General features: G+C 35.9%; 3 protein-coding genes and 2 long non-coding RNA genes across 5 annotated transcripts; 2 read left to right on the top strand and 3 right to left on the bottom strand.

Annotated features, from left to right (window-relative positions):
• Positions 1 to 22,366: 22,366 nt before the first annotated feature.
• LOC138122432 (uncharacterized) lies at positions 22,367 to 22,857 on the bottom strand. The gene is made up of 2 exons (XR_011156499.1): positions 22,605 to 22,857; positions 22,367 to 22,546 (listed from the first exon to the last, which is right to left on the bottom strand). It is a non-coding gene; the product is annotated as an uncharacterized lncRNA (long non-coding RNA).
• A 15,815-nt stretch (positions 22,858 to 38,672) lies between these two features.
• LOC138141261 (venom allergen 5-like) lies at positions 38,673 to 39,802 on the bottom strand. Its single transcript, XM_069061959.1, has 2 exons — positions 39,220 to 39,802; positions 38,673 to 39,161 (listed from the first exon to the last, which is right to left on the bottom strand). Exons 1-2 carry the CDS (start codon positions 39,717 to 39,719, stop codon positions 38,732 to 38,734), a joined length of 930 nt encoding a protein of 309 aa, XP_068918060.1. The 5' UTR covers positions 39,720 to 39,802; the 3' UTR covers positions 38,673 to 38,731.
• Positions 39,803 to 41,652: 1,850 nt separating this feature from the next.
• Positions 41,653 to 42,940, top strand: LOC138141576 (venom allergen 3-like). The gene is made up of 2 exons (XM_069062315.1): positions 41,653 to 42,377; positions 42,462 to 42,940. The coding sequence occupies exons 1-2, from the start codon at positions 41,863 to 41,865 to the stop codon at positions 42,898 to 42,900; spliced, it is 954 nt and encodes a 317-aa protein (XP_068918416.1). The 5' UTR covers positions 41,653 to 41,862; the 3' UTR covers positions 42,901 to 42,940.
• A 593-nt stretch (positions 42,941 to 43,533) lies between these two features.
• Positions 43,534 to 46,761, top strand: LOC138139652 (uncharacterized). The gene is made up of 4 exons (XR_011162347.1): positions 43,534 to 44,955; positions 45,026 to 45,310; positions 45,363 to 45,983; positions 46,044 to 46,761. It is a non-coding gene; the product is annotated as an uncharacterized lncRNA (long non-coding RNA).
• Positions 46,762 to 46,926: 165 nt separating this feature from the next.
• Positions 46,927 to 48,004, bottom strand: LOC138141254 (venom allergen 3-like). Its single transcript, XM_069061956.1, has 2 exons — positions 47,451 to 48,004; positions 46,927 to 47,389 (listed from the first exon to the last, which is right to left on the bottom strand). The coding sequence occupies exons 1-2, from the start codon at positions 47,921 to 47,923 to the stop codon at positions 46,960 to 46,962; spliced, it is 903 nt and encodes a 300-aa protein (XP_068918057.1). The 5' UTR covers positions 47,924 to 48,004; the 3' UTR covers positions 46,927 to 46,959.
• Between the last annotated feature and the right edge of the window lie 24,085 nt (positions 48,005 to 72,089).

Raw genomic sequence — 72,089 nt, 5'->3', positions numbered from 1 at the left:
ACTTCACTATTTTTTTTTTAAATTTAAGTGATCAATATTTTATCGTCCTCGAAAGAATTTTTTTTAAATTTAAGTGATTATCTCCCACGGTCTCTGAGATTATAATTAAAAAATGTCTGCCCCGTATTGATGGATTGTGAATAATTCATTGTTATGCTTTATTCACAGGAATTTAACCAAATTTTACGGTTTTTAAAACAGACAAGTGTGAAACTATATTTTAATAGTGGTCAAGATTAAAAAACGCTCTTTTTTACTAATCTGAGTGATATCTCTAATCGAGATGACACACTCTTGACAGTTGCATATCGGCAGCTTAATGGGAACTTGGATCAGGAAAAAGCATAACGTTTGTCTGATCTGATTACCATCTTTGAGAAATCTTAAGAATAATGTAAATTATTATTAACACTAACATCAAATCAGATCGAGATTTTATTAAGCGAAGAGAAGAGTAACTCTTCATTTGTTTCTGTGAAACTTAATTATATCAATACCATAATTGATTAACATAACTCATACAAGGTGATCACAAAGAAAACAAAGTAACAATACCACCTCATTTTTTGTTTTATCGAAAAGTTTGTCTTACTTTGACTCGTACGCAGAATTGTACTTGCTATGCACAGTCGTTTTATTGGTTGCCTATTCACCCCGTTTCGAAACTAACATTCTGATAAAAATGCTTTCTCTTCAATGGTATTCATTTTACCACTTATTCTGGGATAATTGTCGCTTACAATAATTACAGTAAACGTCTGTAAACTTTGCCACAGCACATCGTTGCTTTAAAAAAAATTGACGTTTCTTTAACATTTCACCGAAAAATCTGCTTACCAGTGGCGTCGCTAATAAAGCTGGTAAATTACCCATTCTTTCGAATGCAAAATATTGCTCTTGTTTATTTTATACATTTTCTCCATTATCTCATTATATGAGGTACAATTTATTATAAAGTGGCGTTTGAGACCCCAAATTGTCTACGCCCATGCATTGAACGCTTATTTGCATAGAATCCGCTGCGACATGACCGATAATTTGCAACGCCTGCTCTGATTTGCTTTCTTTTTGATCGCTTTGTAGCAATAATGAATTAATAACAGTTTATTTTATTATTTAATAAAAATTTGATTTTTTGGAAGTTATTCGGTTTTAGTTTATAACAAGCTCTGCGGACATTTTAATTAATATTTTACGGGAGCGGGAAAAGGAGACATTTTTCACCTGACCTACAACTTCTTCGCTACTTAATCATTTTCTTCATACAACTCTGCGATGGGTAATGGGTTCTTGTTCTTGCAAATTGTTGTAGCTGATCCTTCAGATCGCTCTTAAGATATAATCCTGTGCGCAGATTATGGACAGAGTCTCCGTCAGAACTTCACTATTATCGTTTCTGTTATCGGTCAGGTAAACAAACGGTCCTAATTGGGTGTGGGCCGTGCGGTACAAGCCAACTCCAGTCGGGGGCGGTCCGGTGGCCCCATTTATGTACATGCAGTATCCCATCAGTTGGCACTCGTGTTTATCTTGAGTGATTTTTATCATCCGCGTTCAATCAAACTTGCGATGGACTTGTTAATACAGCGACCGGACCGACTTGATTAAATAATGATTACCCCCGGAGTCACTCCCTCGATGACGGAGTGCTCCGGCGAACGCCCCCAAAAAATGTACGGGAATTCCTGACGGCGATTAAATCCCAATTTTGTCGTCTTTATTTAGCATAAACACCGAGCAGTTAGGGTAATTTTAAATAATGGGTTGTTGTTGCAGGAGCGCGCTTCCCGGAGCGAATCCATCAACATCTTTTAACGGTGAGTAGCTGTTCCTTATTAGCAGTTATGTATGATAGTGCTTACGTTTGCTCACAGCTATTAATCAATCTGAGATTTACCCATCTATCTAAACATCAAACCCAGACTTGTTCACTCCGGGCTGAGCCCTACTTACCGACGTTCTTTGCTTTGATACGTTTGCTTTGATGTTTTAAACATTATTTTTGAAAAATAATTGACGACGAGGTATTCCAGGCGATCGAAGTAAAGCCGGCTATTAGGGGCACGTGAAATGCCGGAATTATTAACAAGGGGGGAACGATAGGGCCGCAAAACAATGGAGGACTAGTCCTTGATACTATGTCTTAGCAAACTATGTTTACTCAGGCCTGCTGGCTTAGCATATGCTCCGGTTTAATGAGCCCTTACCATTGTCATGTTAACTAGCAGACAGTGGAAGCTCCTTGCCAGTCCTACTTGTGATTGATTGTTTGCAGTATCGATTACAGAATTATCCCTTCGAGCATCGGAATTAGACGTTAAGTTAGTTAGGAGAGACAGACATCATTTGGAAAGTCTCCTTTTGCACAACTTTTCTAAGCCCAATTATATGTATTTCTTTTCGTTTTCGAAACGGTACGCCAATCGAAATGTCGCAATGCATCTTATTCACGTAACGATCTGTAAGTAGCTTTGCAAACATAATTCCGAAACTGAATCATTTCCTACTTTGTCCTTTTGCCATGCACACTTCAATCTTCCCACATGCATTTTGCATCACGGTCCGCGAACCAAACACGTAATTTTACTTTTGATCATAAAAGTTTCATGAGCTCGTACGCAACACAAAAATATATAAGTATTCAAATTTTTAACAAAGTGAGTGTGTGCTGTTCATTTTTAGTGTACACTGAGATACAAAATGCGACACGAGCTTCATATGCATATAAAACGTTACGGTTATGGCTTTATCATTATTTTTCAGCGACGTTCCATAAGCACCCCCGTTTAATTGTTTACATAATACGTTACAAAAACTCTTTTTTATGTATTCACTCAAGGCAACGATGTTTAATCTTTGAACCTCCTATGGAAAGCAAACAGTTTATGACACACATTTTAAATCTCTCAGGCAAATTGTGCTTTTGACGTCAGTTCCCAGAATAAAAAGCTGCAAAATCTGTTTCATTTTTCAGGCAATGATTTCCGAATCGGCCACAATGTGTATTTGTTTTGCGTTCTGTTTACACTAACCGAGGTCCTTCAATATTAAAACTCTTTGTTGTTGCGAGTTTGTTATCAATTCACAATTCTTAATTGTTTTCTCTCTTTCTTATTTTCCACTTTCACGATCATGGTCATTATTCAATTGTGGTTTACTCTATGCTCTACATTAATCTATCCACCACGTCCTTTCCTCCTCAACTATGCCAAAATTTTTAATTTAAAACTTTTTAAGGTGTCTTTCGTTGTTGCTTAAGATGCTTTCCGATTTTCCGTTTTTAGAGTTTGGAGAAACAAATAGAGTTAGTTAGAGAGTCCGATGTACAGATGACTTTATAGCCTTTCCACTTTCACTATCAGGTACCTTGCGGTCGGCTTGTTTTTTCTTCTCTTTTTTTCCTTATGTGCGGCGGCGCTCCGGGGTACTTTCCGCGGCCACCCACGCCCACCGTCTCTTCTTCTTTTTCCTTTCTGGACAACAAGGCACGAATACAACACACAACATCCATGGGAGGCCCATCCGGCCTGGGATTTGAACCCTGCTGACCTCGCTCTTCCTTCCACCACCCTACCGTCAGCCCCGAGGAGACATACACACACATCCATGGCCCGGCGGAGGTTCCTTCCTTGGAAAAAAATCCTCCCCCTTCGGTGAGATTTGAACCCACTAGCGCCGGGACCGCGACCTCGGAGCACTGTCTCCGACAGCCATGCGGCCACCGAGCTACCTTATATTTTCCTTATTTGAAAGTGAATGTTAAGAAGACGGAGATGATGGTGTTCAATACGAGACAGAGAAAGAGTGAAGAGAATGAAAGTTCAAATACTTGGGTTACACATTAAATAAAAGAGCCATCAGAGAGATAGTGAGGAAAATAAATGAGGTAGTGGGAATAGGAGAGAGAAAGTGGGGAGATGATTTTAGGAGGAGAATGATGATGTTTGAAACCATGGTAGAGAGTAAGTATATTGATGTATGAGGCAGAGATCTGGGGATAGAAGGAACGAGAAGAGGTAGAGAAAGTGCAAGAAAAAAATTTGAGAAGGGTTTTAGGAGTAGACAGAGAAACGCCCGTTACATAAGGTACGTAAGGGAAGAGTGCAAGAGGAATAGGCTGAGAATGAATGCGAAAAAGAGAGCGGCAAAGTTTGAAGATAAAATGGATGAAAGGGAAGATTGCAGGATACTAACGGAATGCTGGAGAGAAAAGAAAAAAAAACACGGAGAAGAAGGAGAGAGAGAAATCCTTTCAGAGAAACGGGTATGCCAGTGGAAAGATTAAGAGCAAAAGGAAGATTGATGAATATAGAGCTGAGTGAAAGGGATAAGACACAGCCAAGCAAGAAAGAAGGGAAAGAATTAAAGAATCCAGATACAACAGGAATTATGAAAGGTGTATGACAGAGAAAATTCCGGAGTACCTGGGGAGAGAGAGTGCAAGAGAAAGAAAAATGATGGTAAGATTTAGATGTGGGAACGAGAAGAGAGAAAACAGGTATTGGATGGATAGATAGAGGAAAGAAGGTGCAGAAGATGCTATGAGGACACAGAGAGAATTGAGTCGATGTAGAATGGATGTAGCGAAAGGAGAGAGAGTGAGAGAAAGGAAAGGGGAGAAATAATGCATGAAGACGGAAGAGTGATAAGAGATATGGAATAGGAGGGAAAGAATGGAAAAAGAGCGGAGGGGGATAGGAAAAATGTTAATTTTTGGAATTGTTATTTTGATTTTTGTAATCAGGAATCCGAAAGCCCGGAGAGCAAATAAAGCTTTTATAAAAAATATTTTCCTTATTTTCTGCTTGACTAAAACGTAACATATCAAATTGGACAATTTTGATGACAAATATGGTAGATTTTGGGTTGGTGGAATTGCACTAAATATGACAAGGAAGCTGAAGAGATGAGAATAGGCCAAGTTAAAGTAGGAATGGCGAGTTGAGACCGAAAAGTTTGATTGCTCCATAAAACCGTTTAAAACCATTATAAGGGGCAGTTAAATAAAACGAGATATTATTCAAACGTTATTTGTTCGTCTGCTGTTAACAACTCCGCATTAAAAATTTATTATCAAATTTGGATTGTGCCCAGATTAAACACCGAAGTAAACAGTTCGAGGATCGTTTCGTTTCTCAATTATTGACTTTTTATTATTCGAGCCGCGGAGTTTGCGAAATGTTTAAAAATTATGTCTCCGCCAAGATATCATCGAAAGTGTATCGGAGAAGTTCCGTCGGTGGGGAAAATTTGCCTTTAACAATTGGATTTTCTCGAAGAAAATGCGCTCACGTTATCAAGTCTAGATCTAATTAGGGAGTATTTGATGAAACGTCTTAACCAGGCTCCCACTGATGTGGTAAAAGAGCATGTTATGCATGTTATTCTTGTAAGTTACTTTAACGATGGCGCCGCGTCTTTATCTCGTCAGGAAAATACCTTGAGCCATTCCCGAACTGGAGATCCCATTTCACATTGATTAAAACATAAAGCCTTGTTGAAAATTAAATTACACGAAGTAACGAGATGTTCTTAGAAGCCCTGCGCTGCACGCAGGCAGCGCCTTATACTTCAACAAACTCATATATTGCATGGCTAAAAGGGTATCTACACCAAATCGCTCCGGAGGATCAACGTGGCTTATATTATTACGGAATATTTAATTTTCCGTTTCGAGATTAATGCAGTCCAGACTTCTTCCTCAAATAATAATTAATATTTTAATCGCAAAGCGTTGTTGGGGAAATTATAGAATTTATTCGAGTCGAGAATAGACCGATGAGCACTGAATAATAGTAGGTATTAAATTTAATTTCCGGCGTTTTCAAACTAACTTGCCAATAGAGGACAGGATTCGCTTATCCGCCTCAATATATCTCCCCTCTTTTAATACAACAACCACCGTTTGTTAAAGACTGCGAAATAAATCAACGTACTCAGAACACGGCAAAAACTTTCCAGTTAAGTTCGGCTGAAATTCCGGAATTATATCACTGACTGTGTCACTTATTCAATTTCAGCATTTCATATTTCGAATATCAAACATTCCCGTCTCACGCTGTTTATCCTCTCGACAGACAAGAGAACTACTTTTGCAAACCTGACACTGAAACAATCAACACAAGCTGACCCCGTTGTGTAGGTAAATGGAATGTCCGTAAGTTTTCCCCGACTGAATTATTAAATCAGAGCAAAGTTCAAATTATATACGACAAATTGGTCGAATTTTGACCACTGTTTAGTAAAAGCACTTAGGAGGAAGTAAGACAAAGTTTCTAAAGCACTCCATTTGGAAGTTCTCTACTCAAATAGCATACATGCTAAAAGATAATTATTATTGCCACACAAAGACCCACAAGAGTCCTCCGATTTCATTCAATTTGTTCAAGTTTCACGTTTAAACAAACTAAGTTGAACTGACGAAGCGGGCAAACGAAATTTTTAACAAGCCACAAATTTTATTGAACGTTTTAGATGGTAGGTTAGTGCACAGGTAACGAGTAACTATAATAGCGCAACTACAGTAAAATGAAGGGTGCAGTTTAGTTATTACTGAAATTATTACAAGATTGACTACTTACATTATTAGACGCTGTTCCAGATTATTATCCTTTCTAGTAATTCACCGGCTAACTCTAACGTTTTCGATGTATACTTACAGTATTGCCATAACTATTACTTGGTATTATATAAGCGTCTTAAAAGCTCTCATAAAAGCACTCCCTAGAAAGAGATCATTTTAATCTTTTGCTGTAGGAACTATGACGGTAATAACTATGTTTGATGGTTAATACTAGTTATATAATAATGCTTTATTTGCCCTACGGCCTTTTGGATTCCTGATTACAGTTATCTAAAATAAAAATTACAGTTCAAAAAAAAAATTCTATCCCCACCTCTTTCTTTTACCATTCTGTCCCTCCTGTTCCATAATTCTTGCATCCATTCTATCTCCCTTCTGTATTAAGTATTTCTCCCTGTCCTTTCTCTCTCTCATTTGGCTTCATCCATTCCTTCCACATGTGCTCAATTGTCTCTCTCGCCTCGTAGTACATTCTGCACCTTCTTTCCTCTCTTTCCATCCAATAACTGTTTTCTCTCTCCTCGTTCCCACATCGAAATCTCGCCATCATTTTTCTTTCTCTTGTATTCTCTCTCCCCAGGTACTCCGGAATTTCCTCTGTCATACACCTCTCATACTTCCTGTTGTAGCTGGATTCTTAGGATTCTTTCCCTTCTTTCTTGCTTGTTTGTGTTTTTATCCCTTTGACTCAGCTCTACATTTATCCATCTTGCTTTTCCTCTTAATCTCTCCACTTCTTCACTGGCATACCCGTTTCTCTGAGTGTTTTTTTCTTTTCTCTCCAGCATTTGGTTAGTATCCTGCACTCTTCCCTTCCATCCATTTTGTCTTCAAACTTAGCCGTTCTCTTTCCCGCTTTCACTCTCAGCCTATTCCTCGTACACTCTTCCGTCACTATGTAATCTGGCGTTTTTCGGTCCATTCCTAGCACCCCTCTGAAATATTTTTCTTGCACTTTCTCCACCTCTTCTTGTTCCTTCCATGCCCAGATCTTTGCCCCCTACATCAATATACTCTCTATCATGCTCCCAAACATCATCATTCTCCTTCTGAAATGATCTCTCCACTTTCTGTCTCCTATTCCCTAAACACATCCCACTCCCTAAATTGCTTTCCTCACTATCTCTCTGATATGTGCCTTATTCCTGGCCCTTTCATTGAATGTGTAACCCAAGTATTTGAACTACCTCTTCCTCACACTGCTTAAAAAACTTCTGTGCTATGTTAGAATAATAAGCTTTCTAACCTCCTTTTTTTTGTATCTTAATTAGTGCAAAAGATGTTTCAGTTATTTGTTAACTCAAATTATTCTTTTTTAATTAATAAACTCTCGTTCACTTTATGCAAAACTAATGATAATTTAAATAATAAATACAATGCTTTGGTTTCAGCCGATAAAGGCTACACACCTTTAAATTTAAGTGATAATATAATTTCAGACATTGTTAAGCCAAATATACCTGACACAATAGCAAATATAAAACAGAAGTCTTTACATGGGAGATACTTTAAAGAACTGGAACAACCAGAAGTTAATATTCAGGCCTCTCATGCATGGCTTAAGAAATCAAATATTCACCCTGAGACGGAGGGTTTTATATTTGCAATACAAGATCGTGTTATAAATACAAGAAATTATAAAAAACACATATGCGGTTTACAATCGATAATTGATAAATGTAGGATTTGCGGAACTGAAGGGGAAACAATTGAACACATTATTTCTTCTTGCACCGTTTTGGCTCAAAGCGAATATAAAAAACGACACGATATATTCGCTAAAATTATACACATGAATTTAGCTGTTAAATTCAATTTATTAAAGAATACACAACCACATTATAGTTATACACCAGAAAGTTGTTTGGAAAATGACAGTTACAAGTTATATTTTGATAGAACAATTTTAACTGACATTCATATTAAGCATAACAGACCAGACATTATAATTTTGAATAAGCAACAAAAGCAAGCATATCTTTTAGATATAGCTGTTCCAAATTCACATAATATAACACAGACATATAACACAAAAATTAATAAATATTTAGAGCTGTCCGTTGCTATGAGAAATCTTTGGTGTTTAGAAAAAATTTCGATTTTACCACTTGTAATTTCAGCAACGGGAATAGTACCGCAATCTCTTTTTAAAAATTTAAAAATTCTGGATTTAGATAACACATTGGTAGTTGAAATTCAAAAAGGTATATTATTATACTCATGTCACATCGTGAGGAAGTTCCTTAACATTGACACAGAACATAATACACAACAAAGTCATAATGCGGAGGCGAGACGCCGGTAATTATGTTGATAAGCACTGCACTATTACTTGATAGTAATATCCGTAATAGTGTATGTACTCCGGCAAAATTGCCGTGCCGCCGGGTGGAGGTGGGATAGTTTAATACATAAATATGAAAACTAAATAAATAGAAAAAGGAAACGAAATTGTATTATTATATTGTTTAGTAATTTGATCCTCCTAAATGCAAAACTTGTGCGAAGAGAAGGATGAAAAACTCTGATGTACTAATTCAGAGACTAACTTTGGACTTTACGCTACCGTTTTTTTTTAATCAGTATCAATCGGACGGTTTTTTTTGTTACTTCCTAGCAAGTAATAGTATTGTAAAACAAATGCGGAAAGGAATTCATTGCAATACGAGTATGAAACGAGTATTCTCAGTAGTGAGAAAAATGGTTTGCTTTCATCACTTGTGTTGGAAACCCCTGTTGTCTGTTTTAAATTCAGTTTTTTTTTTTGTACTATACTTTCGACCCAAAACTAGGGAGGTTTCTGTTGAGGTAGGCCAAAAAATTATTTTATCGATTAAGCAACGAATATCAGAAAAAATCAATCATAAAAGTTTCCATTTCATCCAATTCCATCAATATTTTCATTTACCATACCAGCAATGTGTCTTTCTTTTTGAACTGAAAAATAATACTTAATAATAGTTATCACGAAGAATTCTCATGAAATTAAACAGCAGATGAGACTCATAAGAATAATAACCACTCTGAAAGAATTTGTTTGCATATTGATGGCATAATCTGACAACATCTAAATCTTGTTGTAACTCTTCTCCATGATCCCTCTATTTTTATGTTAATCAGAGTGTAGGCTTAATTTTGCAAGTTGTATCCATCATTACTTCGTTTGGACAAGCTACTGAAATTGTGACTGACACCTCATTTTAGATCTTGATAAAAGCTCATCGGATCTGTAGCACTTTGTGTCGATATACCTACAGTTAGAAACCTGTTCTACTCACTTGAAAGGACGCTTATAACTTGCAAAACATTGCATAATAAGTAGATGGGTACACAATATAAGTACGGATTTTCATAGTTAGATGCACGCGGATTTATGTAAGTACTCCCATAATTCCGTAACTACCGGCATCTCTCGCGGCTTTACGGTCGTCGGAAAAGGAAAGCATTGCGTTTTGCTATTGCTAGACAACATTAGCTACACTGTACTTTTACAACCTATGGTTATCAATAATTTGCTATGATTTATTTGCACTGATTCAAAAGAGCTATTAAACAGAACATTTCAGAAGGGCAGAGCACTTGCATCTGATATGTGCAATTAAAATTGTCTTGGGGGCTGACTCGTTTGTGCACATTAGCCGAAGATTTCTTACGAGAATTTTAAGAATTCCGCTGAAGCGCCACTGAAAGTTGTGCAACCTGTAGATTTAGATGTATGTCTGGATGATTGAATATAAATATTCCTGAGACAGTAATTGTGTTTTATGTAGTTCAAATGTGATAAACACAAGTCCAGTGGAGTGAGTTCGACAATACCTTTCAAAATAATCCGAATTTATTGTCTTGCTGCAGAGTCTAGACGAATACATTTGTTATCCTGGACGCGGTTGCATTTACACTGTGCATTCTTATACGCACGCTGAAGAATAAAACATGATGTTTACTCTGCAAACTCGTTTCACCCAAGCAAATAAATGAAAAATATTCATTAAATTATAATTTCAAGTTGAACCTGAACATAACAGTGTACCATGTTAATCGTTTTGTTATTCCCTCCGCGCATACGCTTCCACAACAATAATTATTGCGCTAGGAAATGAGAATATTAACTGTGCACTCTAGAAAAAGCGTTAGCTACACCAGTCCGGTCTATTTACAAGTTTGAAAAATTCTATGAATGCAAAGGTTGTCTAAAATTATAGCAGTCTCGCCGCAAGTATGCAAATGTCAGATCCACGCTCAATTAGAGTATCGATGTGGCTTCTGCTGGTAATAATAGCCGGTTTAAAAGAAAACTTAGATACTTCCGAAGGCTCGATTTAGCTTCGTGGGGATCACACCGAAACAAAAAAGGATAACAAATCGGCTGTGCATGGGATTAAAAAAAGATCGTAAAGCACCGTTTCCGTCCTGAAGAAAAACTTGATGGATCCTCTACAAACCAGATGCATTATGTATGGCGCTGCAAATGTCGGAAATTGCCATTGTTAATGTTTAATGCGAAAGCCCACAATTTGCTTAGTTGGGAGCGAGATTGGAAGCTTTTTAAATCTATGACCTGCCGAGTAGTTTTTGCTGTTTGTGTTTCTTTTCCAGCTTAATAATAGTAATCATCAAGCATTTTTTCATTGCTGCGGGTAAATAGTAAAAGAACGGAGAAGTGCATGAAATCTCATACCATGTCAAAACTTATGAAAATACCGGTCCCTGCACGGTGTTTCCACTTAATAAGCACTGAAAAATATGTATATATCATTAAGAGTAGAAGTGAGTCTTTTTGTGCTAAGCCCAGAGATTGAAGACCGAGGCGAAGTTGAGGTCAGCAACTGGGCCAAGCACAAAAAGACCTTCTATTATGAATGATATTATATACTATTTTACAGTGTTTTTCTTTTGCTTTTCTTCTTTTGTCAGTTGTCTTTCACGATTTGTCAAATGACTTTCCAATTTTTTAAATGTCAAAATGATATGTCAAATAAAATTCCCCTTTTCTCAAATCACTTTCACTTTTTACAAAATGCTTTTCTTATTAATTTAATTGATTTTCATTGTCACAATGGGAAAGTCAATTGACAAATAATAAATTACATTTGACAAAAAAGGAATTTGTTCTACAAATCATCCCTTACTAGCAAAATAAATGGGAAAATCAATAGAGAAATTGTGAAACACAATTGACAAAAGGAGAAAAGCAAAAGAAAAACACTGTATCTTCAAGCGGATCACAAAAAAATCGGACAGCTGCAGCTACAGTAAAATGACAATTTTCAAATTTTAAGGCATCAATAATAAGTAGTTCTCTTATAATAAGGTAAATGTAAAATGTCAAAACGTACAGCCAGCATTTTGGTTATTTTACGATGTTTGGTGATCAATATATGTACTAGATAGATGGACATCTGAAAGACTAGCACTACGCAGCATGACAGGAAGTCCATTTGTGAAAAGTGGGACGTTTGCATAAAATATGACAAAAGGCAAGTTAATAATAGATATAAGTGCGGTTCTGCAAATAACGACTACCGATAAATTGTAGCAATTGGGAGAAATAGATCCGTGAACAAGACCCGACCAATTTGTATGTTTTATGCATTTCGATTGATTGAAAATAACACAATCATCAGAAAAATATTCCCTTTGTGGCAATCTGGTTGTCAGAATAACACGGATCAAACAATTCGGTGGGTGCTTCCAAAACTCGTTGATACGGCAGTGATTTTCAAACAAACGAAACGTTTCATTATTTGTCAAACACGTAAAACGAGACATGTAGTAGCAGTTTTAAAAGCAATTTTGAATGATATATGTCTGGCATCCCAACCCGTGGCTGCATGTAGGATGTGATGAGCTAAACAGATTACACTAAATTAAGGGTTATTATTGAATCAGTTGAATTAAATAATAAGTCCAACAGTGACCGCACGTGCCTCGCATTACAAATCTCATATTTCTCTGTCCACCTCAATTGAAATTAACATGTAGGAATAACGGATTTTGCCACACATTCCCTATTAATTAATTGCCGACATTTGTTTTGTCCGAAATTGCGTACTTGTAATTCGATCCGAAATAATCCATTAGTGTCTTTAATTCCATTAAGGCTGTCGGGCAATTGCTCCACGGCCAATTCCTCCTAATCACCTTTACGATCTTCGCAAGATAAGTGTCTTAACCGCAACACCTAAAACTTCCTACCTTACACCGACCCAGATGAAAAGCAAGCGCCTGGCGACAGATGCAAGAAAACTGTATTTTTAACACGGCGAACTTGTTTGTCGCGCCAGGCTTTCAAGGAAAATCTGGCTCTGCTAAATTCGAGAGGTGGTAATTAAAATTTCCAAGAATCAGTTCTTTTCCTTTTTGGCTCATCTGTAAGCGTGAGCAGCCCCCGCCGCATCGATCCATCTTGGATTTAATATCGAGGGGCGACTATAAATGTATAGAATTCTTCCGGAGCTGACATCAATCAACGGCCAATAAATTCGTGGGTTGTTAAATGCGCAAAGAAGTACAAATGGCGGCAATTATATGGGGATGTTGGGGTATAATTGTGTAAAAAATCACGTGCGTGGTTTAGTGGTGGTCGGCGATGTTTTATATTGCCTATATTTTATCTTCCTTCATCACAAACAACTGGAGGATCCCTTGCGACCAATAACTCGTCCATTATTGGTCTGCTTCTGTCGACTTTTCTTCCAACATCGAGGTACCAGAAAAATATGTCCGATTGTATGCTTCATTGGAAACAGGATAAGAGCGAATTCTGTCGTTTATAGTGTTGTCGACACAATAATTGGATTATGGCCGTATTCTGTTCCGATTTAAATAAACTCTTGCAGAATCACTTCTCTCGACGATGTCTATTTTTTTAGGCATCACGAAGGCAACTCGATGGTTTGTTAACCGTTCAAATCAATTTCGACTTGTTTTTTGTTATTGGAATGGAAGTTTTCTTTAATAAAGTATTGCGGTTTTGCCTCTTTCGTGTATCTGATCACAGCAGTCATAAATATGAGACATGCTGCAACGGTACCGTAAACTCTACGTTCTGTAACAATATTCTTGTCAGATGCAATTAAAAAGTTCTTCAAAGGAAAACGTTTTTCTTCGATTGATTAAATGTACGTAGTAGTCATAAAAAAATTTAGACTGTCAAAATTTTATGCTACTTCGTAATTCAACCAACTTGAGCTTTTAATACAAATATTTCCTATACAATCAAATTAGTCTAAAAAAGGGATAATACATGCGGACTATATCTCACATGAGTTACTTCACAATATGCTTATCGACAATATTATGATACTGTCTGGTAATATTGAACATTATTTTCTGCATGGAAATATAGATAGCTTCACGTATAAAAAGAGGTGAAAAAGAAAAATACTTAAATGTCCATTACAGATTTATTAGAAAAACATCGTAAATTTTGTTCGTTCGTTTTATAATAATTACAAATTTTCGGTTGTACAAAAAATGTTGTGCACACCTTAGCCACGAAATCTTTAACTTCCTCGAAATTGTACCGCCTCGGCCACAAGCGGCCTCGGCGACAATTTTTCTCTCGGTTAAAGAATGATTTCGCGGCCTTGATATACCTACAAATAACAATTAATAAGTCTTTTTTGAGCTTCCTTATTTTGAGTTTTATTTTACTTTTCATCCTAAAAATGAAATAGATTCTCTCTGTAGGAATGCAGATATTCTCTTACTTTTTTCAAACACCATCCATTTTTTTCTGGTAACCCAGCAGCGTTTTTGGGGCGGTCCTCGTGAATGTTTAAAAGAAATAATTGAATGTTTTATTTATATTTTAAGTAGCCGTAGCGACCTGCGCCCGGTAGTAGAATCAAAAAGCGCGTGACTTGCATATAAATAGGTAATTTTGTTTTTCACTTACATAATACATTGCATAAAAATCTATGTCCTCCTCGGAGTCCTTCCGGTCCCTCCATAATTTATATTTGCGAAGAAGTCTAAAAGAAAACACATTGCACGGCCTAGCGCACATGCCTATCGTCTTTACTGTTTCCATTTTCATGCTTTGTTTGCTATGAATCGATTCCCAACATCAAGGGCCTCCAGCTTGTGGCAAAATCTTGCCGCCACCTCTTCCACATTATAAATTTATTCGGCAAGACGTCGGACCAACAAAGGGTTATTAATAGAAGGAGACCGCAGCAACGAAAGCCATTAGAATATATGGTAATGGGGGTGGCCGAATGGCCAATAATTAGTTCCAAAGAGTTGTTATTTTCCCTTCGTCACTGCATAAAGTTACCGATCTTAATTTATGCAAGTCGCCATGCATTTTCATCAACGGTTTAGCAATTTCAGGAAATGTCGAGAGTTCCAAGTGCTTTCCTGTTCCTGGCCTGTGACATGCAATTCGTTCATAAATAGTCTGCTAATACAATAAAAACAGGAACCAGCGGGAAAGCTTCACCCCGAATCAGGATCATTTTTATAATTTCGAATGCGGCGCGGATTTAATATTTTATGGAATTCGGATCCACTCTGTCGTGTCGGAAATTTTAGATAAACAGCTCTTGTTTTTTTATTAAAATTTTGCTCCTCCACCGCCGGTCAGGCGGAAGAAGATTTCTCTGTCAAAACTCGAAAATCTGAAACGAGCCGCTCTACCAGTTTTTAACAGTTTCGCGATTTACCTGTCAACTGGTCAGTGCATAACGTTGTGAATTTGCAATCGCAAACATAAATTTGTAAACCGTGGGGAGCGGAATTAGTTTTGTTCCATCCGCCGAAAAGCAGCATCTGGTCTTCTCCTGAACAGGGCAAAGGAGGCACTCCCGAAAAAACCAACTGAGTTATTGGCAAAATGAACGCTGAAAGGTAAAACTGTCTGGGGCAGGATGCGTCTTTGTGTTGCTCGCTGCTCCTGCTTCGAGGAAATCAGCCAGCTTTCTCTCTGCTGGCTGGGATAAGCCTATGCGGACACAGCATCCAATTTGGAACTTATTTCCCTTACGTGAATTTCATATTGACCCGGCCTTTGTCTTGAATAAAATTATGCGACTTGAACAAGTTTATTTCTACGAAGATGCCGAATCCCCATATAACTATACAAACTTATTTCATAAAATATAAATGTATTCCAATATCATTGCTGCCTTACTTCGCTTTTCGTCTCCGGAAAAGGCGAAAGCGAATTGTTGAAAAGAACGGCACAAGAAGTCACTGTTTTACGAGTCCATCGACGAAGACCTATCAATTTCTTTGCTTATTTGGAAATATTACGGCCACGGTTTTGTGGATTGCCGCATCGGGTGCGGCGTCCTCCGTACACGAATTTATTATTTAAGGTCAGGTCGAAGGGGTAGACTGATCAAGTACAAATATCGATCTGACAGATGAAATTTATAATTTGTTAATTAAACTTATCTCCGCATCAAGAATTCAAGAGGTTTCCGGTCAAAGTCATCAGCTTGGGTACAGCGTCTTCGATATGTTGAAGGACTGAAACTGAACTAGCAAAAGCAACTCTTTGAATTTTTTTTTACACTTTAACCGATTTTGCACAAAAAGCATCCTATGATACGTATTTTAACACAGGAGCAAACGTTTACTTTTGAAATGAAAATCCAGATTTTCCATATTTTGTCTATAAGCTCTCCGGAGAGCAGCGAGATAGTCTTCGGCTACAAAGCCCAGTTTATAATTTAACTATGCATGGAGCTTGCCCGCATTACCAAGTTCGCCGTTCATGTCTACCAACGGACAATAAAAAGAATCCGTCTATTCTATTAACTGTCTATAAAGTGAAAGTGGGCAGTCAAAATTGCATTAACAAATTGCTTTTGTAATTCGCTTAAGTTATTCATCATCCTGCTCGAGCCGAATTTGAACGTCTACCTTGATACAACCACTTAGAAGTTATACTTTTAACAAACCGCATCAGGTGTTCAAAATCATGATTAACAGTAAAGCTACCTGCTAGCGGATTGAAAATCAGCACTTCACTATAAATCTTGGGAAGTACCTGGAGTACTTTATAAATCATGACATCCAAAATATGTTGTCAACCCATTTAATTATGCAAGTGACAGGGGACTTTGCAAACGGCTTCTGGAGCTGTGCGTAATTGTTATATGTATGAGAAAATGTCAAGTTGGACCTTTGTAGACCACAACTAATGATTGTTGCTCATTACTATTCATAATTTAATCGGGAAATGTGTTACAAATTGGGACTTGTCCACATGTCTTGACTGTAACATCGACTCAAATCATAACACATCAGTTTATAAATATACAGGGTGTTAGTAAATGGTTGGGAATAAATTTCAGGATGAACTCCTTACGAAAAATGTGGCTTAAAACCTAAATAAAGTTTTTCGTTAAAATGAGTAGTTTTCTCAAAAAATAAAATGTAGTCCAGTGTTGGAGAATTTCTCTAATTAGTTCATTTGTCTGCCTAAAATCGCATTAGTTTTGAATTTTGAAAAATTCAACTTTCCACGTTTAAATTTTTTCTTTAAACCATTATTAAAAAAAATTAATAATACGTTTATTTTTGTTTTTTTCATTTTAACGAAAAACTTTATTTAGGTTTTAAGCCACATTTTTCGTAAGGAGTTCACCCTGAAATTTACTCCCAACCATTTACTAACACCCTGTATAGTGCAATTTTTTAATACAACATGTGTACAAGTAGGTAGTTTACACGCACGAGCATGTACAGTTAATTTCAAAATTATAGAGTACACCTAATTTTCTACAGTGTGAATTGCACTTACATTTTTTGTCAATGATCAATGTCAATTTTGACAAACAAAATGCCTAATCAAACCGAAAAAGCGAAAATGCTCATTCTTTCCAAATTAGAAGGATGGTCGATCCAGAGGTAGCTCAGTATTATAACTAGAGCGCGGATTTTTAAGCACAAAAAATGTCAAAAATAGCGCTTAAAAATGCTTAAAATACAGGAAAATAAGCGTAAGAAAAGCACTAAAACCACAAAATAAGCTTTAAAAAAGCATTAAAACTTTTTTAATAAGAATAAAACTCTGACAAATAAAAAAAATGTTTAATACTTGTATATCTAATTGTAAGTATGTATAAACAAAGAAATTTTAACTTTATAATATAACAAAAAATATAAGTAAAGTTTAAAATAAGCTACAAATTAGTATATTAAATATTATTAAACTTCGCTCTTATTTTTATAGCATGCAATGATCAAATGTTTTTCGATGTTTTGAACTGAAAAACTTCGTCTTCGGTCACTTAAAAGATTTTTGAAGTGCGAAAAACTTCTTTCTACATCCACACTTGTAAGCGGAGCATACTTAAATTTTCCAACCAATGAGACTTCTATTTCGAAATTTTCCACAATATCTCCTTTGAAAATATTTGAAATGTTTTCTAAAACTTTATATCCTGTGTTTTTTGACAAAACTTCGTTCAACTTAGTCGTTACAATTTTTCCAACACGCCCTGGTACTCTTGATACAGCTATTTGGAAATTGTTTATTATTTCTACAGCCTCTACCAACGTAAGTCCAGTACTTTCAAGTTTTTTTATTGTAGTGCTTACGAATTTATAATTTGCTTTAAGAAAAGCTAAATTTTGTTTAATCTCCTGGTTTTTGAGAACAGTCTGACAATCTTTAATAGACTGCGATGTGGACTCAGAAAAATCTAGAACAACTTCCTTAAAACCTTCAAAATTGTCAGCGTAATACATTGCCGCGTCTAGCCATGTTCCCCATCTTGTTAAAACTGGTTGAGGGGGCAGAGGGATGCCAGGCATTTTTTCCTTAAATATCTGAACTCTTAGTGGTGCTTTTAGAAATATCTTCTTACCTTGTGAAATTAAAGTGTTCACTAAAGGAAACTGCAATCGAATAGTTTCCGCAACCCGATTTAAACCATGAGCTAGGCATGTACAATGAATTAAATTTGTGTAGAAAATTTTTAAATTTGATGCTGCTTTGATCATGTAAGCTGCCGCATCCGAAACCATTAACAATATTTTTTCAGAAGGAACTGGGTTTGGTAGAAAAAATTTTGTGAGTTCGTCATGAACGAATTTTGTAACTGTGTTGCTGTTTGTTTTTTCTAACTCTTTAGATGCAATTAAAAATGCTTTAGTTGGTGACTCTTCATGCAATATTCCTATTATCAAATTAGCAATATACCGCCCACAAACGTCTGTTGTTTCATCCACACTAAACCATATGAAATTATTTGAAATGGTACTTTTTAGTTCGTCCATGACTTCTTCATGTAACGAATGAACATAATTCTTGCGAATTGTAGATTCTGAAGGGATATGCCTGCTGCAGTATTTTTCTAAAAAACATTTGAATTCACCGTTATCTAATTTTTTTAGAGGTATATTGGAAGAAATCATTGCGTTGCATAAATCTGAATAGAATGTTTTCTGTTCATCACTTGAAGAGGTGGCTATTGATTCTTTTATAGTTTGTTGCCTAATATTTTGCGAAGATAGCTTTTTAAGGCGTTCATGATGACCAGCGGTTTTAGTGTGCTGAATGATGTTGTGCTTTTTTTCGCAGTTAATCTGCAATAAGAGAGGCCATGTGACAATTTCCTATTGAAATAAATTTTTATAAGGAAGACTTACCGTTTTAATACAGGCTCTACAAAATATTTTATTATTTTCAAACTTGAGTTCCGGAAAGTTTTTTATATATTCTTCTATTGGTGGCTTAATTTTAGGCATTGCTATAGTAGATAGATATACAAAGTTAAACCAAAACACAGACACACAATTTAAAGTAACTAAACAACACCGTACTTTATCTGTCGATTTTGTGAGACAGAATGGTCTCACTTTTACGTCTTTACCGCGTCTTGGATCAAAGATAGGTTGTTGTTTTTGTGCCTTATATGACAATTCGCCAAATCGCCATTCGGGCGTAGGCCGTGGAAGTCTCGGGTCGCCGTTTCCAGGAATACACGGCCTAGATTTTTAAGTATTACGTTGTAAAACACCGACAAAAAAAGGACCTTTTAAGTATTCTTATTTCTTGTGATTCATATCATATAAAAAGCGTAAAAGCAAAATAAATTATAAAACGAACAAAAATGCCAGAAATTGGCATAAAAGCTACAAAAAAGCAAAAAAAAAGCATAAAACATAAAATAAGCATGAAAACTCAAAAAAAGCAAAATAAGCATAAAAAACTTTATATTAAATGGCTGTTTTTGTCACGATTCATGTTTATTTCTAATTACTTTCTTCTTGCTATTAATTATTATGTAAAGCGTAATAGCTAGAAATCCGCGCTCTAATTATAACATCGCGAAGAGCATCGTGCAGAGGATAAAACAGACACTATTATGGTGTTCTAAAATATCAGCGACATTTTATGTTGTCAAATTCACCTAACCTATATAAAAAATATGGCGCTCAAATTTCAAAAAGGCATGTTTACATGTGGAAAAACTGTAATAAATCGACTTCTTGATTTTTGAGGTGTACTCGATAATTTTGAAATTAACTGTACTTTATATACAATGCAATTTTTTTGTTTGGTCATCCAAACAAATTTTAGAGATTCGAAGGAAACAGTTGTCTCGATATCTCATAGAACAAAATTTTTCATGATCTATAGTTGGCGCGGCGAACCAATGGAGTAGTCACGAGGTGTTCACCTGTTCGTAGCGACGTCATGAAAAGCCAGATTGGGTTTTGTGCGGTAAATTTAAATCTTACTAGTGTAAGAATGGATGGAAATTTCGGCTGCGTGCATTGAGCTACACCATACCTCTTAACGCGCGCTTTAACCAATAGGAAACCATCCCCCGAAAATCACGTGAAGATCGCGCCAGTTTATTACTCTATTGAGGCGCCGCACCAACTATAGTTACACTTGTGGTCTGCGCATTTCCTCAGAACTTCCTATTTCTTGCCTTGTCCAAATTATTGCAGAGGATAAATTGTCCTTTTTCAGTTGAAAACGAATCGTCTTTCTAATTTTCCACAGCAATTTTTTTTTGCTTAAATTCAAAATTCGTGAATTTTTGTTGTTTCACTTAATTCTTAAATTTTCGTTTTGTTTCAGTCTAGTTTGCAATTGGTCTTAATTATAATTCCAGATCTCTTAACTTAAAATGTAAATACTATTTAGTTATTAAACAAGATATGGCTTTTAACATCGTTGGCAAAAGAGCACTTGTTAATCCAGAGTTATGCTTTTATCAAATATAACCCTCTAGAACCCTGTAACCAGAAAGAACAAGAGAAAATGAAAATAAAAGTCTCACGAAACCAACAAACCAGTACAAATCGCTATTTTGCAAATAAGGAAAAGAACGTTAGGTGTACGTACCAACCTCCCTACGTATTTGTCATGCACTCCGATAAATCTGCAATTTGTAATCCTGCAACGCTCGCACTGTTTAGTAAATTTAGATCCAATCTGGTAAACTTACTCGTCATTGGATTGTTATCGAACCGACAAAGATGTCTGTATTGCACAATATTGCCTAATACCAAAATCGACTAAGTTTAGAAGTTGACGATCTATTCTTATCGTCCACCTACTTCACATCTCTTGTGGAAGTTTTTTCTTGGAAACAAGCTGAAAACAGAGAAGTAAATAATAATTGTGTTGAGATTAAACATATTCTTACAACAAAACATTTCAAGTTTTCTTTTTAAATTTTCCGACCACTTTCAAAGTTAATTAAAAAGGTTGCACTCTTGGTGGTTTACTTTTACTCTGTCTCCGTGTTGTCCTTTCAGTTTGGTCTTTTAATTTGACGGAGTATTGTTAAAAAGATTATTTTAATTTATTTCTTCACGTAATACACCTAAAAAAATAAAAACGTGTATTCCACAGCAGGAAGTAAGAATGTTGATGATTCCAATACTTTTTGCTTTATAAGATTGGCAGCTTTTGTGTGTTTGAAAGCTATTGCAATTAAATTTATACATTATTTATTTTTTCTAACACTAATATCTTATACTGTTTCCATGGTGCATTTGAGCTCACACCTTATGTTTCCCATAAAATACGCTTTTCTCTATAAGACACGTCGTCAATAGCAACGTATCTTATAGAGTCATAAAATACGCTCACACATATTATTCAAGTAACATTTTATTCATCATTTTTACAGTAATTATCACAAAAGTGAAAAGTACAATTATTGAATTGGAACTGCCACATTAGATTCGTGCTCTTGTTCCTAACATCTTCTTCTTTAACTTCTGCTGTTTCATCCAATGCAAGTGCCCGGCCATCGAAAACTGGCAATCTTTACATTTTCTTCAAATGATTCTTGCCGTAGTGTGAATTAACTTTTAATGAAGTTCTACACACTTACCCCATATCAAGAAAAGCCAAAATGACATTTTCCGTTACCTCCGTGATGCTTTTTTTTATTGTTCCGGCCTTGAAACGAAACATACACCTTTTCGTATGCACTTTTAGACTTCTTTTGTAACAAATTGCCCCTTTTTTCTTATTTCTTCTGGAACGTTTTGGCACATTTCAACGATGAAAATTGTTTTTTTCCAAATTTGTTGATATTATTACCATAGCACCCACGGCAACCTCCGCATTTTGTGTATTGTAACGCACCTCGAATAATTTCTGAATTTATTAAAATTTCTGATAAGATGTTAGTGTTAGAAAAAATCTTTTTTCTAACACTAATATCTTATACTGTTTCCATCGTGCATTTGAGCTCACACCTTATGTTTCCCATAAAATACGCTTGTCTCTATAAGACACGTCGTCAATAGCAACGTATCTTATAGAGTCATAAAATACGCTCACACACATCATTCAAGTAACATTTTATTCATCATTTTTACAGTAATTCTCACAAAAGTGAAAAGTACAATTATTGAATTGGAATTGCCATATTAGCTTCGTGCTCTTGTTCCTAACATCTTCTTCTTTAACTTCTGCTGTTTCATCCAATGCAAGTGCCCGGCCATCGAAAATGGCAATCTTTACATTTTCTTCAAATGATTCTTGCCGTAGTGTGAATTAACTTTTAATGAAGTTCTACACGCTTACCCCATATCAAGAAAAGCCAAAATGACATCTTCCGTTACCTCCCTGATGCTTTTTTTTTATTGTTCCGGCCTTGAGACGAAACATACACCTTTTCGTATGCACTTGTAGACTTCATTGGTAACAAATTGCCCCTTTTTTCTTATTTCTTCTGGAACGTTTTGGCACATTTCAACGATGAAAATTGTTTTTTTCCAAATTTGTTGATATTATTACCATAGTACCCACGGCAACCTCCGCATTTTGTGTATTATGACGCGCCTCGAATAATTTCTGAATTTATTAAAATTTCTGATAAGATGTTAGTGTTAGAAAAAATCTTGAAGTGTTTTATAGTTTAAAAATCTCGATCTATTAAATCCTCGCTCCCTGCGGTCGCTCTGATTTAAACTACGATCTCGATTTTTAAATCGTCTATAAAACCCTTGTTGTCTTAATAGCTATAGGGTATAAGTGCGTTTCATATATAAAAAAAGAGTGTGTGCTTAAGACCGCACGACAGAAGTGACGTTCGTAATTGATTTTAAGTATGTAATATACAGGATGTTTTTTAAATCTAGGGGTAGGGGTAAACTAACCCTGTCCATGCACATTCTACACCATAGACACGACAATAGTAAACAATAAGTAAAAAAATTATTATTGTTGCTTGACAACCCCAATTACATTTTTGATTACCTTTAATTCAGCAGCGTACTGGCAATTTTAACCAAAATTTTATTTATTTTTATCTCGAAAACGATTTTTATTAGACAAATTCCCTCATGTTATGAAAACAGTTGATATTGACCAATAGTGTGCCGAATATCGCGAAAAAATCTAGTCATGGTCAGAAAATGCGTCTTCCGCCGACAAAAATCTCCCTTCCGGTGAAAAACAACCTTGACAAGGCTTTTGTTTTTGTTGGTAACACAAATTAATGAACAAAATGTCAGAAAATTATTTTGACGTTTTCCGAAATGGATTTAAAAAATCGTTTTAGAAACGACTCCAGCAGTGATATTGACTACAGTGTGAAAACAATTTGGAATACAACAGGTAAATTGTTGCAGGAAAAGTGCCACGATGAATATAAACTAACCTTTAATCCGTTTTGTGATGTTGTTCCGAATGTTTGTTTGAATTGTTCATTCAGGAATTTGTCTAGACAAATATAACTCGACTTCCCATTTTTTTCGGAAAATTTTGATTTTATTAGAGTCAAAGTTTGTTGCTTTAGGCAAAACCACTCGTGGTTATTGCCAAGCAACAAACTTTTCGTCATAAAATCAAACTTTTCCGAAAAAATAGGAAGTCTTGTGATATTGTTTCTGATAATTTTTTTGTGTATGAGTACTCATCCTCACCTATAACCAGTATTTTTTTGTTCATCCTCACCTACAACCAGTCTTTTTTTGTACTAGCATTTAAAAGACACACTGTATATTATTACTAAATACTCTCTCTCGCTCGCTCGGCTAAACTCGGCTCCCCAGAACTTACTAGAATGAGCCTTTCACCTCGAAGCGTGTGACATGACGCGTGAGGCGTGATGGTGTGACGATGAAACTAATTCACCGCCCGGGAATAATGTCGCGGTATGCCTAAAGAAGATGTCACTTAAAAAAATACTTCAAATTTCCTGTTTACAGTTTATCTCATTTTGATGCGTTCGATATTCGACGCGCTTTGAAAGCGTTTAATAAGCTCGATTAGATTTTGCCCCAACACAACTTACAGTATACGATTTTAGAAAATTTTAACTATGGACTAGGGCACTAGACGAACAGTAATGAACCAGGCATATCAAAATCTTATAATAAGAATAATTTTCGAAAACTTGTTCTTTTGAAATGATATTGCAGAGTGTGTTGGCTTGATGAAACTAAACTTTGTATTTGGGTCAGCTCTAGAAGCTTCTGGTGGGTAAGAACACGAATATAATTCTGCTTACTGGATGCTGTGTGTAGTGAAGATCGAGTTAAAAACATTGGACCGCGGTATATTGCTGCGAAACTGAAAGTCTTTATGTAAAATTTTTTGTACGGTCATTTTAATAAGTTGACGGGAGTAGAAATATATTTGCTGATTCACCTCTCACATAAGGAGCGTCATATTGCCATAATGGGCTCCCGTCCAAAATAAAAATCCCCTAAATCGGAGTTGATTAGTTGCTCCGCTTCGGCGGTCTAGTGATTAATAAAAATTAAATATTGACAGGCTTGATATTTTCATAATCTCCACGTTGTGAAAAAATATTTCTTAGGAAGGGCGGCAAAAAGCGTTGTTTGAGGAATCGATATTAACCCCGAAACCATAAAATCTCTCATCGACAGTATGAAAGTTGTTTGACGGCGTGTATCTTGCTCGTGGCGACAGCCGATACAAAAGCCCTTTGGCGAATCTCGTCTCAACGTTAAAGGAATATTCTCACTTTATTCATATTTTATAATTCTGCCGGCCGGTCGTATAAAGTGTCGCAGCTTTCACGCACCCCTCCGATGTCGTTAAGATAAGCTTTAGTGCTTCTTTCTTTTGCCTTTTTGTTAAACTGCTATGTATGCCAGCTTGAATATGTATTGCGGTATTTTATGGAACATCAAAAATATTGTCGCAAAAGCTTAAGTCCGGTTTATTGGACCTGTCAGCGACTTTTTTCCGCATAAATTCACAACGAACGTACTCGACGAGCCGCCCCCAGCGCCGCCGACTTAATCCCACCGAACCGGCGCATTTTACAAGTATTCGTAAATTCTGAAACGTAAGTGTGTGACTAATTACTCTCGGTGTTCCTCGGCAAACTTTCTCCGTTATAAATCTTAAAGCTTTCAAGTGTACACGAGTATTCGATTTCAATGTAATACATTTTAGTTAGCGAGTTGGTGGTGGCCTAAAGTAGATATAAAACCATTCCGTGTATAAGAATTGTTCCTAAAACCCAAGGAAGATATAAAGGGAAAGAGATTTATGTTTGCTTAGCGAAAGGAGCAGCCGAGGTTTCATCCCGAAATCGACAAAAATTAAACGAGCCTGGGCTGCCTAGCTGCAATAGCAAATATATTAAATTTGTGTATGGAACTGTTGTGTTTGTTTCCTGGGGCCATTTATCTTGCCGCTTAACCGCTCCTTGATTACAGTAAAAACTGAGATTGTGCCATCCTACTCGGTTATTTGTTGGCTCGTTTTATTAGATAATGTTTTTACCAGAGGAGGACCTTTTTAAATTATAAAGCAATTATGACAGCCATTTCGTCGCGATTCAGAAAAAGCGTGATTTATAGCATTTCGCCCCATCATTGGCCGCACAATATAAAAAATATTTGCCGGGCGCAAGTACAATGGACTCCTCCAAAACATAATCAAACAGGTATAAGGTTGCAAGGTGTGTGCTGTGTTTTCGGTGGCTCCGTGTTAAACCTAACGTTTGGTGAGTTCTTTCCAATTCATTAAATTTGGAAACGGCACAGATCTGTTTTGTTACGTTATCCTCATATTCTGTGGGACGTAATGAGACGTCTGGTTACTCTATAGCCTACTGGGAATAATTTGATTTATTGGTTGAGTATTTGCTTATCTCGTAGCGAATATTATCACAACTTTTTCAGTTATCATTGACCATTTCTTTATACGGAGGCGAGTGACTGCGGTAGTTCGCGGTACTCGCCTCATTTGGGCGCGTTCCTGAAAGGAGAGGTGTAACAATTTATAGCACCTTTTGTCATCATATATGGCGTCCTCCACTTCAGCTCAATTCCCCACTAAGGAGCAGGCGATAGTTTTTAACGCTATCGAAGGCTTGAAACTTGATGATTATGTTGTAGCTATAGGTAATATAGTGACACCAAAAAATGTATTGTTTGCCTCACGAATCTCTAATAGCCGCGTATGTATGTATTTGAGTAGCAAAGACTTAGTAGAAAAAACGGTATCAGAGCATGGTGTTATTGTAATTAGCGGAAAAGAAATTACTGTCCGACGGTTACTAAACCCGGCTAAGCGAATTATCCTCTCAAATGTCTGTCCGTGTATCCCCCACCCTGTAATTGAGAATTTGGTCAAAACTTTAGGATTTGTTACGGTGACGTCAATGTCATTTTTGAGGGCTGGAATCCATAAGGAAGAATACAACCACGTCCTAAGTTTTAGAAGACAGATATTTGTTCAACCAAACAACTCTATTGACCTTCCTTCATCCATGGTTTTGAAATTTGAGGAAACTAACTATAGAATATATATGAGTTATGACGATGTTTGCTACAAATGTAGACAGGCGGGACATTTTGCTAATGATTGCACTAGTAACGTTTCGCCGACACCAGAAAGCAACAAAGAAACAGTTGGCCCTGGGGAAGGTTCTGGCAAAAGAAAGTCTACTGATGATGACAATGCGCTTCAAACTAATCCTGTAGATATCTCCGCAAATTCAATGGATACAATTTTAGACACAAGGGATCCGGATCTGAAGAGGAAGAAAGCTTCCGACTCAACGGAGAGTTTAACTTCTACGTTCGAATTGTTGTCACCGGCTAAGTCGTTATTCGGCGGCTCCGAGCAACAATACCCCCTTAGTTTTGATCAGTTGGTAGAATTTGCAGATAAGGTTCCCGGGGAAAGTAACATACTCGAGCTCATACATAAATATACCTCTGATATTGAAGGTGTTTCTACAATGTTGTATGAGATATTTCCTAGTTTGGAGCACAAGAGCATAAAAAACAGGTGTAGGAAAATACAAAGAAAGATAAAAAAAGCACAGTCCAACATTCTAGATGATAATTCTCACAATATGGAAGTAGTTGTGACAACCCAGGACACTGAACAATAATTTCTTGATGCATTCAACAAGGACCTTGGTTACGTTATACTCCTATTATTATTATTATTATTTATTTTTTTTATTAAATTCAAAATGGAGCCGTTAAATAGTAATAATTTCTCCAATTTTTTTGTTAGTTCCATACTGTACACTAACATAGCTTCTCTGTTGGCAAAGTATTCGGACCTGGTTGCATATGTTAACGATTTGAAACCGACTTTCCTGTCATTAACTGAAACGTGGCTCTCGGACGTCGTACCGGACTCGCTAGTCTCTTTGGATGGTTATACCATTTACAGGAATGATCGAAATCATAAGAAAGGAGGAGGTGTGTGTATCTACGTTTCCAATGAGTTACTGTCCGATAACGAAGTCATCCCCATAGTTACCAACACACCGGGTATAGAGTCGCTCTTTCTGCAGGTACATAATCAGTCGTGGAATTTTATCCTGGGGTGTGTATACAGACCTCCATCGTCTAACATTAATGATGACTGTACTTTATTGGACGTGTTAGGGGAATTAACGACTAGGCACGACAAGGTGTTCGTATTTGGGGATTTTAATATGCCTGACATTTCTTGGTCCCGGAACTCGGGACACTGTCGAAGCCCGTCCTCTCAACTGATGGTTGATTTTTTAACCAATAACCATATGCGCCAGTTAATAACGCAACCAACTAGATTTAGAGCCAACCAGCAACCGTCAGTTCTTGATCTGATTTTAACAACAGAGGACTCCTCACTAACAAATGTGCAATATCTTGACCCAGTGGGTAAGTCAGACCATGTTTCCCTCAAGGTAGATCTGCAGATCTGTTTTGTGCCTGCTCAACGAACTATAACTTTCAATAAAATAGTTACGAACTATGAGAAGGTATACATACGTCTCGAGAAAATAAATTGGCCAACGACACTTTGCGACGCGAACGTCGAGAACAACTGGAGTACATTAAAAAATCTATTACTCAATACTGTCAACGAGTGTTCGTCCGTTATTAAAGTCAAAAGGTCTTCTTCGAAACCCTGGATAAATGCCAAAATATTGAAAATGGTTAAGCGTAAGCGAGCATTGTGGAAGACTTTTAAAAGAACAGGGGAGCAAATAGACTACGTAGCCCACAGAGCTTTTTCGAACAAGCTGTCTACGATTATTGAGGAGGAGCGGATTAGGTACGAACTGAAGATTGCGAATTCTAACAATCCTAAGAGTTTTTATAAGCACGTTCGCACTGCATTGGGAGGACCGGTCAAGATACCTCAAGTTAGGAATGTAGACGGAAATATCGTAAGGGACCATACTGACTGTGCCAATATTTTTGCTGAGTCTTTCTCCAAGGTTTTTACAAGGGAATCGGTGGCTGGTACGCCGAAACTAGATTTTCCCCGAAATACTGCAGCTTTTACTGACATAGAATTTTCTGAGGAGCTGGTTTTGGAAAAATTACGTGGGTTAGACAAAACAAAGTCTCCCGGCCCCGACAGAATCACAGCCAGTGTATTAAAGACTTGTGCTGATGTTCTGTGCAGACCTCTTAGCATGCTATTTGGGCAATCGTTTGACTCGGGGGTTTTGCCTTCGGATTGGAGGACGGCAATTATCTGTCCCATCTTTAAAAAAGGAGATAAATTTGATCCAGGTAACTATAGGCCTGTAAGTTTGACGTCGTTAGTGGTTAAAATTATGGAGTCGATTATTTATGATACCACCATAAAATTCTTAGTGAAGCATCATGTCATACCTGATAATCAGCATGGTTTTATGCCAGGAAAGTCCATCACCTCCAATCTACTATGTTGTCTTTCTGACTGGACCAAACTGTTAGATTTAGGCAGACCTCTTGATGTTGTATATTTCGATTTTGCCAAGGCTTTCGATCGGGTGCCAAGAAAGCTTCTTTTATTTAAATTGCAACATATCGGTATCCGGGGCAGTCTTTTTTATTGGCTTGACGCCTTTCTTAGTGATCGTACTTTTAAGGTTAAAGTTGGTGGCGTGCTTAGCGCATCGGAAAAGGTAATAAGTGGGGTTCCACAGGGTTCCGTGCTCGGTCCGTTATTGTTTATAGTTTACACGGCCGATGTCAAATACAATGTAAGATCGTCATGGGTCATGTATGCTGATGATATGAAGATATATAATGATAGTTTAAATTACCAAATGCTTTCCAACGACATCTCTAACATCAGTAAATGGGCAAGCGATTGGCAGCTTCCACTTAACATTGGGAAATGCACGGTTCTTCATATCGGCGACAAAAACCCGTGTCATGGGTATTATTTGGGTGGTGTGGAACTGCTTAAGTCGAGTTCATGTTTGGATTTGGGAGTTCTGGTAACATCAAATTTGTCATGGTCGGAACATACCTCATATGTGGTCAAGAGGGCGAATAAAATTGTCTATCTTTTGAGCAAAACGTTTACTAAGACTACCTTGGCTGTAACTGCTAAGCTTATTAAGTCATATGTTAGGCCAGTTCTGGAGTTCGGTCATGGAGTATGGGCTCCTAATTTAAAACGTGACATTGACTTGTTGGAATCTGTGCAACGACGAGCGACTCGTATCCCTTTCGGTAGAAATCGCCCCGAGTACTCTGAAAGAATTTCCATAATGAACCTTCCCCTGCTTTCCGACAGACGTAAAAGAGGAGATGTTATATTGGTACATCAAGCGCTGACTGGTGACAAAAATTCCTCCATTAAGCACCTTTTCCCATTAAACGACGGGGGGAGAACTAGAGGGCATGATTTGAAGCTGGCAAAGGACAATTTTCGCACAAGTGTTAGGCAAAACTTCATCACGAATCGAGTGTTCGATGTGTGGAACTCCCTACCTGTAGAAGTAGTTACCAGCAAAACACCTCTTGGCTTTAAATCTCGCTATGACAGTTATGTGACTTCAGTAACTAAGTAAAACGTATTGTGGTTTACTATTGTTTTGGATGCGCGGGCATAACAGGCTCGGCCTCTGCCCGAACGCTTATTTTAATAATAATAATAATAATAATAATAAACTTGCTGTTGGAGGACCTGGCACAATATGAAACATGGTCTACTTGAGCAAACTCCGGCCTCCCCACGGGAGAGGCGATAACTTGACAGTTGACCGCTGCTTTTCTCTCAACCACCAGGATGACTGTAATAGCCTCTCTTATATTGCATTTGTGTCCGTAATGTTTTTCACTTTGCTGAAAGATACAGCTTTGATAAATGGTCCGTGTGCGAAGCATTGTACAAACGACAATGAACTAACTTTGCATGGAAATTGTTTTTGCTTTATGTGCCATAAAAGCCCGAATCTACTTGTTCCCGTTCCCTTTTCTCGCTTCAACTTGACGAGAAAAAAGAATTCGGGACGCTCCGCTCGCCAAATCGCCGCCTCAGACAAACTCGGGGGTGGTACGCAGACGCCGCTAATTAAGACTAATGCAACAGCCTCTAACATTATACAGCTAGTTTTAGTTGCTGCGAAGGTGGCGCGTTTAATCTTTCGGCGAACTTTAGACGTTAAGCGTTTTTGGAATTATTTACAGGATCTTGGAAGTTGCCCCGCGTACTAGTTGAGGATGTGTTGTTGCAAGCTTCATCAAACTTTCACATGTTGCTATTCAGATGGATTTACTTCAGACCCTGTCAAATTTCGCTCCTTCGTTCTTGCTCAAAATGCCTAACGAGGGACTAGTTCAGACAAAATAAATTAATTGAATACAAAAAAATCACCTCTCTCACCATTCGACAATATTTGACATGTTGCTGGCACAAATGACGATTTGCTTCGTGCTGTGGAATCAATTACTTACTGCTCTAAAATCCCCACGGTACATGTCAAAAATGTAAATATAATATTCATCATTACATTACATAAACATTACGGGTGAGCCGGTCAATATTGATATGATCGGTACATTATAAAATTAAAAAGACATTAAAAATTAACGAAGCCTCTCGGAGATCAATACATAATAATCATTAACAGCGAGTCCCAATATAAACATATTTTTGGAAAACAATAACGGCAGGATTGTCTACATCATAGTAAAATCGTCCGAAAGCTTGCCCCGGTAATGACTTAATGGTGTTACCACCGCTAATAAATTATGAAATATCAAATAATATACGTACGATATAAAAACCAATGATAGGATTACAAGTGAAACATTTTCAGAAGGTAATGCATATTCATACATTGTTCTACACACACCGGGTGCGTCAAGTTTTACCGCCCGCACGATTAACCGTATTAAAAAATTAATAAAAATTACGAAACTTTAGGGTTACATTCCCTTGATATAAGACTTCAAATGCGTATAATCGATTTTCCGTTATCACTTCATTCAGAGCCATAAAATTTTAAAAATCGATTTTGAGTAAAAAAAAATTTTTTTGTACACGCTCATAATTCACAATTAATTCAAAGAACACGTTTATGAAATTCCCACCAAAAGAAAATTATTCGTTTTTGAATTATTCCAATATTAACATTAAGAGCGAAAATGACCAAGATTTACAACTACAGTATCATAAATAAATATGTATCTCATTGTTGGGAAACATCTGTTGACAACTTTTCTAGTAATTCTTAAGCCCCTAAAGTGTACGATAAACAACCTACGTCAACTTCTTTTGTGGAACTGACCGCCCAATTTAATAATAAATCATAGCTAAATTTTGCACTTTAATATCAAATTCCATTTATTTCAAAAACCTGTGATGTTTTCATCGGCGTTGGTCAGTTGGGCCAGGCGTCAGGTAGAGGGATTTATTTATCGTTCAGTTGGGCCGATCATTAGTTAGGGGTAGGATTATAGCGTTATTTGTAATCTTCTCTTCGTATGTTTATGTTCTCGACAGCACCAAACAAAATACTTTATTAGAAGTGTTGCAGTATTGCTATAGGAATAAATATTTAAAATCAAAGATACAACATAAAAAAATGCACGGTGTGGTGCGCTAACTCTCTTTCGCTCTTATCTATCTTTAACAGTTACCCCTATTTGCGACCACTTTTCCATAAGCAACCGTATTCCATCGTGTAGAGAAAAAAAAGAGTGTGTCGTAAAGACGCACGATAGAAGTGAAACTTTTGTATTACAGGAAAATCAGAATATTGTAAATTATCACTGATAGATGTAAGAGGCGGTGGCTGAGCCGAGATGCTAGTTGCTGGTTCATTGTCTTTATTATTTACACCGTTTTCACTTCACTCGTACGTTTTCTCTCACGCCACGCTCTTGTTCTTTCTGCGCCTGACTTAAGCATATTTACAACAAAATTGTATATTTTAACGATAACACTAAACAATATCTATCAAAATGCGTAACTCATTGTTCATTTTTAATTAAAAGAGAGGACATTATCGACAAATGCCGTGAGTGTGACAAAGACAGAAGTATGTATACACAATTTTAAGGGATGTTTGTATCGTCTTAAACAGATTATTATAATTTACATAATTAATTAGACTCCAAATTAAGTGAGATGGAAATATTGGCGCAACCGTTGTGCGAGACAGTGTTTACCCCCACCACTTTTCGTCACACAAAAAGGTTGCCGATCAGAATTTCAAACCCCCCCCATAAAAAGTTTCACTTCAAAAATTATTTTCTCAAAAAGTATACGGGCTACTGACTTAATTCTTTTTTTAAAAACTTTTACAATATCTTAGTTACATTTGACTCGCTGCATGTGTATCGAAATTTTCAACATTTCACATAGGTCCCAGCAGAGTGAAGTTTACGATGCGCATTTTTGATTAATCTAAATTTATTAATTATTTTTTTCAAAACTATCGATATTTGCGAAATTTACGATTCACTATTGGAAGCGCTGTACTTTTTACTACAAATATACAGAAAATCATAATTATAGCTTCAATGATTGAATTAACACAACGTTAAATGTTACGAGAAACGTAGTTTTTCGGACTACACCTCAACTACGTATAAAGGCCGTTTTCAAAGTTCCGTCCTATTAAAAAAATTTGTAGATGGCCATTCCTTATGCCCCAAAATGTCCTCTACAAGATAGTATAGGTCTCATTTAGTTATACCTTGGAATCACCTACCCTCAGAAATAAGCGAGCTAGATATGTGATTTTACTCCACTATTAAGGTGATTTCACTCGTCTAAAAAAGACCAAGTTTTTAATTTTCGCTTGACAACCCTCTGCACCGAACGACCGAGAACGAACAACGTTAGGAAAAAACCACACAAAATAGAGGTTTCCTTGAAAGTTGCCGATAGCCGTTGGGTAGGTGGAACCCTACTGTAAAATAATAAACAACTAGGTACCTGATAATGTATTAGGTTAGAGAAATACGATAGACGTTGAAGAAATTTAGAATATTACAATAATTATAAATACAAATAATAAGAATAATAGTATCAATCACAATTTATATTTATATAATTATATAATCAATTACAAATTATATTTTGATGGAACAGTTTTAACTGGCATTCATAACAGACCAGACATTATTATTTTAAATAAACAACAAAAGCAAGGATATCTTTTAGATATTATAACTGTTCCAAATTCACATAATATAACACAGACATCTAACACAAAAATTAATAAATATTTAGAGCTCTCCGTTGCTATAAGAAATCTTTGGTGTTTAGAAAAAATTGCGATTTTACCACTTATAATTTCAGCTACGGGAATAGTAGCGCAATCTCTTTTTAAAAATTTAAAAATTCTGGATTTAGGGAACACATTGGTAGTTGAAATTCAAAAAGGTATATTATTATACTCATGTCACATCGTAAGGAAGTTCCTTAACATTGACACAGAACATAATAAAACACAACAAAGTCAAAATGTGGAGGCGAGACGCCGGTAATTATGTTGATTAGCACTGCACTATTACTTGGTAGTAATATCCGTAATAGTGTACCGGGTGGGGCATCGTATACGCGCACGCCAGAAATCGCGACTTCTAATTAAATAAAATTGGCGAAATTTTATATACCTGACTAATTATTGATAAGGTATATTTGAGAATTGTTTAAATTTTTTTCGTAAATCATTATAGGAAGTGAATCTGGGTAGGTTAGTATAAAAATCAGAATTTGACTTTTTGGTTGAAATTTACATTTTAATTTTTTTTTGGCTTTGTTTGTAAGTGAAAAATTATCAAAAAAATATGAAATGTACCTTACCAATAGCCAGGTAAGTCTGAAAAATTTCGATAATTTTATTTAATTAGAAGTCGCGATTTCTCACGTGCGCGTATACGATGCCCCACCCGGTATGTACTCCGGCATAATTTCTTAGAAGATGATTTGCACACTCTATTTTCTGTACCATAAAAGTACCGTAAGGTTTTGATTCTAGAATTTTTTTGTATACACTAGAATCACCATCACCTACAAGAAATGCATACTTTACTCCATGCATTTCCATACTAAGTTTATATCCTTCTAAAATAATGTCACTCTCCATGGCCGAACTTGATCCGTCCCAATTTTTGAAACATAAATGGGATTTTTCTTGATTTTTACTGCACATAGCACAGTACTTATTACGTATTCCCAAGAAGAGAATTTTTCCTGGTTTTTCACCGACTATGCAAGCTGCTCCAGATTTTGCATTATAATTAGTTCGATAGGATCTTTTACACCATGCGCCATCCGCAATAACAGTGATAAGTGGTACATTATTTTCGTCTACATTGCCAGATTCTATTGCTATTTTCGCTTCTTCTCTACCAGCCTCTATCATTGACTGCCAACACTCTTCTTCAAAGATTTCATTCAGATTGTTCTCAATTTTCTGGTATAGATTATATGACATACCCGGCATATTCAGACAACCTGCTAATTCATTTAATTGAGAAAATCCACAACCAACATTTATAGTTCCCATGACTGCAGCACCATTAGCATTCAGTTTGCCGTCATTTTTATCACTCTCCACCATATGTTCAACTTTACACACTGTACATTGCAAAACAAATTTCGAAATGAAACCTTTTCTTACTTCTTTAACTAACTTTACATGTTTTGATGAACAAGAAAATAAGCCGCAGTGAGGAAAAGACATGCATTGTTCAAAAAAATGGGATACATTTATTAGGCGTCTACCTTCCACTTTTTCATTTTCTGTTCTGAAAATATAATAATGATCAAATTACAACTACGAGTATTAACGTTTAATTAAAATATATGTAATGCCTTATATAATTGTCATTTTTCTTTTCAAAATCATTACCAATTTCTTTTTCGTTTTCGTCGCTTTCAAAGCAATATTTTTTATCATAACATGAAGTATCCGCTGTCCGAAAAGTGTCATATTGTCTTTGAGGAGAAATTAGAGATGTAGAAGTACTGGCGGTTAGACCTTTATTTTCTTCGAACAAATTTTTTCTTTGCAAACAGTGGTTTCTATAATACATAATATGAAAAGCTTTTAATATTAGATTTTCGTTTTATTTGTGACACCTTATTACCTAAATAATTTGCCCATTTTTCGTCTACTTTTCCTTGGTTTGGAAAGTGGAATTTTAGATGTTTTACCCATCGCAAAGAGCACTTTTTTATAGTTTTATATATAACAACACAAACAAAAACAACACTACAAATCAGCAAACTGAAAATTACAACATTCAATGAAAACGGTTGAAGTTGAATTGGGCTTGAAGACGAAAATAAAAATATTAATATTCATGGTGGGTGGTGTCCGTTCTCGATCTGGTAAATTTCAAAATAATCGTTTACACATGTCTGTCCATAAAGTGCGAAAGTGCCGCCAGTCCAAAGTCCAACACCCTGGCTCACTTCCGATCGCACCGAGAGGGATGAAGGAGAAAGTGAGAAAGAAAATGAAGGATGGTGAATCTCTAGTAACGAAATCTCCTCTTAAACTTGGTGATTTTTAACACAAAATTGTAAAGCTAATTAAAAATATATTTGATTTTTTATTTCAAGAAATCTTAGTAAAAAGTTACAAAATGTTCCCTAACTTGTTAAAATCACAAATACTTCAGTACTTCTGCATAAATTATGTAGTCAAAGTAATCGTTATTTTCACGTTTTTCAAATTTTTTTTTGCAGGAAAACAGACGCTTATTGCAGATATGAATAAGTTACGGAACATTATTATACGTTAAACTTTCACATAAAAAAAACTGAAATTCGTAGCTCAAACCGTATCGCCGTAATTTTGATTTGAAATACACTAAAAACTAGGCAGAAACGGGTCGAGTGACATCGCCTTAAGTGAGATGGAAATATTGGCGCAACCGTTGTGCGAGACAGTGTTTACCCCCACCACTTTTCGTCACACAAAAAGGTTGCCGATCAGAATTTCAAGACCCTCCCATAAAAAGTTTCACTTCAAAAAATAACTCTATATGCAAGCAGCAGTAATTTATTGTCTTTTTTGGCAACCTATTGTCGTCGGCACGTGTCAGTTGTCTCTGGGGGGCGAGTTATGAAAGGTCCTGTATAACTCTGATGGCACATTGTTTTGGTTTTGCCATTTGTGACTAATAATTATCTCCCTCCACCACCCGGCGGCACGGCAATTTTGCCGGAGTACATACATTATTACCGATATTACTATCAAGTAATAGTGCATTTACATTAAGAGTACATTCATTGGGAAAAAATTAAAACCTAAATAAAAATATTTAATGTTTCTTCTTTAGTTTGATTTGGGTGCTTTTCTTCTTGGGTCCTCCTGAGCGGTGGTATCTGAATAAAATGGCTGAAAGAGAATCATGGTGTCTGAGGATCCCTGGCCCTGGGGCCTTGGTAATCCTGGGTCTAGATGGGCTTGTAAACTATTTGAAGGATGTGTGGAGGATATTTGAATAGCAATTTGGTTATTGTATTGCTGTTCATGGTTCGGAAGCTGTATCTTTCCTGAAAATGGCCATTGCGGTTTTCTATGCGGGTGAGGTGGGTGACTTGGTGGAGACATTTGCTCGGATGTATGTCCGAGAATCGGAATACTCCCAGGTATCTGGTTGAGGGCTCTTGGAGATCGCTTGTTCGTTGAAGTGGAGTGTCTCGTGACGGAAGTTGCCACCGTTTGATGTCGATCGACGACGTCATCAGGATGCTGATGGATTTGATGGGGTTAATCTTGAATCTCCAGGTTGTTGTCTAGTTGGCTTCAACTTTTCCCGGAAGAATTCTTTTCGTCATCGTCGGGCTGCGACTTGTTGTGTTGATATGTTGAAAAAGAAGCAAGGAAAACAAATTCTTCCATAAGAATTCCACAATAAGAAATGCTAAGATAAAATAAGCAACTTTCTGCAACATGTATCTTGTTCTCCGATATTCAAAGCCCCAATTCTCAAAATTGGTGGTGAAGTTACATCTTCCATGCTATCGTCCAACATTTCCACAGAAACGCAAACAATCCGAAATGGTCCAAGAGCGTGTCAACTTTACATATGTGCCGCTCTCCCGAAGTAGAAGATGAACGAAACCTCGAAAATACTTCGTAGATGGAAACCATTGCGTTTTTGAATCCCATTTCGTATGTGCATGGGGCTTGGTTCCTTCCAGAAGGCGATATATTCTCTCCAAGAATTGTGTTCATCGAAAACTTCCTGACAGAATCGTATCCAGTTTTCCTTTAATTAAGCAAATGTACTTTTCATCTCACCACACCAGACTAAACGATCGTTACAGTAGTGATAATTGACAGTGCCATTGTGGAACTTCACAGGGTACATGAAAAATAATTCTCGACGTCATAAGGACACAACATCAGAATCAGGACAACCTTTCCTTTTAGTAATTCTCTGTAAAGCTAATAACCGGAAAATGTTAAATATTGGTTTTACAATTTCTTAAGTGTCTGAATAAATTTAGGGCACTTTTGAGTTAGACAACAATTTTAATTTCATAAAAGGTAAGATACCTTTCAGAAAACATAAACTGTAATAACTCAGATTAGTAAATTGTACTCGTATATCAGAAGACGTTGATCAAGATCAGCATATCGAAATATATCTCAACATTTGGCACTTTGTGGATCCAACAGGGAATCAACACATACTGAGCTTATTTTAAAGATATCCTAATCTGAATTTACAAACTGACATTTTCTAGTTCTAGTTGTAGTGGTATCTGGTTATTAATCTGGAAGCATAGACCGGCGAACTTTCTGCACATAGGGCCAAGTGAAAGTAAATCGAGCATCGTGTGCGAACGTCAAGAAAATTCTTTGCAAAAGTAAGTACCTACCTCAAGAAAAGCAATACTCAGATGCTTGATGATCAATTGATTTCGATGGGGTGAAGATAGTGAAGAAAACACCAAAATCGAAAGTATATTGTCAGTTATAAAACAGAAATTTAATGATGTAAAGAACAGGTTCAGCAAAAGTATAATAAAACCACGAAGGCACACAACGATATTATCCTGCTTGGGACGAGTCGCTCAGATCCTTTGGCTCTTCCAGGACCGGTGGGAACGGGTTCGAGTTTTCCACACAAAGAAGTGTATTTATCGTTACATGTCATATTGGAGGGGCATTCACTGCACGGCTCTCCTAATTTAAAAATTACTTCGTCCTTCATATTCATAGCTTTTCCGTTAAGCCCTTTATAATTGCATAGCATTGTGTATCTCCACGCGCCGCTGTCGGCCTTATTCTTCGGATTCCATATTCTAGCACATCCCATGTGGGTCATAGACGCCCATATGAACTGCGTAAAATGATAAATGGTTCCTTCTTTGGGAGTTGCTCCACTGAAATGTGGAAAAATATAATCTGCCCTATCGATGAGTTTCACTTCGTTGTACCTAAAATCTCGTTGTTAAAATGACATAACCCATTTCAGTTTCGAATCCGTTTACTTACCATCGCTCCATGTTGAGCATGTGAGCAGTCGAAGAATTTCCACCGGTCCCTGCTAAGTTCTGTCCAACCCATGCTTTATCAACAGTTCTCCTGCACGTGTCATGACCATAGACATAGTACCCTCCGTAGCATTTGGCGATGTATTCGAGCTCTAAGTCGTAGTTGATGACCATCATGTTGCTAGCTGTCTTTCCGTACATGAATTCGTTCGATTCATTGCCGGATGCGACCATATTTCTTAATTTGTTGTGCTTATCGAGGACAGATTGGCGGAATTCTACGACGCCCTCCGCAGTGTACGTACGTGGTGCTCTCATCTTGCACTTGCATGCCGAATGTTTCACTGTACCGCAGGGAAGTTTGCAATAGTCGAATGTCATAAAATCGACTTTTTCTTCGGCATCCTCGACCATAAACATAAGAGTCGTGTTGGCTTGGGGTTCTTCCTGAGATGCGCAAACACTCAGCAACATCACAAACACGACTGTCCTTTTTAACATTTTTTATGATTTTAAAATTTGTTCAGTTAAAGCGACATTTCGAAAGTATAAAAAAATATGATTACTACGTTGCTATGACATATTGTCATGATTCTCATCACCGCCGTCTTGATGGTTGATATATTTCACTATACATCTGCCTGGGCGAAGCTTTAGTGCTTGTGATCTCCACGGCGCCACTTTAGGAGGGAATGTCACTAAACAATCATAACCTCACAAACAAATGTAATGAATTCAGTGAAGTTGTCAAAGTGCAATGTCAAGAGTCTCACAGTTTAAAAGTAACTTTAATAACAAAAATTTTATTAATTTAGTTGATGGTAGTTCTGTTTGGTGTTTCTGGTTTTTAGTACATATTTTGCTGTTAGTGTTTATGAACTGGCTTTTTTATCATATTAGAACTGATATTGCGGTAAATGCAGCAACAACAAATTTGGTTAGTTGTAAACCTATTTCTGGAATAATATTAAAATTATAATCTCAATCTTGGATTTGCTGTAGGTACATTATTTCCTAAGCGGGTCATCTCAGATAAAGATGGGTCCATAACAAAACAATTATTAATTAATTAATCCGTGCCATTCTTGCTGGAAATGAGTGGAAAGTATACTTTAAGTTTTGTACAGCAACCCCCGAAAACAACCCCAAATGTCAGAATCATGAGAACAATAGAATTTTTCGGTCTACGCCCAGGCTGCTATAGACACTCTGACTATTTAGCAGGTCGTGATTCTCATAAATGAATTTCGTTGCTTCTAGATGAGAAACGTTTCAAGTTGGGAACAGATCTATCTTTATCTTCTTGCTATAGTTCTTCCAAATTCCAAATATGGTGTGTAAAGTTTTTCTCGTTTTATTCCAAACTACAATTTGATATTATCATGTATTATTTTCGTAGGTTTCATTAAAACCAATCTTTTTGAAAAATGTAACATGAGAGGACCAAGAAGTACCAGTGGTATCGTGTTTCTGACCATGAAACTACCATTAACTGTCAATTTCAGAGTGTCGTTGGGCACCGGTCCTAGCACTCCACACAACTTCAAATAACTCTGATTGTTGGAAACTTGGTTCTTAACTCTTCCATCTTTGGACATAACGGAGATGGTATTAGAGAACCGTACTTAAACGATTCGCCCTTCTGAGGGTTTTAAACGGCACAGAGTATCATTACTTAACCTTAAGCGCCATTTTCTGGTGTCCAGATAGTTGTTGTTTTCGAACTTCCATGGGTTAGAACTTCCGAACATGGTTACCTCACCAACAAGTAGTGTTGTGGTCATTCTCTTGGTGAATAGGATCTTTTCTTTTTGGAAAACTATAAAAATATACAATCAATTATCTCCGTTAATAAAAACATTTTACTGAGAAGATTCAGGCTACAATTCTTAAGAATAATAATGTACGAGTATAATACCTCGTGTACAAGGAACGCTTCAACTTCGAAAACACCCTGTACAAACTTTTCAATGTATATACCTAACTTGACATAGATCGAAGATAACACCAGAATTTACAATTAATTAATGTTTTTTAGGACTTAAACGATCACGAAAAACGTTGGTCTATATTCGTGCGCTGTCACTTTTCAGGTATTTATTTCAAATTTTGGCCTCATACGTGAAAAGTGATCTAACAGCGCACTGATTGCGAAATTAACTATTCCGCATTAGGATGGTAAGTTCAACTTACAGATTGTATCAACAACAATGGTAAGTAGTAGCAAATAACAACACGAATGTACGAAAACATTAATAACGTAATAATAGGTTATATTGCATGATTCAAAATGATTGTGGATAAGTATGACAACTATGTACGAAAATGTATGTGGCAACTGTGTGGGTAGGACAGAGTTGACATTTCATAGTCGCGCAAGTTTGAAAATTGTCAAACAATGTGCAATGGTATAAAAAAATCAAACGCAGCCTATGAAATGTCTTACAAATGTCAACTCTACCCTATCCACACAGTTGCCATATAAATTTTCGTACATAGTCGCCACAATCATTTTGAATCACCCAATATCATTTTCAAACGAAAATGAAATGCATTTTTGAGACTATATCATAGCAACGTAACAAACTTAATTTTCATATTTCGAAACGTCGCTTTATCTCACAAACTTCAAAGTTATAAGAAAATGTTAATAAAAAGGGCACTTGTGTTTATGATCTTATTGAGTGTATGTGCATCACAGGAAGAACCAGAGCAAGACATAATTACCACGATCATCTCCGAGCAGGATCCAGAGGGACAATTCGATTTTACAAAATTCAACTATTGCAATATGAATGTGCCTAAGTGCGAAGGCGAGAAACATTCGGCGTGCGATTGCAAGATGAGAGGACAACGTACTGTAGTACTGGACAACTTGACACAATTCCGCCAAGATGTCCTGGATAAGCACAACGAATTAAGAAATTTTTTCGCATCCGGCAAAGAACCACAAAAATACGTGTTCGGAAAGACAATTAGTAACATGGTGGTACTCAACTACGACTTAGAGCTCGAATACATCGCCAAATGCTACGGAGGGTACTTTGTGACGGGTCATGACAAGTGCAGGGTTACGCATGATGAAACATCAGTTGGACAGAACCTAGCAGGAGTAAGTGCACAGTTTGACGATAATCACCTGACGAGCATCGAGAGATGGTGAGTGGATGTGGAGGACACACGAGGCGTCTTATTTGCAATCGAAATGTATTTTGCGATAATTTTGACCGATCGAGATTTTAGGTACAACGAAGTGGAATACGTCGACGGTCTCGAATATCTTTATGAAACGTGGGTTCATAAAAACCCACCCCGTGGACATATTGGCCATCTTACACAGTTGGTGTGGTGGAGTATGCGTCGCGTGGGATGTGCAAGAATATGGAATCCGGCGAATAATTTCAGCTGGTACAAATGGGCGATAATATGCAATTATAAAGCGGCTCCCGGTCTAACACCTGGGAATATGAAAGGAAGTAATATTTTTGAGGTAGGACCTCCGTGCACAAAGTGTCCCTTCGACTGGAAATGCAACGTGAAATATACTTCTTTATGTGGAAAACACTATCCCGCTCCCAGGGATTCACCGACGCCAACCCCGCATGGCAAAGCATCTGAGCGGCTCGTCGCAAGTCAGATAATATCGCTGGGTGCCCTCGTGGTTTTATCGTATTTCTGCTGAACCTGTTGTTTACATCAATAAATTTCTGTTTTATAACTGACATTACATTTTTGATTTTGATCTTTCCGTCACTATTTTCACCAAATCGAAATCAATCATTCATCTCATCAGTCTTCCAAGTATCGTTTATTCCTCACGTGGATACTTTAATATTGAAAAGATTTTTCGGCTTCCCTAACTGATAAATACACCTTTACCTTTCAATTTAGGTCCCAATGACCCCAACGACACGCTGAAGTTGACAACTAAAACACAATACCATTGGTACTTCTTAGTCCTCTCATGTTACATTTTTGAACAGAACATACGAAAATAACACATGTTAATGTCACATTAAAGTGAGGAAAAAAATGAAAGAACTGTACGCCTCCTTGAAATTCCAAATTTTGGAATTTGTCACATCACAGTTTTTTACTAAGGAAGATAATTTTTTGCTTCTCTGCAGGAATGCCTGCGGTATGATGTTCGTTGTTTTAAGACATCTGATATCAGAAAGTATCCTAAATTGTACAAAATGTCTAATATGTAATAGGTCGTGTAAAATACCTTCTGATCTGATAATAGTATATTATATATTGAGGGAGAGAAATGCATGATTTTTCCTAAGGTGCAGTTTGTAGCCAGAGGGCGAAGCCCGAGGGCTACAAAGCAGCGAGGGAAAAATGAGCATTCTCTCCAGAAGTATATATACTATTTTTTTCACGGTAGGGAGTAGAAACAGCACAAAAATCTCAAATTTTAAGAATAAAAAAATGATGACAAATGAGTTGTCATCTTTCGATGAATTTAATGGAATTAGTAGTTGCCTTGACAACACAATTAGATTTTTGTCACAACAGTAAAAAAAAATGAAAACTCCCATTAGATTTTTGTCACAACTGTCAAAAAAATGAAAACTCCCTAGGGAGCAAATATTTGCTCCCTAGGGAGAAAATGCTCTACTTCTGTCACGATGTTGACATCCGAAAAGTTGATTTCTACTCCCGATCGTGAAAAAATTTATTTAGGTACTGTCGCGAGCAATAAATTTTGGTCGTCAATGTCATTTCAAAATTTGGTTAGATTGTCACAAATTTAAAAAAACTCCCTGCCTGATTATGCCCACGTCAACAAAGTGTCAAAAATTGAGAAAAAATGACAATTAATGTCATACAACATGATGATAGGTAGGGCCCGGATTTTAGGCAAAATGGACTATTTTTATTTTTTAAGGCACATGTATGAAACTTGTCTATAAATGATTTCTGGCTTAATTAGAGTAATTAGAGCCATATTTGATTCTGCCTATTCGGCCTAAAATGCCCTTTAAATACCTATTTTACCTTTTAACTGCCTGAACATGCCTAAAATGACCAAAAATCAATTTCATTTTTGCGGTTTTTTCCCAATTTTCGAATTCTGGGAAGTTTACGGTATTGAAAATGTAAAAGTGGTACCTCAATAAAATTTACAATGCTTTATGATTTTAAAATTTAAGGAGATGTAATTACTGAAATGTACAAAGTGCAGTACAATACAGGAATTACTTTTTCGCTTTTACGGTTGGGACCATGATGTCAGCGGTAAATACTCCGACAATACCTAAGTACCACAAACCATTAGACTGGACTGGCATAAATTACAGAGTTTATCTGTTTGCCTCTGTTCGAAGGGGTGCAGGTATACGCGGTCTAATGTTTTCTGATACTTAGGTATTGTTAGAAGCTTTAACGTTTATAAAATGGTCCTTGCCATAAAAACGAAAATTAAAATCCCGAAGTGAAACAATAAGAGAAACCTTAAGGGTGTTATTTTCTAAAAATTTAAGAAATATAAAATTAACCATCTCCTCTGAAATTTGGTGGGAGACGTAAATATAAGCATTACAAATTTGTCATTTCTCGTTTACTTTATCTCCGTGCAGTGGTCGTGTTTCTTGTGAACCTGTTTAAAGTGAACATAATGCCGAAACAAAAAATTAGTTTACGCGAAAAAATATTACAGTGGACAAGCAAGAAAGATTTATATGAAATAAAATCAACCCGAGAAATGTTTTGTAAAGCTTGTGGTAAACTGGTAAGTTAAGCATAATTAAAAATATGTCATTTTATATTTTTTACTTATTTGAAAATTTTATTTTTTGTAGTTTATATGCGAAAAAAAATGTCACTTGCAACAGCATGAGCAAACGGCCATCCATAAAGAGAACATTATGACACCGCTTCGGCAAACGTTGCTGACACAGAACTTGGAGGAATCGGCAAATAGTACATTCAATATGGAACTTTGTAACGTCTTTTTAGCTGCCAATATACCATGGCACAAACTACAAAATCCTGCGTTTCAGAATTTTCTGACAAAATATTGTGGTAGAAAAATTCCGGATGAGTCTACTTTACGGAAAAATTATTTACCAAAATGCTACAAAGATGTATGAACATACTATCTTTTAATATTTAATTTAAAATTATTTTCACTTTTAGACTATTGACCGCATTCGGAATGAGCTGGATCCTTTTAACATATGGGTTTCAGTTGACGAAACAACAGATGCACTTGGGCGATATGTGGCGAATTGTCTGGTTGGGAAACTTTCAGAAGATGAACCTGGAAAATCTTATCTTTTGGCGTCTAAACAATTAGAAAGAACAAATCATGAGACAATAGCTAGATTCGTAAATCAATCTTTAGATAAGGGTTTTTCACTTTTTTAAATTTATTTTGATTTAAAATTTCTATGCGTAGAAATCTTGTGGAGTACCAGAGTTGTTGCTGAAAAGTTTCTTTTGTTTGTAACGGATGGAGCACCATATATGATAAAATCTGGTAGACACCTTAAGGTGTTTTATCCAAAAATTGTGCATGTCACATGCTTAGCGCATGCTTTAAATCTAGTGGCTGAAAAAATTCGCTATCAATATGAAGATGTGGATAATTTAATTTCGAACGTGAAAAAAATTTTCGTTAAGGCACCTTTGAGAGTTGAAATGTACAAAGAAAAACTAAAAGAAATGCCACTGCCTCCACAGCCAATTTTAACACGATGGGGAACATGGCTTCAGGCTGCTATGTTTTACAGCGAACACTTTGATTCCATTAAAGAAGTAAGTATATAAAAGATAAGCAAATTAATTGATTGTTAAACTGTTTTTAACTACTCACAGGTTGTCATGTCCTTTGATGGAAGTTCTGCTGTTGCTATTCAAAAAGCACAGTCTATAATGAAGAAACCCGGAATAAAAAACCAATTAATTTATGTTCGCAGTAATTTTAAAATAATCTGCGAAAGTATTACTCAATTGGAAAAAAATGGGTTACCTTTAACCGATTCAATCAAAATTGTTGAAAACGTATTTACCTCCCTAAAAAAATCTCCAGGCCCTGTAGCAGCAGTAGCATTAAAAAAACTTGAAGATGTTACTGAAAAAAATCCTGGATACAAATTTCTTCTAGAATTGGCAAGAATTTTTAGAGGTGAAGATGTGCCGGAACATGACACCAAAATGGAAGAAATTTATTACAAATTTGCGCCCATTACCTCTTGCGAGGTAGAAAGAAGTTTTTCAAAATATAAGTCCATTTTGGTGGATAACCGACAATGTTTTAAAGTAGAAAATTTAGAGCAATATCTTGTATGCAATGTAAATACGTAACAATGTAAATAACTAACAAACTTGTAGTATTGTATATTAATTAATAAAAAATAATTAGTAAATATCTTGTTGTGTGTACCTACTTAAAACTTTAAAAACACATTTTTTAATTTAATTAACCACAACTTTAAGGACCTAGTATGGCTTATTTTCAGTTTTTAAGGGACTATTTGCAGTAGTTTAAGGGACTATTTTAGGCACCTATTTCCGACTTTTTAATTGCCTAAAATCCGGGCCCTAATGATAGGTTATGATATTTACGACTGTTTTACAATGGAGCATTTTCGATTACGTCAAAGAATGACCTTGACGACCAAAATTTATTGCTCGCGACTGTATGTATTTTAAAAATTCCAATTTTGTTGTATTTGTAAGAAAGTATCATCAGTAACAGTTTCAGTTAAGAAATTTATTTACATTCGTTGGTTCAGCAAAAATACAATAAAACCACGAGAGCACACAACGATATTATCCGGCTTGAGACGAGTCGCTCAGATCCTTTGGCTCTTCCAGGACCGGTGGGAACGGGTTCGAGTTTTCCACACAAAGAAGTGTATTTATCGTTACATGTCATACCGGAGGGACATTCACTGCACGGCGCTCCTAATTTAAAAACTAATTGGCCCACCGCATTCATAGATTTTCCTTTAAGCGCTCTATAATTGCATAGCATTGTGTATCTCCACGCGCCGCCATTGGCCTCATTCTTCGGATTCCATATTCTAGCACATCCCACGTGGGTCGTAGTCGCCCATATGAACTGTGTAAAATGGTAAATTAGTCCCTCTGTGGGAGTTGTTCCATTGAAATGTGGAAACATATAATATTCCTGAGTGATGAGTTTCACTTCGTTGTACCTAAAATCTCGTTGTTAAAATAATGACATAACCCATTTCAGTTTAGAATCCGTTTACTTACCATCGCTCCATGTTGTCCCTGTGAGCAGTCGAATAATTGTTACCGGTCCCTGCTAAGTTCTGTCCAACGTAGGCTTTATCAACAGTTCTCCTGCACGAGTCATGACCATAGGTATAGTACCCTCCGAAGCATTTGGCGATGTATTCGAGCTCTAAGTCGTAATTGATGACCATCATGTTGCTAGCTGTCTTTCCGTACAGGATTTCGTTCGATTCATTGCCGGATGCGACCATATTTCTTAATGTGTTGTGTTTATCGAGGACAGCTTGGCGGTATTCTACGACGCCGTCGTCGTTGTAGATACGTGGTGCTCTCATCTTGCAATTGCATGCCGAATGTTTCGCATTTTGGCAGTTAAGTTTGCAATAGTCGAATGTCATAAAATCTTCTTTTTCTTCGGCACCCTCGACCATAAACATAATAGTCGTGTTAGCACTCAGCAATATCACAAACACGACTGCGCTTTTTAACATTTTTTATGATTTTAAAGTTTGTTCAGTTGAAGCGACATTTCGAAAATATAAAAAAATATGTTTACTACGTTGCTATGACATATTGTCATGATTCTCATAAATGAATTTCGTTACTTCTAGATGAGAAACGTTTCAAATTGGGAACAGATTTATCTTTATCTTCTTGCTATAGTACTTCCAAATTCCAAATGTGGTGTGTAAAGTTTTTCTCGTTTTATTCCAAACTACAATTTGATATTATCATGTATTATTTTCGTACTTTTCATCAAAACCAATCTTTTTGAAAAATGTAACATGAGAGGACCAAGAAGTACCAGTGGTATCGTGTTTCTGACCATGAAACTACCATTAACTGTCGATGTCAGAGTGTCGTTGGGCACCGGTTCTACACAACACACAACTTCAAATAACTCTGGTCGTTGGAAACTTGGTTCTTAACTCTTCCATCTTTGGACATAACGGAGATGGTATTAGAGAACGGTACTTAAACGATTCGCCCTTCTGAGAGCTTTAAACGGCACAGAGATCATTACTTAACCTTAAGCACCATTTTCTGGTGCTTATGGCTGTGGAGAGCATCTTCATCGTAGTCCGCAGCTTCGCAGCGCATGTCCCCAAACTAACGAGATATACAGTGTTGGACAAAGGATTGTCTTGTACATGAGTAGCTTGTTTCCTGTCGATAAACGACTTCGCCGATTAATCATGGGATACAGCTTCTTCATGACTCCGATCGCTTTGTTTCTGGCGTTCTCAGCGTGTGCCTTGAACGTCGCCCAGATAGTTGTTGTTTTCGGACTTCCATGGGTTAGAACTTCCAAACATGGTTACCTCGCCAACAAGTAGTGTTGTGGTCATTCTCTTGGTGAATTCTACTTCTTGGTCCTCTCGTGTTACATTTTTGAACAGATTGGTTTTTGTATTGTTTGTATTGTTTTTTGAAAAAAACACACGTTAATGTCACATTGAAGTCAGGAAAAAATGAGAAGAACTGTACGCCTCTTTGAAGTTCCAAATTTTAGAATTTGTCACATCTCACAGTTTTTTGATAAGGAAGAAAATTTTTTTGCTTCTCTGCACGAATGCCTGCGGTATAATGTTCGTTGTTTTAAGACATCTGGTGTCAGAAAGTGTCCTAAATTGTAAAAAATGTCTAATAATAAATAGGTCGTGTAAAATACCTTCTGATCTGATAAGTTTATTAAAGTATGCATTTTAAAAATTCCAATTTTCTTATACAGGGTGATTCATATTTTACCGCCGGTGGCAAAAGTGACCTTAAAAATTATGATTTCCCTGTCATATTTTGCAGACCTAATTTATTATCCATAAGGCACATAATATCAAAAAATGAAATTTATAAGTTAATTAGGTCAAATTTTGCCATTTTCTCAATTATTAATTGTTTAATTTATTCAACATTGTAGCATATGCACACAATTTTACCATGTTAAATTAATTTTAGCGTATGGTATTATTGAAATAAACGCATTTTGATATTCAAATTTGTACATATTTGCTTCATGATTTACGACATAATGTCCAAATATCTTAACAATAAGATTTATTAGAGGATTTTTACTGCCACAGCAGGGGGTCCTTTGTAAAATCGAAGAAATTCGTCTAAGCAGGTCAGTTTTACAAGGTAGTCATTGTTGGAGAAAATTTACAACACTAAAAGCCAACAACCATCAATAAAAGCAACTTTTCCATTAAAATCGATTTAATTCAAAAACTATCAAACATTTTTCGAAACGGATTGCAGATATTGATTTTATACGCCATTAGCCACATTCTGATGCAAACATTTGAACATAATTTTTTTTTGAAAAACAGTTTTTTATAAATATCTGCTCAATAAAATTTTTTTTTTTGAAATAAATTATACCGGTCGAAAGTAAATTTTTCGACAAATCGACTCTGTAAATTGTATAAATTTTTCTCAATTTTTAAGGGTCATTTTGCCACCGGCGGTAAAAGATGAATCACCCTGTATTTGTAAGAAAGTATCATCAGTAACAGCTTCAGTTAAGAAATTAATTTACATTCGTTGTGTATTCAACGCAAATAATTCCTTTTAAATTTGCATCACCGTGGATGGCTTTTTGAAATAATTGTATTGGTATTATATTTTCGTGCATTGTTATTTTTTGTGTATTTGCGAAAATAAACCGATAAATGTCAATAAAACGCGTAATAATGCCTCTGACAGGGCAACTCCACGGTGCCCCTTGTTCGTTCAGCATCTCTAAAGGTCTGCAATAAAATTTACTGCCGAACAAGCTCAGCTTAAATAATTCCGTCGGTCTTTTTATTCGTCGTCGGAATTTTTGATTTTGATTTTGTTTGAACGCGCTCGTTAATGTTTAATCGAGGCTCACCACAAAAGAGACACGTTTTGTGGTTCGCCTGCAATTTAAATGGAGGAAATAAGTCAACAATGTAATAAATGTGCAGTGTTCGGGAAAAATTCAGCGAATACTAACATAAACGCAATTTGAGCGGAATGGGAATTACTCGGCATAAAAGACTGCTTGAGTTTTTTCACCCCTTCGATCATAAAAGGATCCATCGATATGCGAAACGTCTTTAATTCAATACGCTCGCTAAAGCAGTCAGGTTATGCCGTTCGAAATGTTCCCATTGTCTTTTATGACACCCTAATGGCCCAGCTAAGAATCGACCACTGATGTTTTATAACTTAAATAAAAGAAACAACGTCTTGCGCCGACGGCGGCTCCCGATGTACATTTGCTAATCGAATGACGCCACCGTATTTCGCTTCACTCGGATCGAATCTCTTTTAGCGCCTTCATTTTCTAAAAAAATAAATAAGTTACGACGAAAAAAAATTTTGTTCAGGCGAAGACGCGGTCTAATCGACGGCGCGGTCGTAAATCCCCAATTTATTGCTAATTCCCAGCCCCTGGAAAGACGTCTGCTTTTATTCCGTGTTTATGACAATAGGGGGTATTGGGAATCAATAAAATTTACGTTGTAATGTTTAAATATAACTTGTAGTAAATACGGAGCTAACGAGTATTAAACAAGAAAGACTGTGGAACTGGCATAATTACCTTGATGGTTCTTGGGATAAATAAAAAAATAACGACGCATTATAATAGAACTATCATTTGGCAAAAGACAGCTTTTTTGTCCGAGTCTGGGTTTTATTTATGGCCGAGGCGCAGCCGAGGCTTGAAAACAGGCGGGGACAAAAGGCACTTTTTGGCAGAGGTGCACGTTAAATTTCTTAGGCGACAACGCGAAAGACATCATTAGAAAAATTACAAACTGATTTTGTATCTACCTTCTTCAAATAGATAAATTATTAATACATACATGTTAACAATTTTTTTTTATTATTGTACATATTTGTTATCAGCTTGCCAACAAAACTAGAAATTTACTATTTGCAATACAATTGCTTATTTACATAATTTATGGTGACGGGACAATTATCGGTTTTATCGGTTTCGTTGCTACTTTACTAAACAGACCAACAGATGGCGCCACGGTCAGCAGCCGAAAAAGTGCGTCCGAAAAAGAATTACTTTTCGTCCACTTTCATTAAGGGTGCCAAAAAAAATTATTAAAATGTAGATATGAGCAGCTTCATAACCAGAAAGGAGGGAAATGTCTTTTGATATGATTAAGTTTGATAAAGTCTTAAACTTTTATGAAGAATTCGATTTTTTTTATCTTTCTTTTTTTAGTATATCCTTGAAGTGCAAATCTTGTACGAGTATAAAAGCTAGGTCACATATTTTCACTTACTGAAAAACAATTGGGAAATAATATCCACAATAGAACATTGAGATATTTTTTAATTTTTTAAACTCTTTCATCCATATCGATTGGTGAAACTTTTAATCTTGTGTAATTATCACAAATCCCGAGTTATCGAGTTATTCAGAGCGCTGCAAGTTTCCTAATCCTGCAAGAACTAAAACAAAATCTACTGAACTCCAAATTACATTATGTGAACATTCTTTACTTTTTTAAATATATTTGAATAATCGGTTTAACTATAGAAAGATCTATGATATACCCACTGCATTTATGTAGATGACTCAAATTTTCAAAAAGAATCAACAATATTCTCCTTTCGGAATATACATAATTACGATAAAGAAGGGAGAAACAAATTGTGCGAAATACGGTTTTCCCAGTTATTTATTTTAAATTAAATTTAAATGCTAAAATGATTCAACGGCAAATAAAATATTCTAATTTGAAAATAAACTGTAAGCGAGGTAAATTTTCTAGTCAAATGCACTAGGCTGTTGTAAAAATATTATTTTTGTGCTGGTAAATGATTGCACAGTTGAATGTGTTTGCGGCTGCATGAAAGCTTTTTGAAAACGTACCGCCGACACATCTGCTTTGTGTTCAGGGAATTTGACACAATTTAGAATATTGGAAATAGCAATTAAGGGGTATAAAAAATTTAAATGGCATTTAAAATTATTCGCGACCGAAATTAGCCGCCCCTCACGGCAGGCTTCGCGCTTTGGCATTTTTTAATATTAGCGAGAGAGTCGCATTTTTTAAATTCAATTATACGGATCAAAGATGTTTTATTAAAGAATTCCGATGTTTCAAATTTGTATTATGGAAAAATGTTGATTAGCTAGTCCTGTGCCGGAAATCAAATTAATGAAAATGACAAGGGCATTTTTTGATTTCTGAGCGACTCTTGGATTAAAGTCGATGGATGTCATCAATTAAGTCGGCTCATTTAGTGCCGTCAGGCATGTATTCGCATTAGGGGCGTTTTATTTAATTAAATGTAAAACATCAACTTAAGCTCGATTTGCGAAACGTGAGCTATAATTAGAACGGCAGATTTCGTCCCGGTCTCATCTCTGGACGAGAGAATATCGCTGGGGGCGGCGAAAATCTGGTAAAATCGACAAATATGAGCCGTGATGTTTTTCTCTAGCAGCTAGAAAAGCGGAATGACGAGTGATCCGTAAATCTGCTTTTCGTTTTCTTTGAGCTCCCTCCGGTTGCTTTCACCTACTGTCCCACTTTGACGGTGCACTCCTTTCAAGGGTGTAGCGAAACACGTCACCAAGAAAATTAGTTAAGAGCGAATGTAGCTTTTTCCAAAACGAACATGGTTGCTACACATTTACTCTCATCTAGGAATTCACAAATATCACATTTATAAATAAAAATACTTTTCAAAAGTCACTGAATATGTAATTTTTTTTTCTTCACACGTCCGTAAATTATGACATCCTGCTGCATTGATAATGCTAAAGTGTCACTTCATTGTCATGGCATCTAACGAGGTGACGAGCGGCACATAAAGTTATTATCTCCGCTGAGAGCGGCAGATAAAGTTATTATCTCCGCTGAGGGCGTCCGTGAAGTTATTATCTCCGCTGATGAGCGGCAGTAAAGTAAACTAGCTAAATCATCTGAAATTCCTACCTGGTTTCTTAACATGTCTTAAATAATTTGTTATAAAGGTTTGAAGAAAAAATAGTATATGTTATTCGGAGCAAAAATGAAGTTTTATGTGCTGCGGCACATAAAACTTCATTTTTGCTCCTCATAATATAATACACTATTTTCAGACGTCAGTAAAATATGACATTATACTGTTGGATTGTCACTTCATTGCCATGGCATCTGACGAGCTGACGAGCGGCAGATAAAATTATTATCTCCGCTGACGAGCCACAAATAAAGTAAACTAGCGAAATCATTTGAAATTCCTAACTCAAATTTTAACAAATTCGTTGCTGAATCCATATTGAAAGCTGAAGTGACTAAATAAGATTTAATCAAGAAACATAATTGCAAAACATACTTACAAAAATCTGTCATTTACAGCGTTGTTTATCCTAGTCATAGTTATAGTAATGTTTAACAAAACAAGCTACATTAATTTATCAGCCTACCCAATCTTCTACCTTAAAATGATTCCTAGTTCCTTAACATTTCTTAAATAATTTGTAATGAACGTTTGAAGAAAAAAGTAGTACATGTTACTCGGAGCAAAAATGGTTTAATGTGCTTTGGCTGGTTTGTCTGCCTCACAGCGTTCGGCAGTCAAACTACGAGCCTCAGCACATAAAGCTTCATTTTTGTTCCTAATAACATAATATGCTATTATCAACGATCGTGCGATATATTTAATTTAATTATTAAATTATAAATTACTAAATAGATATTCTAAAGAACTCATATTCTCTTCCCAAAGTTTCACAAAAACAAAATTTAATTTTACTGTTCATGTATGTACCCGTATTTGCAAAGACCTTGTCATGATTTTGAAAACAAACAGCAAAAAAAATCTGACGATTCTTAAATATTCAGGGTGGTGTTAGATAAAATTTAATATGCAACACTTGAGACACTACATTATTATCGCACGTGTGTGGTTGCATAACGAGTTTGTACGCCGAGTGCTACTATAATGCCTGTATCCCACTCGCTGTGTAAATATGTAACTACATATTAAAATATTTGAAATTTCATTTTATTTAATTTAGCTTCTGTACACATGTTAATGTAGAAAACTGAAAAAAATTAATATTTTGGGATTTTAAGATTAAGACTGTTGCATAGTAATAAAATTTTTGGACGAGGTATAGTTAAAGTTACAGAAGTATTCAGAATTCTAGGATCTGCGCTCATGCAACAAAGATGTTAGGGTTTATCGTTAGAAACACTAATAGCTTTAGAAGTACAGACTCTCTTATAACCCTGTTTAATAGTTATATAAGATCCAAACTTGAATACTGTTCTATCGTTTGGCAACCATATTACAATGTACACATATTGTTGTTGGAACGTATCCAAAGGAGATTTTGTAAGTATTTATTTTACATTAGGTTTCGTAGGTACCCAGAAAGACACATTGCAACTAATGTATTACTAGACCAGTTCAACTTTTGTTCTCTAGACCTAAGAAGAAAATTAGCTAGCATTCTGTTCTTGTATAAATTAGTACATGGTCGAATTGTTTGTACTCAACTTCTTAATGACATTCTCTTCCGTGTACCTCGCTTAAATGCGAGGCACCCTATAACATTTAGCATAGAACACTGTAGGACCAATCAGCATTTTCACTCACCTTTGAATAATATGTGCCGCAACTACAATGACATCTCGTATGCGGTTGACATTTTTATTACAAATTACAGATGCTTTCATACGTTTTGTAAAAACGCCCTTCATGTGTGCGCCTCAATTTAACATGTTTTTGATGTTAACTCATCATCATAATTAACTGTAGCTGCTTACTTACGAGTATGTATAGCAATTAAGTTATTAGTGTATTATTGTTTTATCTTGTTGCTGGTAGGGTTTTCTTTTTTAGTATTTTTCTTGTTAGTATTTTTTCTTTTATATTTTCTAATACGATGTATGATAGATTTGTGTATCCTTTTTATGGACCGTATGGTCTGTTGGGAAATATATTATATTATTATTATTATTATTATTATTATTATTAGCATAAATGTACTTCGTCAATTATGTTGGTATTGTTAGAACAATCATAGCTTTCACAAGTAAAATTTAAGTTTTGTTGTAGAGGTAATGTCTTACTTTACGTAATTCGTACTCTTGCTAATAGCTCTTGATTCGATGTTAAAGTGCAGTCTCTTGTTATATTGAAAAAGTTGTTCAGTTGTCATGGTATATTCTTCTCTTTTCAACAAGGTAATACCTAATACCTTCACTCTACCCAAGTTATGTTAGCATATATCAAAGAGTCTTAAGCAGCTAAACTTTTGGCTTTTTTATTATTAAAGATATTTCCTTTATCACTTTGGTAAACTTACACTGAAAGCAATTTCAAATGAAAATATTCAAAACCTTGAATTACAAGACAGTCAGACAAAAATAATTAAATAAGAAAAATAAATAATAGATCAACATAAATAAATTTCTCTTATAATTATATTGATTACATATATTTGTTGTCTTTTGTGTTTTTTTATTTATGGTACAGGTACGAGTAAAAATAAAACTAGACCTAGAGAGGTGAATATTTTAGAAGATATTAAATAATAAACTCGGCTTATATTTTTAACCTTGTCTACAAATATTTAACCCTTCGCTGTATATCATTTAGATCATTCCTAAATAATTCAACTCTCTTTACTTCCTCCATTTTTTATTGCTTTAATCTTTCTTAAACACTCAATATTCATTATTTTCCACGTTTATTATTTGTCTTCAGAAACTATTATCGTGCTCGTTATAACGGTCTTAGCGATTTCCCTTTATTTTATTTTATTGTATATTTCTCTGATGGTAATTCTCAGTTCCACACTTCTTGCACGTAATTATATGTAAGATCGCAACAAAATCCTTAAACAAAGACATTTGATATGTATTCTAGGAGCAAATTAAGACCTTTCTCTATCAACCATTATTGAATATTAAGCCTCTCGAACCGCAAGCGTTTTCCTTGGATATTGTACCATTATTCAGGATAACGTTACATGAAATAAATCGAAAGTTTCCTTTGTTCCGGGTTTTAGCAACATATTGTTACATCCAGTAGTCGAATAATCAAAGTTTGACGTCTCAATCAATTATTACATAAACTGACTCAATTAATTTAAGTAGAATATTTACAAGAAAGTGTGTAAATGGTTTAAAGAAATATGCAACTACATAGTAATGAAAGTATTCGAATGATTGTTTTTTAGGTGTATGCAAAAGTTTACTAAAACTGGCGATAGTGTTAATGGTGTAAAAAATATTATAATTCATTTCGCTTTAGCGATTATTTTTGGAAGCATGAATTAGCTCGAGGGGTTGCATTATCATTAATAATTAATGATATGGATATGGAAATATGAAATCGAGTCCACCTAGTCGTCGGTTCTCGATTATGATCGATTCGACCCATTGTGAATTCAAATCATCAAACAAAATAAAAATAATGTTTTCAAAAACATGACATTCTTTCGTTTTCAAGAGGTTTTCCTGATAATTGGAAAGCAATAACTATCTCATAGTATTAAGTCAAAAATGATAAAATAGAACAACAGCAGTTATTAAATAGAATATAGGTATTTATTTAATATAAAGTGGTCGAACCCAAAAATACAATACAACCTAATTAATACCTTTTGCAGCGATAACTTCTTGTAGACCACGCTGCAAAGAATGAACCAAGCTTTCTGTCCCGAACCCATTGAATTTCAGATTTCAGGAATTCCCCTTCTCAAACAGTCTTTTTAGAATTTGCGTCTCTAATAGGTCTATTATTGTATTCAATTTGGAGTCGTTTATGGCTATCTATTAAAGCACTCGTGGTTTAATAGATCTCTAAGAAAATTTTTATCAATATCTCAGTGTATTATTGTCATTTACACCAAAAAACTTCCAATATTAATGTTCAAACTCTACTTTTTAACATCTGTTGCAGATGTTGTTGCATCCGTTACCTTAAATTACCAATTAATACAAAATTCTCTAAATTTTTTTTATTTAAAAATTAAAACAAGGGTGCAAATTCTAAAAAATAACATAAAAATCTCGTTATATAAGGGCATTGGCGCACTCGTCCCATAGAAAACTCCCCTACGGCTCGTTTTCTACACTTGGGACTCGTGCGCCAAATCAAGCCTTATAAAACTCGTTCTATAATATACTATTTGAAGTAACCGTAAACTGTCTGAGCCGTCCCTCTACTTCACTCCACAAATGCTCGATTGGATTCATACCAGGACTTTGCGGAGGCGATGGCAGGATGTGATGATTATTATAAATCAACCATTCCTCGACATTCTTTGCTATATTTTGAGATCTTCATCCTGCTGGAAGTAATAGTCAGTTGGCACTTTTTATCAAATTGTTTTTTAAAATTAATAAAAATTGTCTTTCGTCTATTACGCTTGGCAATGAGCACAGTAAATTTTGGTAAAGCGTTGCTGTCGATATAATTTGTAATTTACATCATACCACCTTCATCTAAGAATTTTTCAAATAACTTACACATCTATAATAATATGTACTTTCCTCTGGACATTCTATCATTAGGTTATAGGTACAAATACCCAAATCACTTCTGAGTCATTCACCTGTCACAATTTTGGCCGATATCAGTTCGTTTCTTTTTCTAAGAGTCTAGATTGTTTTATCTATCTTGATCAAATAAACTGTATGAAAAATTTTTTTATGTGAAACTTAACTGGTTTTTTTTAATTTCAAATCATTGTAAATTCTTTTTGAAAGAGAAGTTGTCGTTTCCGCCAAAACTGGAAAGCAAAGCAGAAGTGTAATACCCTGAACAATTAGCGATCGCCTCTGGTCCAGTTGTGATTTTTCGTGACTTGAATGGGTTTTTTGTATGTGCCCCGCCGCCCCCGTGACCACGTCCCCCAATGCTCGCAGGGCCGTGTGCCGCGACCGGATTGAGTGGGTATTGATCGAGGGAGGCCTTGGTTATCGCATACTTGGATCTAAACTCGCAGCTTACTGCCGCCAAAATGGATTTACGGTAGCCGTGGGATCGGCCGACTTCAGCGTTGACGTCTTCGCACGATTTTACAAGTTTCACCTCTTTTGTGCCGCAATTATGGCGCGGTTCATTTTCCGTCAAATCAACTTTGCGCTGACAACGCTCGCTGCGCTAAAATGAGATTTTTACCGCAACAGCATTCCGAGGAATTAACGCACCAACTCTTAATATATACAAGAAGGGGATGGAGGTCGCTTTTCTGGAGATCCATCCGGGGTTGCGTCCCCCCTCTCCCGTCTTTCGGTTTATATAAAACGGTTTCTCTACCGACTCATTTACGTGTTGTCGACGTAACTTTTCAAATGCAGACTTCTATATCGCAACGGGTTTTCCACGACATGCCGGGGAAATTTAGATTCTAAGAAAGAAGTTGTTCGCCGTTATCTAAAATAGATCTAGTGTGACACGTTATCGATCATAATAAAATTCTGCTGCGTTCTAACGGCGAATACTGCCGACAAGGGGATGGTCTTATTTTGGAATTTCCCGTTTTAGCCCCGAGTTAGTTAGAAATAGTTCATGGGTGCAATTTCGAATCTGTTAAAATGCAACTGCAAAAGTTAAGTATTTATCTTGTGTAAAAATATATCTATCTTGAATGAATTAAGAATGATAACAGAATGCTCAAATCGTTATTACTTTTTATGCATCTTATCGAAATACGAAAAACATTTCAAAGTCAAAGGAATTTAGGTCAGCATGATCGACAAAAACAAACATTTTCGAAAACAAAAAATTGATCAAAAAAGAAAAACCAGGAACGGTGACAAATCGACTGTCGACCTGGAGAAGAAAAAAAAGCGAAAATGGAGCTCAACCACATTTTAGACAACTTGATTTTAAACGATTTTCATAAAACGTCATGGGTTCTGCTAGCAATAGGAAAACAACAAAAATGTTTGTTTTAAAATGTATCAATTAGTCACCTTTCATGGTGTTACCATGAACGAAAGTGTGATAAATTGTTGTTTTCCATGCTTTCTATACTTGACAATATAATAACAGTGCACTTCTTGTAGGTGAGAACACTCAAAGCTCATAATGTTCAAAATCCGATTGACTAGTAACATTTAATTCCAGTACTCTTCTTGTCAGTGAACTTATATGGAGTGAATATCATTATTCATTTTTTGACAACCTATAAAAGTGTCTACAAGTCTGTCTAGAACACTCTTCATTCTGATCTTCAATCTAGAATTGGCTCAAAGTGACTCATCAGAACCACAGCACTTTACCACTGACACAATTTCCACGCAGATTCAACACATTCAGAATACTCACACAACTCCATTCAGCAGAATTAATAAAATGTGAAAGAAATAACGCCACGGCAGAAATGCAGCCGATTTGTTTCGGACCATCAATCATTCTAATTTAATGCTTTTCAGCTTTGATGGAAAATAAACTCGGCAGCGTGGTAATAAGTTTTTTATACGTGAGTTGCAATTTATAATGTAAATGACTTGGCAAGTATGACAAGGCTTACAAACAAAACTTCACCGTACAAGTTATGTATTAATTAAATAATTTATTGCATGTAAATCAAAAACTGCATAAAAATGCGCCTGATAACCTTTTGTTTGATTGATTTATCGGCCAAGATCTTGCGGCTCATTATTCAATTTATTAATCAAGGTCGAATGCTAATTGATTACAAATTGATACTTAACATTATCAAATTAATTGCACTTAAGCTGCGGCAGCACAACCAGACCGTTCCATAACAGTGATTTATAATTACACATTTGACAGGAAAATACTTCTTTATTGTCAATTTGCAATCACCATTCACTGCCACCGCATGCATACACATTGCAGTTCTGGCTTTTAAATCGCTTCTTATTTTTAGAGCGCTAATCGATTCAGTCAATTTATTAAGGAAAAAACTGGAAACAAGACTGAATGAAAATCGTGATCAATAAACTATTTCAATTTTTACGACTTGCCCCGTTAAGCGGTATCTTTATAACTCGAGAGTTTACTATCAATTTATGAATTATTTACAAGTCTTGCATAAAATTAACAGCTTTGATAGACGAAATGGGAAATTCGTCAATATTTAAATACGTCGTAGAAAAGTTAGCCATGCAGAGTGAGGAAATCAGATAACGACTGCGTAAGAAATAAATGATTTACTTATTTCCATTGACGCGCTTCCCACTTTCATATGTAACAGTCGTCATAAATAAATTTGCATAAATTATGATAACAACGAACAAACACATTTTTCATATTCGTGGGGGCGACTGCACCTCTGGTGTGTTATTGAATCGGGTGGAAAGCACATGCAAGATGTCGTTTCGTTATTACTTTCGTTGCAAATTGTATCGAGTGCACGGTCTCATCTTTGGTAATGATTTTAAAAATTCTTGTTCCAGAGATATTCATTTCAAAGATACACCCGTATGTTTAGGGCGCATGTTTTAAGGATTCCGGAAGAGGAAGGAGGAATGCCGAAAACACCACATCCTATTTGAAACGTGGCATTCGCCACGAAAAAATTCTTTTGACGGTGCTTTCACAAAAAATCTTTACCTTTCTTCGCAGTTTTTCAATTTTCTGTCCGCGATTTGTATCGCGTTCACGGCGGGATCCTTTTTATTTGTTTAAGTGAATAAGAGTTGTAAAGAATGGATTGTCATAGCTATATTTGCAGATGCCATTTTATTTAAGCAAGCCATTTCCCAAGTTAAATGAATTGGAAAAGTTGAGACGTAAAGCTCGAGCTGAAACAGAGTAGTAGGCCATGTCATCTTTCAAAACAAATGCTTTCGGAGCGACATACCCCGCCCGGATGGGATTGTCAAAAAAGCAAATTGGCTCAAATGTGTTTTAAAGGTGTTTTTTAGGAGAGAGAATGCGAAAGGCGGAGGAAAATGTGACAAATATTTCCACGGTGTTACACGTTCCTTTATCCGGGGAGAAAATGGGTTATCGACTGGCGCTGATTTTTCCTCCAATTAAATCCGATTTCATATTCAATCGAATTAAAATTCCGGTGTAAATTAGTCCGGGAATATTCCGGCGGGGGATAGTGGACGGGATCGATTTTCCCACTGAATTAAAATTCCAACTTCAATCGTGCACTAAAGTGGATTGATAAAAACGAAGCGTTCCATTCTCCTAAGGTAACGTTTTAATAAAATTCTCACCTTTGAATTAACGAATTAAATTCGAATGGCTCGAGCACGCGAAAAACACTTTTCAGGACATGAATCTGTCCGGATTCGACGGGGAATCTTAACTATAGCGGGGAGATTGTAGATAATTTCTTAACGGAAGCTCTTAAAGAATTAACCTTCTCTATCGGATTTTCCTTTCCCCCATCACGAACAAAGCTCACGAGCTCGTCATTGGGAGACCAGATAATTGTAATAGACGAAGACGTTTCTTTCAAAATAATTTATTACGCCCATTTCGTACTTACAACGTGTTGACATGAACATGGCCGAACTGGAAGGAAAAAACTGACTGGCTAACACCCAATAAAAATTTTCATTAATTAAACAACACAAACATTTTGTATTTGAAAACAGAAAACTGTCACATGGTTTGCAATTTACTGAATTAACAGAAAATTAACATCTAACAAGTAATCATCTCGACTCCGTTTTCGTTGCTAAGATTATCATCGCTCTTAATATTAAAAGAAAAATAAAAATCAATACAAATGTCCTTAATTTAAAAAAAAAATAAAGACGATTAAACAGTTCTAAACGACACATCTTTGACGAAATTTCAAAAAAATTAGTTTTATTTAAGTGTTCATAGCAAAATTGTAAAGCAATAATTTATTCTTCGAAGTTTTTCTTCCCATTAAACAATAAAGTCTGTGTTTAAATTGAGAAAAAACAATTCACTTCAATCTCCGACAGCCATAATGCTAACCTGCGTTCAAAAACTAATTTGCTTGAATCAGTCTGCATATTTGTATGTATGTATGTGTTTTAAGACGCAGTTGACGTCCTGTTCATATTCGTAAGTTTAATTTTAAGTTATCTACAAACGTATTCCAAGGTCACAAACAAATCGAAACTTTCAAGTTTTTGAACGCTCGGTACCTATTGCATTGCAAGCGTCACCCTACGGAAAAAATATGTATAGCAAATAGTTATGTATTTAAATTAGAGTACGGTAGAAGTATTTCACAGCGCGGAAACTAGGTTTCAGGAACGAGGCGCAGCCGAGACTTTTCGGCTGACCAATGTTTTATTTTGCACTTTTGCAGATTTTTATGAAATAACAATTCTCGACATACAGAGCTGCCAACCCGATAGGTTGTATTTTCCCTATTATGATTATTAGTCACAAAAATTTAAAAAAAAACATTTATTGGAAAAATAATGGATGTAAAATAATTTAAAATGTTTTTTAAAAATGCCATTATACATTCAGGTCAAAGTATTAGTTTATTTGTGATTTTTAATAAAAAGAGAAACGTTTTTTATTAGTAATTTAAGCGAAAATTCCAATATGTCGACAGCCACTTGCCAAACATCAAATTTTCAAATCTTCCCATTGTAGATTTATAAAAAAAATTTACCAAACAATGACTATGGAAATTACTCGAGCATTGTTTAATATTTTTCCATATTGACGAACACTTTTTAACCACAGTTAAATTATACATAAAAGCATTTATTCTAAAATACTAAATTTGATTAATTAAATTACGAACTTTGAAGAACCACGACTAAAAAGGTTCATGAAGTTGCTTTAATGTGTTTAGAAACGACGACCTCCATATTTGATCCTGAATGCACTTGTAGGTTTACGCAGGCGAATGACTACACTTGAAGCAGTTCGCTGAAGCTTTTACACTAAGCGAATAATTGCAGTAACGACGACATTAACGTAATGGTTTCCATGTTTACGACAAAAGATCATAAAATTTCACAAGAAATTTCAACTGCAGCATACGTCCACATACGTCTCAATGCAACTGTTTTCAGCATTTGTGTTGTCAACAACGTGAGACAAGGTACTCAAGGTAGATAAGAGCTGCACTCATTATTATAACAGAACTGTTTTGTTGTTGTTATCTCATCGCTCTACTTTCCTGGTGTAAAAAATTCACTGACGCAATTATGCAAATACTAAGACATAAATGACGAGGAAGTATCAAAGTTGATCTCTTGCAAATTTCGCAATATCCACATTAATTTTCGTCGCGTTATAAACATACACAACGAGATAATAATTTTTGGGAGGGTTTCCATTGTAGGCCATGCGATTCCGTACAGAAGAGGAGCGTCTTTGAAGATCCCCTCCGGCGATAGCGAAAGGGTTCCAAATAAATAATCAACGTCCTGATAAAGCGAACGGTTCACCATCGAGGATCTATAACGTAGCTTCATCGGCTAAAACAGTGCGGCCTTTACGACCTCTTTCAGCGCGAAAGAGGTATCGGAAATAACAAAGTGCACATAAAGTTGTATGCACGTTCCGTTCTTATTGTTACAGCCATCCAGACTTTATTAAACGTTCAAGTGACACTACACTTTCCATGTCGTAGCCGGTCTTTATTGACCGACGAAATTGATTTACTCCGGCAAAATGGCCGCCAACACAAAAAGCCCCGCACCCGAAAAATCTTGCAAACAATAAACGGCATCGTGAATGGATGGATTTTCGTGGCGCGAAAAAACGAACGCCGCTTTTTAATTAAACAGCTCCGTAACTCATTCGCGAAAGATTTCGATCGTAAAAAAAACACAGTGAGGCGTACGTAATCAAACATTTATAACGACTTTACTAATAAAACTTCACCTTTATTTACTTTTCAATTAAAAAATAACCCTTAAAAAACTGTTCACGAGCTGCCGTAAAAAAATTAATTTGCCCTCGCTATTAATTAATGAACGAGAGCATCCTCAACGAAGATTAGCGAGCTCTGGCTTTTTACCGGCACGTTTGAGTTTTGAGCGTTCGTTTCATCACGAAAAATCGACTGCCATCAGCTATGAATAAACAATGGCACATCGCTGGGCTTTTGGCCGAGGACAACATGCAAACGGAGATGATTTGGCCGTGGTGCCGGTCTTAAGGTCAAAGCTGAAGCTCTCCGGAGGTAATTAACATTAAAAGCTCGAGGGGTGGGGTAATTTGCAATTCAGAAAAAATACCCGGGGGTATCAGGACGGTGAGTTTTTCTCGACTGACCTTTAAAATGGTGATTATGAAGTTCGCAGGCTAAGATGGCAGGAACGGACGGGGTATTATGAAACATAAATTATTTATATACAGCACTATAAAAGATCCGAAAAATATTCTATGGCCATCTGAGGTCCGCTCCTCATAAAAATTGCGGTTATTCGGGGACGCCAGGTGTGCGATATTATAGATCAGGATCATGTGGCGCCTTTTACTTAATTCATCGGATTTTTTTAGAGGGCTTAAACGGCTTCGTGTATTGTTTCTAATTGTTTTTATTCTGTGGATGTTGTTCAATTCGACTGTAACGGCTGAAACGATAAGTAATTAAATAAAGCAAAAGTGAGACTGTTTCATGAGAGATCATCAAGAAACTCTAGATGGTCGAGGGTAGCAGCTTTTGTGTGAGATGTGAAATGAACATTATTCTGAGCAGGACTCCTTAAGAAAGACTTGAATGGTATCAATAATTGTGCTCGCCAGGATCATTAGCTTTATTCACTCCATTGACAATTGTCGATATCCTTGGAAGCACCGGCGACACCCTTGTTCTATAATTCTACAAGAAACTAAAACGTTATGAGATGACAGCCGTTGCTACTTCTGTTTTAAAAGCAAACATAGTTTTTTTATGCAGGTGCATTTGCGTAATAGTGCCTTAGATAATGCATCAAAATTGATTCCTTTTACGTATATCTATTGTACAATGCAAATTTATAAAGCTTAGATGTGTTTCTAAAGTTAGCAACATGTAAGCTTTTAAAGTTAAATTGATTCGATCTTTGTTGACAAACTTAATGCAAAAGCGTTAGTGCACTCTGTGATTTTAGCATGACATAAATTTTTATATCAAAAAACGAGTCTTGTGTAGTAATATTTTTATTGCTAAAATATTTACAATTTTATTATTTATTTGAATTTATTGGTAGTAATTATCTGTCGCTGTGTTGTCTGAAATTTATTGCTGCGCTGTGGAACTATTAGAGACATCTCCTGTTAGAAGAAGTGAATTTATGGTTCGAAAAGTGCATTGTTTTATTGCCACTCAAATTAATGAATCAACAAAATCCATTTCTCACGTGGGGAACGAGTTAGCCTCTTCCTACCCACGCAAATACAACACCTTTAATAGTTTGTTTGGTTTTTACGTTAAAATTACTGGTTCGGAAATCTCGGTAATGTATTTTATGCTCGAAAGGTATTTGAAAAACATTACATGAAGAGCTACATAAAAGAAAATAATTGAATCAGACAACATCGTAAAACAAATGTAGGTTTAATTTGCAGTTAAAAAGGAAATGTTTCTTTTATGCCCAGTATTCAATGGGGATGTACGTGACTGAATTTTCGGGTAGGGAAGCTTAAATCGAGAATCTATTTCTATTTAAATTTGACCGTTTTAGTTTTTTTTATAACCGGAAGATCAATGGTTGATATTTTATGCATAAGCGGAGGACGTGACGTTGTTCGCCAATAAAAGCCCTAAGTGCATAAGCCCAGAACGACCATCGGTGCCGCTTAGCAATTTCATCGTTTTGTTCATACCAATTCCGTCATAAATAACACAGCTATAATCTAGATTTACCTGCAGTGAGGAAATCGTATAAAATCTTGTAGCAGCTGAATTACTGACGCAGGAATTTTTCTTGAGGAGTTAGCGTTTCACAAAATATTTTGCCAATTAAACAAGTAAAATTTAGAAAGATCCGATTAAACTGGTTTAAATTTATTTATTATATGTGAACGTCAAAGTGTCATGCCTGTATTTATATTTGATAATTTATTGTTTCCACTAAAGAAAAGAAGAGCCTCAATAACAAAATTAATGAAATTCCATCCTTGCGAAACATCAGTAAGATCAGATTTACAGTGATTATTTCCTTCATGTGTCTAGCAACCAATTGCGTGACAAATATTGACCAATCAAAACGAGAAAACAAAAAATAACCCGATAAAATTTGTTTTCATTCTATTCAGAAAATAATCAGCCGTATACCCCTCGCGCAAAATTTTAATATCGGCAAATTTTTTGCTAATGAACTCAAACATCCATAAATTATTCGGTCAGAAGACCAATTATTATCTAATAAGAGCACGAGACGAAGTCGAGGGCTTTTATTTGATAATAATTGGTCTTCTGACCTCATTTATGGATGTTTTCGTTCATTAGCAAAAAATTTTCCGATAAAAATTTTTGCACTTGGGATATAATATGTGATTATTCAATGATTTCAAGAAAAAAATATATTTTGTGTAAATTTGTACTTAGATACAACTCTTGTCCTGATAAAATTATCGTATGCCAACAAATCAGAGCAGGCATTGGAAATTATCGGTCATGTCGTAGCGGATTCTATGCAAATAACCGTTCAATGCATGGGCGTAGACGCCACTTTATAATAAAATCATACCTCATGAATTTTATACGTTGAAATTATAATTGTACATTTTACTATTATTATCAGTTAATGGAGACCATTTATTAAATTAACGAGCAACATTTTACATTCGTAAGAATGGGTAATTTACCATGTTTATTGCCGGACTCGACGCCACTGGTAAGCAGATTTTTCATTGAAATGTCAAACAAACGTCAATTTTAAAGAAAGGGTGTACTGTGTTAAACTAGAAGACAACTTTTCGATTTCGGCAAAGTTTACCGTAATTGTAAGCAACAATCATCCGAAAATAAGGGGTAAAATGGCTTTTACCATTGAAGAGAAAGCATTTTTATTAGAATGTTACTTTCGAAACTTGGCGAATAGGCATCCAATAAAATGACTATGGATAGCAAATATAATTATCCGTACTACTCAAACCAAGACAAACGTTTCGATAAAACAACAGATGAGGTGGCACTCTTGATTTGTTTGGCTTCAGTAGTCACAATGATATGAGACTTTACTTTGCAGTGTTTCGGTCATTAAGAACAGATCTTCATATTCATAAGAAAATGCAATAAAACATTTAATGTTATTAGTTGCTACTATCGCGCGTTCAAATAAAATCCTGGGCTGGGAAGGCGTTGGAAAGCGTCAATTGTTGTGCTTTTTTTTAAAGCGTAGATTAATTGGAGCATGTTGACAGCTAACCTAAAATTTAGAGCCAAAAAATCTTTTTTTTTTCTTTGCAATGTTTTACATTAAAAATAGAATGACGTAACGATTCCTATTCTCGAAGCAAATATCTAAGGGCACCCTTTGCTCAAAAAAAAAAACAAAACAAAAACAAATTATGTCCCGATTACACACAGACAAATGCCATTCGTGTCAAACGGCGGGAAATTCAAACTTTACACTGTTCTAAATGGTTTAATTTTTCCAACGCCTTCCTAGCCCAGGATTTTATTTGAACGCGCGATATTAGAAGAACGTAGTCCACAAGTCTAGTCAATAGCACATAGAACTAGAACGTCACATTAGTTCTAGCTGGAAAATAGTTATTCTAAGAAATAAAACGAAAAATTAGGCTTTTAAGAGAAAGGATTTGAAATAACGATTACGACGGTGTTTGAATTCAGCCAATAATTTAAGAAAACCCTCGTGTGTTTAATCTGTGAGGGTGAAGCCATTTGCCCCGTTGCTAACTATTTGCTAAAGCAAGCAAAATTCCAATTTTCAGTTTATATTAACTACAAACATAAACAGCAACAAACGTCAAAGCCAGTAGGGATCTCGTATCAGTTTAGGCAGGTCGAACTCCACATAATCAGCTTAACTCAGTTATTATTCAATTATCAATAAACATTAGTTCGCTATTATCGTAAGCTTGAAACTCATTACCGCCCTTAACAAATTACGAAAACAGTTAACAAAAATGCACTCCCCCTTCGCACATTTACTGTCGTAAGGATGACGGTCTAATCAACGGATAAAATAAAATGTTCCTTGGCAATTTGCCGAAATAATCGAATAGAACGGCCTGCTTATACGCATTTAGATACGATCTAAGGTGGCTGGGTGATAGTATCAGCAGGCTTATTTACCAACCCTTCCAGATTCGGAGATATTCCCTTTATCTGGGCTCGTTCCGCATCCTGCTGGGGCCTATATGGAAGAGATTCGAATCAAATTGCTCTCAAATGCTTGCGAAATTAAAAAACATTTATTGTTACACTAAAATTTCAATTTAACTGAGAGCTTGAAAGCTCGGTGTTTCGAGTCCGGAGAAGGTAAATAATTTGTACGTTTATTGCAAATATTTCATTGTAGCTATTTTTAACTTTTTATTTAAATTGCGTTTCGTGCAGCAACATAAATTAGGAATGGCAGGAACGATTTGGCGGAAATTTAAACGTCAAAGTATGTGTTTTCCGAGCTTTTATTTATGATTTAAGTTAGCTCCGTGTTGATTTGTTTTTGTGCAGTCGAGTATGGAAAGTCGCAGTTAATTAATTACGTAAATAGATATTGTAGAGAAGCTGGCACGTGATTATGTCGCGTTAAAATCTAATTTTTATGCGCTGATTTTGTAGTTTGGGTCGGAACAACGTGAAGGGATTTCGAGAGAATTTGTTGGGTCGCTGGAGCCCAAGGGCGCCCGCCACTTCCGTAGCTTAGTTGAAAGTAAATTTAATTAGGAATTAAAGTTTCATTTATTAAAGTAATTTACAAATTCCCTAATTAGGTAATACAAGTTTGAAATTTTAATACATCAGCCAACAAACTTTTTCATTTGGTGGCGCAACCCTTTCGCACACATAAAATTTCGGATTTTCCGTCCTCCTGTTCATCAAAAACTTTCTCCCCTCTCTCGAGAAGGAGCTGTTACATCTTTCATACGTTTGCATTTCGAATGACCGAAGGGAGCGAGTTTTAAAATGTCTTTAAGGTCGGCAAGAGAAGGAATCCCTCAGGAACCGCCATTAAGATATGCTTTTAGGTACGCATTAGCATGCGAACGAACTCACGTATTGCTGACGAGAGCTTTGCCTACTCGAAGGAACCTCTCCACCAGGTAGTCTTGAGTGGCCACTTTACCGTCAACATAACACGACTCCAGTAATTAATTCCTTTGAGTTTTATCCATGGGCGTAGCGAAAGAGTGTGAAGGGGAGGACTTCTGAACCCCCTTCGGTCACGTTTAAATTCTGCACCGTCCTTCGTTTTATAAAGGGAGGCCGCACCTTGTAAACTGCTTTAATAGATTTTCTAATAAAATAAAAGCCAAGCGACGACCGTTTGATGTTTCTTGCTTGCAAATTGTTGCACTCCATAATATGCAAAACTTGGTAGCAATTTTAACTCCTTTATCTTGTTTTCATTTAATACCATTTTTGTTGTTGGACTGACCTTGTCTGTAATTTTCTCATTGTGTTTCACTTACAGCAGTAATGATGCGATTTTTTTATACATAAAAATTTGTACTCGTTACTGCACTTTTTTAAAAGCGATTCTTGTCATAATTCAAGTCTCTCATTTTGCATCTTCTTTTTTTGCCCTCTAGCTCTACTGCACACATCTTCATTAAACCTAAATAGCGCGAAATGGGTTTATTGTTATTTTGACATGGCTGAACAGGAACGAAAGTAACTGCAAATTACCTTAACTCACGCCTGAGTGTTTGACATGTTAGGTCCGGTGTACACAACAATAACCTACCCAACTCAACTTTTATAAGGGTGTGACCTTTTTGCACTTTTTATTAAATATTGCTGTGCTATTTGATTTAGCTTATTCGAATTTTATTTAAAAATTGTTTGCGTTACCTACGGACATTTCAAAGGGCAGGGTTGTATTTATTACAAATGTTACAGAAAATAACACATTTCTTTTATTAAAATTTGTAAATGATTTATTATGCAAGCGTATCAAAATCTTAACAGGCACCTTCAGTCAGTAAAGCTGTGGTGACAAACTTAAAATTTAAATGCTTTAATTATTCACAATAACCACAGACCAAATTAAGGTCAAATGCCACTTGTCAGCTGTCGACAAGATGGAAGTCAGACCGAGCTTCAATCTGAACCAATAAAGAATTTATTTTTATAATCTTATTTAACTATCAGCGATTGCTAACTGTTAAGCTATCTTGAAAAATCAAGGATCGGAAATAATGTAATTTCTTAATTCTTATTTACCTGGGTATGGGGTGATCCATCCAGAAAGATACGCAAGAAAACAGTAAAAAAATCAATTAAGATGTTGGTTTATCATTTAGTGTACATGACGTACGTGAAAGGTGTTCACTGAAGAATTGTCTATCAGCAAATTGTCATCTATTGACATTAACATAGATCAGATTTGATTGACGTAAAAAAGGAAAGTATTGGGTACCTTCATGGGAAGTAGTTATAAACTGGTGGTGAAGTTTCACACTTGCCAGAGAATATTGTGGGTAGAGAATCTTGTGAAGATGCATCAAACAATTTGAAACTGTTGTGACATTAAAAATCGTTGTCATCGTTCATAATTCTTCAAAATGGTCGAATCCAATGAAATTTGAAGCAGACAATTTTGGTCTTTCTCTAGAGATATCGTAGAAAAAAATTTCCAATGATTCTCTCTATTTTCAAAATTGAAACTCCCCACTGTAGGTACTAATTTTTCGCATAATGATAAAAGAGATTAAATAAGAAAGATTTCATCCTGAATCTTTTGTTTCAGTTGTTCTGTTGTAGTTGGCCGATTGAAGTAAACTTTTTTTTAAAATGACCTTCATTAAAAAATCTGACGGGGTAAGATCTGGAGATCGTGAGAGCTACTCAAACTTTTTCTACCATTCCTCAATAATGCTTGGATTTATGAAGTTTTTTTTAGTTCCAAAAATATGCACTGCGGACGTTTTTTAAATTTGTTGTTTTCCTTTGTTAATATTGAAATATCAAAATTCAGCCATGCGAATGTCATTTTCCTATTTTTTTTTTTGTGGAAATTTCAGTGTCAGAATGTAATAATCTATAACCAAAGGGCCATTTAAAAAATATATCGATTGTGGAAATGGTCATGGAAAGGAGCGGAAAACGGTTCCTGTTTCTGTTAAAAATTAAAATAGATTTGGTCGAGTTATTTTTGAAAAGTAGAAAGAAAATATTTCCGTTAATTAAAACTTTTGGCACACTCCGTATAAAATAGAATATTTATGTAATAAATTATACACGAAAAGAATGTACCAAATTCTTGCAGTTTCTCTAAACTAAAGGTTCTTGCTCAGTTGCACATATCAAGTTTGATATTTTGTGGTGGATGAAGAGCCAAAATCACTAAACGCAGTTGGAACAGCACTTAGAAATTGCAAAATAATTAAACGAATATTTTCAGAAATTTTCTAATTATGTAATAAAAAAATGTACATATCTGGTGTCCATTTAAATTTCCTGTCAAAATTGGCGTTGAAGAGTCGATTGTGAACACACCATGGATTACAAATCAGCTGGTTAAATCTAACCTGACTTTTTGCACTGTTTGTGTTTTTACGCTGCAGAGTGTCGAGTGGTGCGTTCACAATCGACGTCGACGCCAACTTTGACAGGAAATTTAAATCAACACCCGATAATACATTTCCATTATTATT

The sequence above is a fragment of the Tenebrio molitor genome, chromosome 1 (assembly GCF_963966145.1).
Source record: "Tenebrio molitor chromosome 1, icTenMoli1.1, whole genome shotgun sequence".
In the NCBI taxonomy this organism is placed as follows: Eukaryota; Metazoa; Arthropoda; class Insecta; order Coleoptera; family Tenebrionidae; genus Tenebrio; species Tenebrio molitor.
This window is presented reverse-complemented; position numbering and strand designations above follow the sequence as displayed.

Coding starts and splice junctions, on each gene's coding strand:
- LOC138141254 (XM_069061956.1), bottom strand. CDS start 47,923: ATGTTAAAAAGCGCAGTCGTGTTTGTGATATTGCTGAGTGCTAACACG. Junction 47,390..47,450: donor AGGGACAACATGGAGCGATG/GTAAGTAAACGG, acceptor ACGAGATTTTAG/GTACAACGAAGTGAAACTCA.
- LOC138141576 (XM_069062315.1), top strand. CDS start 41,863: ATGTTAATAAAAAGGGCACTTGTGTTTATGATCTTATTGAGTGTATGT. Junction 42,378..42,461: donor CTGACGAGCATCGAGAGATG/GTGAGTGGATGT, acceptor TCGAGATTTTAG/GTACAACGAAGTGGAATACG.
- LOC138141261 (XM_069061959.1), bottom strand. CDS start 39,719: ATGTTAAAAAGGACAGTCGTGTTTGTGATGTTGCTGAGTGTTTGCGCA. Junction 39,162..39,219: donor ATGCTCAACATGGAGCGATG/GTAAGTAAACGG, acceptor ACGAGATTTTAG/GTACAACGAAGTGAAACTCA.